Consider the following 72,089-nt stretch of genomic DNA (forward strand, 5'->3'; position numbering starts at 1 on the left):
GTTTTCAATGTATTTTTTGTGTCACTGTCACATGTTGCTTTATTAATAAATTATAGTAAACCAAGTCCACCCGGGGGCGCCATAATGTTTACTGAGATTAGTTTACCTTACACTTTCGAAAAAACTAAATGTGGCTGTTTACTATAATTTTTAACAACGACGAAGAATAATACACAAGCGTTCGACTCAACGTTATAATTCGCTATATTTTTACCAAAAGAACTTAAGCTTAGCTTATCTATTGCGGTTGAAGGCCTTCATCATGCTTCAACCACTGGCAACCTCGCCAGCTTGTGGGCTGCTCTCCTGAAGACCGCTCCTGCACTAGTACTGACGTCGGCGACCCTGACCCTTCCGTCCGCGCCGGCGTGAGTCTCGACGACCCTGGCGGTGATCCAGCCTCGCATAGTCCGCCCATGTGCGGAGCCCGCGGCGGTATGAACGCAAATATGCATCTTTTTTTTTTATGCGTATTGTCGCAGTTCGTCCGCCTCGTCCTCGATTCGCTGCCGCAGTGCCTCGAAGTGGCGACTCGCTCCGACGAAGTTCGTCGCGTTGTCGCACTGCACGATCTGCGGACATCCTCGGCGCCCAACGAAACTTTGAAATGCCAATAAAAAGGAATCAGTTGATAAGTCAGATACTACTTCTAAACGAACTGCCTTGGACGCAAAACAAACAAAAAGGTCAATGTAAGACTTGTAGGGTGGTCTACCACGAATTTTCAACGTCGTTTTAATAGCATCACGAGGGAATGTATTTTTCGCGGATTCACTCAACCTCTTCAAACACCTTATGGCCAGGAATGGAGCTGGTGCAGTGCCATAAGTAACGGTGTTGAGCTTGCACAATTTCAAGGACTCAGACGGGTCTTTTCTCCACACTATCAACTGGTATCGTCGATCTGCTCTTTTACCATTACTTGACGATACATCTTTTTTATGTCGGCTATCAGAGCGAAATTGTTTAGCCGAAATCTAAGAAGAGTTGAGTAAAGCTCTTCCTGAATTGTTGGACCCACCATCAAAAACTCATTTAAACACTTCTGTGTGGATGTCTTGCAGGACGCATCAAAAACGACTCGTAGTTTGGTCGTGTACTTTGAAGCCGTAAGACACCCTGGTGGGGAATAACTTAGTGTGGAGAAGCAAGAACGTCATTGCTTGCAGGGGACATATGCCCTAGGGATTCGTATTCTTCCATCAATTCCAAATACATTTTCTTTAAGTTCGGATCTTGAGATAATCTTCTCTCGAGCGACAGAAATCGGCGTTTGGCTATCTCGAATGAGTTGCCCAAAACGCTTGGATCCGACTTAAATGGAAGTTTAACTTCAAATCGACCTGAAGGCAGTATTCTAGTAGTCTTCCGATAATGTTCCTTACACAACTCTTGTTCTGGTGACAACATCTTTTTAGAAGATGGAACTTCTTCCAACGACCAGAATTTAAATTGTTGTCTTTAGTCTTTCTTCTTGGCAATTCAGGCTAGAGACTGGCGGTTGAGGAGTTAAAGAATTTGCCATATATTTTCCCGATACTATACATCCAAGCAGAGTTTTTTGAAGTTTGGGATAGTTCAAACCTTGCTTTATTTGACCGACGGGCAAAAGTTCGAAAAATGACTCAGCTCCAATAAACATATCTATACCTGAGGTTTATAAAAATATGGGTCTGCAATGGCAAGTTCTTTGGTAGGGTCCAATCTTTCACGTTCACTTACTGGTCAGGGAGATAGCCTACACATATATATATAATAATTATTTGGCTACACTTTATCTATTTTATTGGCAAATATTTGCAATATCGAAAACGAGGGGTAGGGGGCGACAGTGATTTTGGAATAATTTATGCGTCTTTATTTTTGTCCACAGGCAATTGTTCATACGTATTGGCAACATTTAATAAAATTTATATATAACTTTATTATTCACTTTAGCTCTACGCGTCGCGAACTTCAAATTGTTTTTTTTTGTTTATTGTTTTTTAAATTTTTACAACACTACCGTCGCGAGCAACTTTTTATTTTTGTTTTCAATGTATTTTTTGTGTCACTGTCACATGTTGCTTTATTAATAAATTATAGTAAACCAAGTCCACCCGGGGGCGCCATAATGTTTACTGAGATTAGTTTACCTTACACTTTCGAAAAAACTAAATGTGGCTGTTTACTATAATTTTTAACAACGACGAAGAATAATACACAAGCGTTCGACTCAACGTTATAATTCGCTATATTTTTACCAAAAGAACTTAAGCTTAGCTTATCTATTGCGGTTGAAGGCCTTCATCATGCTTCAACCACTGGCAACCTCGCCAGCTTGTGGACTGCTCTCCTGAAGACCGCTCCTGCACTAGTACTGACGTCGGCGACCCTGACCCTTCCGTCCGCGCCGGCGTGAGTCTCGACGACCCTGGCGGTGATCCAGCCTCGCATAGTCCGCCCATGTGCGGAGCCCGCGGCGGTATGAACGCAAATATGCATCTTTTTTTTTGATGCGTATTGTCGCAGTTCGTCCGCCTCGTCCTCGATTCGCTGCCGCAGTGCCTCGAAGTGGCGACTCGCTCCGACGAAGTTCGTCGCGTTGTCGCACTGCACGATCTGCGGACATCCTCGGCGCCCAACGAAACTTTGAAATGCCAATAAAAAGGAATCAGTTGATAAGTCAGATACTACTTCTAAACGAACTGCCTTGGACGCAAAACAAACAAAAAGGTCAATGTAAGACTTGTAGGGTGGTCTACCACGAATTTTCAACGTCGTTTTAATAGCATCACGAGGGAATGTATTTTTCGCGGATTCACTCAACCTCTTCAAACACCTTATGGCCAGGAATGGAGCTGGTGCAGTGCCATAAGTAACGGTGTTGAGCTTGCACAATTTCAAGGACTCAGACGGGTCTTTTCTCCACACTATCAACTGGTATCGTCGATCTGCTCTTTTACCATTACTTGACGATACATCTTTTTTATGTCGGCTATCAGAGCGAAATTGTTTAGCCGAAATCTAAGAAGAGTTGAGTAAAGCTCTTCCTGAATTGTTGGACCCACCATCAAAAACTCATTTAAACACTTCTGTGTGGATGTCTTGCAGGACGCATCAAAAACGACTCGTAGTTTGGTCGTGTACTTTGAAGCCGTAAGACACCCTGGTGGGGAATAACTTAGTGTGGAGAAGCAAGAACGTCATTGCTTGCAGGGGACATATGCCCTAGGGATTCGTATTCTTCCATCAATTCCAAATACATTTTCTTTAAGTTCGGATCTTGAGATAATCTTCTCTCGAGCGACAGAAATCGGCGTTTGGCTATCTCGAATGAGTTGCCCAAAACGCTTGGATCCGACTTAAATGGAAGTTTAACTTCAAATCGACCTGAAGGCAGTATTCTAGTAGTCTTCCGATAATGTTCCTTACACAACTCTTGTTCTGGTGACAACATCTTTTTAGAAGATGGAACTTCTTCCAACGACCAGAATTTAAATTGTTGTCTTTAGTCTTTCTTCTTGGCAATTCAGGCTAGAGACTGGCGGTTGAGGAGTTAAAGAATTTGCCATATATTTTCCCGATACTATACATCCAAGCAGAGTTTTTTGAAGTTTGGGATAGTTCAAACCTTGCTTTATTTGACCGACGGGCAAAAGTTCGAAAAATGACTCAGCTCCAATAAACATATCTATACCTGAGGTTTATAAAAATATGGGTCTGCAATGGCAAGTTCTTTGGTAGGGTCCAATCTTTCACGTTCACTTACTGGTCAGGGAGATAGCCTACACATATATATATAATAATTATTTGGCTACACTTTATCTATTTTATTGGCAAATATTTGCAATATCGAAAACGAGGGGTAGGGGGCGACAGTGATTTTGGAATAATTTATGCGTCTTTATTTTTGTCCAGAGGCAATTGTTCATACGTATTGGCAACATTTAATAAAATTTATATATAACTTTATTATTCACTTTAGCTCTACGCGTCGCGAACTTCAAATTGTTTTTTTTGTTTATTGTTTTTTAAATTTTTACAACACTACCGTCGCGAGCAACTTTTTATTTTTGTTTTCAATGTATTTTTTGTGTCACTGTCACATGTTGCTTTATTAATAAATTATAGTAAACCAAGTCCACCCGGGGGCGCCATAATGTTTACTGAGATTAGTTTACCTTACACTTTCGAAAAAACTAAATGTGGCTGTTTACTATAATTTTTAACAACGACGAAGAATAATACACAAGCGTTCGACTCAACGTTATAATTCGCTATATTTTTACCAAAAGAACTTAAGCTTAGCTTATCTATTGCGGTTGAAGGCCTTCATCATGCTTCAACCACTGGCAACCTCGCCAGCTTGTGGACTGCTCTCCTGAAGACCGCTCCTGCACTAGTACTGACGTCGGCGACCCTGACCCTTCCGTCCGCGCCGGCGTGAGTCTCGACGACCCTGGCGGTGATCCAGCTTCGCATAGTCCGCCCATGTGCGGAGCCCGCGGCGGTATGAACGCAAATATGCATCTTTTTTTTTGATGCGTATTGTCGCAGTTCGTCCGCCTCGTCCTCGATTCGCTGCCGCAGTGCCTCGAAGTGGCGACTCGCTCCGACGAAGTTCGTCGCGTTGTCGCACTGCACGATCTGCGGACATCCTCGGCGCCCAACGAAACTTTGAAATGCCAATAAAAAGGAATCAGTTGATAAGTCAGATACTACTTCTAAACGAACTGCCTTGGACGCAAAACAAACAAAAAGGTCAATGTAAGACTTGTAGGGTGGTCTACCACGAATTTTCAACGTCGTTTTAATAGCATCACAAGGGAATGTATTTTTCGCGGATTCACTCAACCTCTTCAAACACCTTATGGCCAGGAATGGAGCTGGTGCAGTGCCATAAGTAACGGTGTTGAGCTTGCACAATTTCAAGGACTCAGACGGGTCTTTTCTCCACACTATCAACTGGTATCGTCGATCTGCTCTTTTACCATTACTTGACGATACATCTTTTTTATGTCGGCTATCAGAGCGAAATTGTTTAGCCGAAATCTAAGAAGAGTTGAGTAAAGCTCTTCCTGAATTGTTGGACCCACCATCAAAAACTCATTTAAACACTTCTGTGTGGATGTCTTGCAGGACGCATCAAAAACGACTCGTAGTTTGGTCGTGTACTTTGAAGCCGTAAGACACCCTGGTGGGGAATAACTTAGTGTGGAGAAGCAAGAACGTCATTGCTTGCAGGGGACATATGCCCTAGGGATTCGTATTCTTCCATCAATTCCAAATACATTTTCTTTAAGTTCGGATCTTGAGATAATCTTCTCTCGAGCGACAGAAATCGGAGTTTGGCTATCTCGAATGAGTTGCCCAAAACGCTTGGATCCGACTTAAATGGAAGTTTAACTTCAAATCGACCTGAAGGCAGTATTCTAGTAGTCTTCCGATAATGTTCCTTACACAACTCTTGTTCTGGTGACAACATCTTTTTAGAAGATGGAACTTCTTCCAACGACCAGAATTTAAATTGTTGTCTTTAGTCTTTCTTCTTGGCAATTCAGGCTAGAGACTGGCGGTTGAGGAGTTAAAGAATTTGCCATATATTTTCCCGATACTATACATCCAAGCAGAGTTTTTTGAAGTTTGGGATAGTTCAAACCTTGCTTTATTTGACCGACGGGCAAAAGTTCGAAAAATGACTCAGCTCCAATAAACATATCTATACCTGAGGTTTATAAAAATATGGGTCTGCAATGGCAAGTTCTTTGGTAGGGTCCAATCTTTCACGTTCACTTACTGGTCAGGGAGATAGCCTACACATATATATAAAATAATTATTTGGCTACACTTTATCTATTTTATTGGCAAATATTTGCAATATCGAAAACGAGGGGTAGGGGGCGACAGTGATTTTGGAATAATTTATGCGTCTTTATTTTTGTCCACAGGCAATTGTTCATACGTATTGGCAACATTTAATAAAATTTATATATAACTTTATTATTCACTTTAGCTCTACGCGTCGCGAACTTCAAATTGTTTTTTTTGTTTATTGTTTTTTAAATTTTTACAACACTACCGTCGCGAGCAACTTTTTATTTTTGTTTTCAATGTATTTTTTGTGTCACTGTCACATGTTGCTTTATTTATAAATTATAGTAAACCAAGTCCACCCGGGGGCGCCATAATGTTTACTGAGATTAGTTTACCTCACACTTTCGAAAAAACTAAAGGTGGCTGTTTACTATAATTTTTAACAACGACGAAGAATAATACGCAAGCGTTCGACTCAACGTTATAATTCGCTGTATTTTTACCAAAAGAACTTAAGCCTAGCTTATCTATTGCGGCGAAGCGGGGCGAATTTACGGGAGAGCGCAAGTGAGCTTTTCTTGCGCTCCCGCTCCGCCCTATGCTAACTTATACTAGACTTCAATACAATTCAAAACTTAATCTTCTACATTAATTCTACAAAAAGTTTTGCCCGACTACCTGTTCGATGGCCTCGACTGTTTTCGATGGGTGAATAGAGATTTTTTTTGTTTGTGAATAGCGGAGTTCTCTTTTTTTTTTTATGCTGTAAATATGGGATGGGTGGGAAACATTGTCCAAAATATTGCGGCTACAATTATCTGCCAAATGTGACAAAAGAGGCTACATATATAGATGATTAGTCATTAATATTTTTCAATGGCGATTTATCCAAATAATAACACGAAATTATTAGGTGTAAAAATAGAAAACCGCCGTTTTCGACTAGGTGCCATCTTCACAAAACGGTGAGAAATTTTGATCGGGAACGCCAAATGGCGAGCTAAAGTATCGGTTAACAACTCTACATTGTCTCGTTCGTGTATTCTTATTATACCCTTGCAGATGGTATTATAATTTTGGTCAAAAGTATATATATTCTTGATCAGGATCACCTCCTGAGTTGATATGAGCATGTCCGTCTGTCCGTCAGTCTGTCGGTTTCTACGTAAACTAGTCTCTCAGTTTTGGAGCTATCGAGTTGAAACTTTGCACACATCCTTCTTTTCTTTGCAGGTAGTATATAAGTCGGAACGGCTGGGATCGGTCAACTATATACTATATCTGCCATATAACTGAATGATCGGAAATGCCATAACTTTGGTGTTTTTTAAGTTAGAAAGATGGGACTTGGTACAGATTACTCTTTGGGCAAAATAATTCAATATGCCAAATTTCAAGGATAAGGATCGGCCGACTATATACGATCTAATAATATAAGATGCGTGGCGCCACCTAGCGGACTGCGACTGAACTGCAAGGGTATATCAACTTCGGCTCCGTCCGAAGTTAGCTTTCCTTTCTTGTTGTCTATCATTTTGTTGGTGCACGAAAATGTCGAAATTCGAACCGAATAAGCGTCATTTGCGGGAGATTTTGCTTTTCGTGTTCAATTCGAAAAAATCGGCAGCTGAAGCGCGTCGAATGATCGTAGAAACTTATGATGAGTCGTGTATAAGTGAAAGCAAAGTTTAAAAATGGCGAGTATGACGTGGAAGACAAGGATCGGGTCCTGTGAAAAAGTTTGAAGACGCGGATTTGGAGGCTCTACTGGATGAAGATTCTTGTCAAACACAACAAGAACTCGCGGATTCCTTGGGTGTGACTCAGCAATCGATTTCCCTTCACCTAAAAAGCTTAAAAAATTATGAAAAAACGGCGGTTTTCTACTTGTACACCCAATATTTATTTTTAGAACGTTACAATATTGTTTATTTATGGGTGCATATGAAATGGAGTGAGACAAAAGCTCCAATTTATGATGCGTGTGCACTAAAGCGAAAGCTCACAAACTTAATGCTACGGATAAAGCACGTTAAAGCCGAGCGGTCGAGAAGTGTCGGCTAGCGACCAACAATAGCGATAAGATAAACAAAGATAATACAAACTAATTCTTATTACCCAACATTAGAAGATGCGGTTCTAATCACGGCTACTCGAGACACTTCATCTCGACCAGGGGCTTGATCCATAATTCTCTCCAACGGCCAATTCATATGGGGTAGGTTCTCGGCCTTGGCTAGCACTACTGCACTGCAGTGCCGGACTCACGCCATTTGGAGTGCTGCTGAAGAAGGCTTAAATATTCCTCCTTTCATCAAGCCCAGAAAGACTGCTGCAGGAAAGACACACGGTTGACATTCAGCTTTGTGACATCAGGCTCGATGAAACTGACAGGGGGGCCACCAGTCAAAAAATGGGCTGGCGTTAGGACATCAAGGTCTGCAGGACAACGCTTTGAATGTCAGACTTAGCCACGCAGGGTCCTTCACCCTTTTCCGTGCACGCAGCCGTGCTAGCTTGTCTGGCTCCGCTTTTGCCCCTCTTGCCATCTGTCTTCCAAACGAATTTCTTTCCTTCCTCACTATTGAAATCTCCTCTTTCCTTTCGTATCCGAGTGATACGGTAGGAAATATTTTCTGGCGGGTCGTGCACCAGCCGGGTCCGGAGACTGACGGTAAAGCTTCCTTTCGAGGGAGAGAAATTGCCGCACGGCTTGGGAGTATAATTATCCTAGTAGCAGAATGTTGCACGAGATGCGCCTCGCCCTCCAATTCCTTCTTCGTTCACTTTACAATGGGCTCGGAGCAGTCTTCGATTTCCCAAAATTTACGGAGCAGACACTCTAAAGGCTCATCCAACTGGCTTGGGCTCTTCACAACGACCTTGCGCGCTGTGGCTATAAACGACCTTCTTCCCAGATGTGAACCGCCCCCACACACAACCCATCCAAGACGGGTTTTTTGCAACAACGGTAGGCCGGCTGAGAGATGGATCCATTACACAGCAGCTCATTAAATAGACGGGCTCCGAAATCGAAAGGATATGGCAGGAAAAACTTTGGATCAGCTAAAGTGAGGTTGGCCGGAACATTCCAACTGGAGACATCCAAGCTAAAACTAGAGTGGAAATCAGTGATGTTGGCGGCAATGACAACATTGGCAAGGGCCAAATACTCGGAACAATGTTTTCAGGCAAAGGAAGGTGAATTAGTGATAATAAAGGAGGCTCTACTGTTATTTGCGACTCTACGACTTCCCACCTGAGTGCCCGACGCGTAAGCTACCATGGCCTCATCCATAGCCTCCAGACTGCATCGTTGCTCCAAAAATTCTGCCATTAACGCCCAAGTATGGGTGAGGTCCGAGTTTGAGGCATTTTGACCTTCCTCCCTCTTGGCCTGAGTTGCGTCCAACCTTTGAAGGAGCACCTGTACAATGATGTAGCCGGCGATCTGAACTGTCATCACCAAATTTTTCAAGGCATAAATTAATTTATCTGAATTGAGGTCGAGAATCTTGTTCACATGAGCCTGAATATGAACCGACGGTTATTGTTTAAAACTTATATTTCGAATATCCTCCACTTTGCTCTGCGTCCTCTTGAATAGTGGAAACTCCGCTGACAAGGGTGGAATGGGCAGCAATTCGAACAGAGCAAAGCGACGTCTCGTGCTCGATTTGGCATGCATCGTCGGTACAAGCTCAGACACGCCAATCGCAAGTCGCTGCTGATCTCTGAAATGTCCAATTGTTGAAACTCCCCGTGTATGGCCTTAAAGTCCTTGAACATAGCGACCAACGGGCCAGGACGCACGTGGATCATGGCATCATAACCCTTGGACACTCGCTGGTGGGCTCCTTTGATCCTCTTCAAATCCTGGAGGATACCCTTTGCCTTACATTTTAAAATAGTCAAAGCTCGCCTTAGAACATAGGCTGAGCGAAAGCTCGCTAGTTTAATGCTAAGTCCCACACGAACATTTTCCCAAAAAATAGTACCAAGCGAGATGAAATTCGGGAGGGAAAAAATTTCCTCTCTCAACTCGAGGTGGGTAAACTCAAGCAGCAAATTGTTCTAGCCGGGCGTCAGCAAAACGGTGCTAGCGCAGAAAAGTCCGACTGGGGTAAGATTTTGAGTGGCGTGTGTTAGGGGCACGGCGTGAGTGATAAGAAACTAATTGGGATCATGGTGACTCATGCTGTGACCCCTGTGGTGAGTGTTAGGGTTAATGGGTGGCTCTCCGCCCTTTATGGGCACGATGTGAAAGAATCGGTCTTGAGCGTTGAAGAGCAAGTTGCTTGTGGGTAGTTGTTGTTAGGTGGGTATCCATTGAAAATGATATTATGTTTGCGAGGAATCAATAGGTACCGCGCACCTAATGTGGATTGTAAAAACGGCGGCGGCACCTTTGAGGAAGAGATTCTAAGGGGACAGAAGGAGTAAATTTTAAAAATGCGTTTGATAAACTAAGTTGGGCCAATGTGATTTGGAGATTATGAGAATATGGGTGCCGGGACGTAGCTCCTTGAAAGAGTTATCGGGCGGAAGTGCATGTGTGGTGTTGTGGGTGGGTGAAAGTGAGTGTGTGAGTAAGGATGTAGGTGACCGTAAGGCTCAATCTGTGGTCCATTCATTTGGAACCTAATGCTTGGAGCCTTGTTGGAGCAGCTCGGACATGGGTGGAAAAGTTGTACTTATACTGATGACTTGCTCATCTTGGCTAATATTGGGAGTGCTTCTTTTAGTTGCATGAACCTGACCAGTGGTTTTTTCTAACACCACTGGTAAAGGCCGCGTTTGCGGAAGGGGCAGGAATAAGTGCGAAAGCCATGTCCATGAACGTGGTGATAACACCTTATGGCTTTGCCTCCGTTGCCTTAATATATTCCAAGCAGCAGAGCCCTTTTTTATTTGGGGGCACCAAAATAGGCGCTGCCCTTATAGAGACGATGCCTGTCCGGAAGTTTGTGATAATTTCTAATGGCACGGGAGACAGAGCCTAAGGCATCCAAGACTCGACGTCGAGTTGCGTTTTACAATCGAGTGCCGTGATCTATCAGATCGGAAGAGGTTCAGATGGGCTTCCATCCTTAACCGAAAATTAAGTCATGACCCGAACAGAACAGATTGGCGCGATTTGACGCATAGTTTTGCCAAGCTCTACGGGTACCAGGTATAATACAAACCAGGGACCATAATCATTATGAGTTTTAGTTCAAAAATCACAAAATAATTATTATTCTCTGCGCGATAAAATAAAAATTAATAATAATCAATATTCTTTGAGCGAAAAAAACAAAAATCAAATATAATCATTATTTTTTATTTTTATGTTTCGCTCAAAAATATCACTCAATTCATGATTAGAGGCTATGTATAATATTAAATTTGTTGGACATAGGAGTGCATATCACTATAGACCAGGTATATAGGTCCAAAATAACACTATGATTTTTCCGCGATCACTCCTCCTCCACTCAAAAATTAGAAAAAACAGAAAACACAGGCCAACAGCAAAAAATCTCCACGCATAATTTCACCTGCTCCATAACCTTTAAGCTCCCCTGAACCAAAGTCCAGAACAAACATAGGTTCTATCACCCACAGTTTCCGCGGTACACCTAAGAGAAGAATTCAAACAAATTTTACCATATATTGAATTATGTAGGCCGTGTAGTGGCGATAACCATCACCGTTTCTAATACATATCATTTTCGAAATGTATGTGTACCAATTAAAATTAAAAAATGTTATATAGCAGTTACCATATCTTTGGAATACTCATCCAAAGTTTAAATCTCCGATTTTCTACATTAATTTTTGGTCTTCTATGATTTTTACCCAATCATTTTCCTATGGAAGATTTTTATTTTCTTATTGAAATCAGTAGATCATATCATGTTTTAATTTTGCATTTGAGGGAAAACTCGAAATAATTTTATTGAATTTATTATAGGTGGTCAAACAATATTTTCGTAAATTTAATTGGAGTTTTTAAGGGGTTAGGCCACTGGAAAATGGATTTTTTTTTATCTTAAATGATAGTTTAGAGTCCAACGAAGTCGGTACAATTGGTTTCATACCCGGAAACACTTTTTTCCGCAATATTTTGGGTCAAAAAATGGGACTACCTGCGCGCTACCGGCTGCTAGCGCGTGCTGTACAGCGGCGCGATCTTTATCTTTTATCTTCTTTGCTCTTATACTAACTCTCACTAATCGCCCTCTTTATTCTCCCTTTTTCGACTCTTTGGCACAGTGGTTCACGGTACGTCAATAATAAAAATAATATATTCATAATGGAATTTAAACTTGTCTGTGGTTTGAAGTCTTGTAATAAGACAATCTCTTCATCCCAGCCTACCATCCACTGCTGGCTATGTGAAAACGTTTTACACGCTAAGTGTGCCGGGTTCACGGCCTCAGTTTCGGATGCCATCTCACGTAGGTCTGGTCTCCACTTTTGCTGTGACGGTTGTCGTGCTGTTCAGGACGAAATGAGATCGTTCATGAGACAGACTAAAAGTGGATTTAAAGAGCTGGTTAGCGGTTTTCGTAAAATCAACGACCAACTCTTTGCGCTAGATACACAGTTTAGTAGTCTTCAACTACTAAATGAGTCTCCAAAGCGTAAGAAATCTGCTTTTAGTGATGTGCCCGTGGCGAAAAGTCTTCAGCCTATTCAGCCGACAACTATGCAGCCGCTCATATCTCTGGCCACCCCAAGGGCCGGACCTGGGAAAAATTCGGTTTCCGAATATCTCAGCATAAACGAGCAATTTTCCGATATGTCCTCTGTGGCATCGCTTCAAGTGATACCACCAGACCCAATAATTGAAACCCCCTTAAAAGTCACCGAACAGGGCAATCAAGCTTCCGGACCCCCGGTACGAACTGATGCTGCCATACTCGTTACGGCGGCACCAAAACCCTTGCAGGTGATCCCACCATCGAAACACATATTTGTTTCCCGGCTTGCCCCTGATACTTCTGAGATTGATCTCTCGGCTTACATCAAAGCCAAATCAAAAGCCGACATAAAGGTGGCAGATATTACTAAATTTAAATATAACTACACCAGGCATACGTCATCTTTCAAAATACGTGTGCCCGCGCAGATGTTCAAGACGATTTGTTCCGCCAGTTTCTGGCCAGAGAACATTTTCGTCCAAGAACATCAGCCAAGTACGGTGAAGAAAAAAATGACCAAACCTGTGGGAGTGAAACTCCCACATGTTAGAGCCACTGACCAACCTTCCACGTCAGCTTCAAAAAACTAATGCCTTCACTAACACTTACCTATCAGAATACTAGAGGGTTACGAAGTAAGCTTCCCAAACTGTATTCTGATAGTTCTTTCTTTGCATCTCACATTATAGTCTTTACAGAAACTTGGTTAAAGCCGGAGATCTTAAGCTCCGAAGTTTTTCCAAGTAAGTACACCACTTTTAGACGTGATAGAACTCTGCGAAGGGGAGGAGGAGTGTTAATTTCTGTAGACTCCAATTTCGCTTCTGAAGAGATTAAATCACAAGAGTTTGGTGACATAGAATTTCTTTGCATTAAAATCATATTGTCCGATAAATCATTATACGTTACGTGCTCCTACGTACCCCCTTCGTCCGAACCGCCCACATACTGGCAACATTTAGACGCTATTAGGTTTGTTTTTGATCGTCTGTCTGATGGTGACCAGCTAGTAGCTCTGGGTGACTTCAATATCCCAGAACTCAGGTGGTCCAATGTTAAAAATTCACCGTCTTTATTGCTGAATTCGCACCATGACTTCCCGGCGGGCATGTTCGACATGTCACTCGGGCAAATTAACCACGTTAGAAATTCTTTAGGTCGGCTGCTGGACTTGTGTTTCGTTTCTGATCCTGATGGAATTACTCTTTCCAGAACTTTACCACTTTCCAACCCAGAGGATCCATATCATCCCACTCTTGAGGTTTTAATAGAAAACAATAACGTAATTGGCCTTAAGCCTACACTTAAATCTCATAAAGTTCGTTTCTTTCGTAAGGCTGACTTTATGAAATTAAATAAGTTAATTTTGGAATTTGATTGGTCCAATCTACTGGCATGTGAAGATGTAAACATTGCCTTAATTAAATTTTATTATACTTTGAATAAATTTTTCGACGTTTGCGTGCCATGGAAATATCCGTCCGTTTCAATTAATCCGCCTTGGTATACAAGGCACCTAGGAAATTTAAAGATCGTTATGAATAGACTTTTAAATAAACATAAAATATCTGGCTGTACAGTTAGTTATTCAAGATACTTAGTAGCTCGGTCCAATTTCACCGTGCATAACGCTGAATGTTATAGGAGTTATATACGCCGCTGCCGGATTCAGTTTACTCAGGATCCGAAGCAGTTTTATAACTTTGTAAACACTAAGCGCAAACATGTATCTTCTCCTCCTATGCTTATGTTTGAGAACTCATATGCGAACACTGATCAGGCAATGGCCGATCTCTTTGCACAGTTTTTTCAAACAACATACTCACCTAGCACCAGTACAGGTCAGCCTTACACTTATAATATCCAATCAGCCAACCTTATATTTTGCCCTTCTTTTGATCAAAGTGGTGTGTTATTGGGTCTTCTTAAAGTCAAGCCCGTGTATTCGCCAGGCCCCGATGGAGTACCAGGCTGTGTTCTGAAGAACTGCGCCGAGGCTCTGTGCAAACCGCTCCTTAAACTCTTTAATCTTTCGCTGGAGACTTCGATCTTTCCCCTTATGTGGAAGGAATCTTACATTATTCCTCTTCATAAAAAAGGGAAAAAATCCGACGCTGCCAATTATAGGGGCATTTCTAAATTGTCAGCAATTCCGAAGCTTTTTGAAAAACTTATCACTCCACATTTGCAACACCTATGTAGTTCAATAATATCTCCATGCCAGCATGGCTTCATGAAGCGCCGCTCCACCACTACCAACTTACTGGAGCTAACATCTTTTATCACGGATGGGTTCCGGAATGGCTTACAAACAGATGTCATTTACACTGACTTCAGTAAAGCATTTGACTCTGTCGACCATTCGCTTCTTATAAGTAAACTCAGTCTTTTGGGATTCCCAACTGACCTCCTTATCTGGATTTCGAGCTACTTATCTGGAAGAACCCAACGTGTCTTCTTTAAAGATGTTACCTCGCGTCTAGTCCGCGTCACATCTGGGGTGCCTCAAGGAAGCCATCTTGGACCCTTACTTTTTACACTTTTTATTAATGACTTGCCCCTTGCCTTAACTGATTCACTCGTACTTATGTACGCTGATGACGTTAAGCTTTGTCTTCAGTATAAATTCACTAGTGCCCAATCTAGACTTCAATCCGATTTGGATAAATTTCAAAATTGGTGTTTTGCAAATAACCTAAAGCTTAATGGATCGAAATGTAAACTCATGTCCTTTTATCGAACTAGTCCTCACCAGGCTATGTACTTTCTCTATGGGAACGCTTTAGAACGATTAACTCAGGTTAACGATCTGGGAGTCCTTTTAGATTTGAAACTTAAATTTACCGACCATATATCTACCATGGTTAATAAAGCTATGGGTGTGCTTGGCTTTATTAAAAGATGGTCAAAAGAATTTAATGACCCGTACATAACAAAAACGTTATATACATCATTGGTTCGTCCGATTCTTGAGTATGGATCGTGTGTCTGGAGTCCTCAATATGGAGTACACCGAGATCACATAGAATCTGTACAAAAAAACTTCCTGATTTTCGCCCTTAGGGGACTTAATTGGGATGCAAATCTTCACCTTCCCACTTATCATAGTAGACTTTTATTAATCAACTTACCATCATTAACAAATCGTAGAACGATGCTGGGTGTTATGTTTCTATATAATCTTATATATGGTAATATAGACAGTCAGCATTTACTAACACGCTTAAATTTTAACGTTCCTAGTAGAAGGACTAGAAACTTCCGTCCTCTACTCCTTAGCCATTGTAATTCGACATATGCCCAACACGATCCGTTCAGGGTATTATGTTCGGACTACAATGGTCTCTACCACACCTTGCCACTTTGCTCCACTAACAATCTTAAATCCTTTATACTAAACGCCTTATCTATGCAACACTCTTCCTCGTAATATCTTACCCCTACTCTTCTCCTAAACGTTCTCGGATCTATCCCCGCGATTCGAGCCGTACGTTATGCGGCAGCGTCCCTCGGTCGGTTGGACGGGAGGTGGGCTGTACGTATGCAGTGGGAACCGCGCGAGAAAATGATTGGGTAAAAATCATAAAAGACGAGTATTCCAATGTGTATTGGATGAGTATTCCAAAGATATGGTAACTGCTATATAACATTTTTTAATTTTAATTGGTACACACACATTTCGAAAATGATATGTACTAGAAATAATGATGGTCATGGCCACTACACGGCCTACATAATTCAATATATGGTGAAATTTGATCAATGTCTTCTCTTAGGTGTACCGCGGAAACTGTGGGTGATAGAAACTATGTTTGTTCTGGACTTTGGTTCAGGGGAGCCTAAAGGTTATGGAGCAGGTAAAATTATGCGTTGAGGAAAAAAAAAGTTGGAAATTTTCGACCTGTGAAATCAGCAATCCTTTTTATTATATTTTCAATATTGAAAAAAAGCAACAATTCGCCGGCAATTATTTGTGCAATTTCAGACGTCACATGGAAACTAAACATAAAGACGTTTAGGTAGAATCTAGGTTCTACGCGATCGCCGGTCAAGTCTCCTCGTCTAGTCCCTTCTCTCTCCCTGATGCAGCCTCGTTAATCACAAATTATGTCAAAACCAAAGCGTGCACGACCTCACGGACTGCGGAGGTCAAATATAGTCTCCTCTGGACGAGTCGTACCAGGATCCAATATGGTCCTCGAGAATGTAAACTCTCTCTAGGGAGAGCATACATCCCCTATCTCTTACTTCTACAAAAAATCGAATATTTTCTAATATGCTTACCTACAACTTAACGCTTACAATTATCCAAAAGATATATAAAGTTATTACGGTTAGATATATTTGCGCATAATCCTTTTTTGTAAGGTTTTAATAACTAAATTAGATCACGTAAACATCGTGTTCGAAGAGAAATACTGTTGACTTTAGTTAATACGAAGTTACTTGATTGATTTAATCAATCACCGTATTCGCTATTTTTCTAGTAATCGCCCAAGGAATCGACTCATCACTGTGGCCAGGCGTGCAATCGCTCATATAGCTCGGAGAAGCTTCTCCTATCGCCTTTGAAAGTGCTTTTCGATGTAGGAGAAGCTATTCTATATGTCGGCAACAATACAATTTCTTCTCCTAGAAGCTATCCTATATGTCAGCAACAATACAATTTACATCGAAAAGCACTTTACCAGAGGGTCTAATCGTCATAAGGCACCACGAGACCACCAGTTGGACACCTCGACATCCACATCAGGCTCGAGTAACCGTGACCTAACCTCACAACTCACCTCGCGCAACCTGCCTTATTCTGCTGCAGCTCCCGTGACAACTCCTAAAGCACGATGATCCTTGAGCGGGTAAACTCTCGCTATCTCCATAATTTTTTTGAATTTGAATCACCGAATGAACTTATTCACTTAAAACGCAAATGAAATTATTTTCACGCGGGTTTTTAACTTCAGCTATATACATGCCTATGTATATGCCTATTGCCAGATCGCCAAAAGCCGTAAAACCTTGCACTTAACCCCCTGCCATGGTCCTATTATTAAATAGGACTGCCTCACTCCCGCTTCCGGATTGCCACATATGCCGATCCATCATCGACGTTACCGTCTTAGAATTATGTGCCAACATGCTCATTCCAAAGCTCTTAAAAGAGAGCATCAAAATTTTGTTGCTACTCTTCCAATGATTCTTTAAATTTAATAAAACTTTTAAGAAAAAAAGCGCGGAATAGAGTAGAATAATACCGGGTATCATATAGAAGAGACTTGACTAGAGCCCTTCTTAATTGTTATACCCTAGCAAAGGATATTCAATTTGTGGAAAGTGTGCAAAGCAGTGACAACACCAACCATATAAAGAATAAGGATCACATCTCGAGTCTTTATAAGCATGTCCGTCTGACTGCCTTGTCGTATATGTCTATGCAAACTTGTATCTGAGTTTTTAATCTGATTTCAAACTTTGCACGCAGACGGAAATGAAAGACGGAACCATCATAGCCACATAAGTCGGAACGATCGGGTCGATTTAATCCTATACCTGCAATATAACTAATTGACAAGCAATAGCACAACTTTTGTGTTTTTTAGGTAAGACGGATAGGACTTTCTATTGATTCTATTTCAGAGTTTCCATTATAAGAAATTGGTTTTACATTTAAATTCTTATAAGGATCGGCTAAGTATATCTCAAATTTACAATATATATTCGACTATTTAAAAGAATATCTTAAATTTAACATTATTTAAGACGTACCCTCCAAGAACAGGAAATTTCTCAAGGGTTCCGAATCTGCCATATAAATAATTTTAGAAATTACTTTGTTCCTCTTGTGCACCATAAACAAAATTTGGGGAAGGATTCCGAATCTGCCTTCTAAATCATTTTAGAAATTACTTTGTTCCTCTTTTGCACCATAATAAAATTTGGGAAATTTCCTGTGTCTTTCCTGAAGATTCTTCTATAGGGCTAATAGATCGAACTGCGTCCTCGGATATGTATTACAAAAAACTGAAACAATTCATGGTACAAAATAATAAAAAATGCATACAAGTATGACGCGTATGTTTTCAAAAATGTAACACGCTTAATTTTTGCAACATTCGTAGAATTTCGCGACCCTTTTAACATATGTCATAATTCAAATTACCCGTCAAATGCCGTATAAATTATTTGAATTTCTTATTTGCGTCAAAAGTTGTTATTTTTGTAATGTAAAATGAGAAAAGGCACAAGGTGATATTGCAATTGGGTTGGTCAGCTATTGTTGATTTTTGTTATTTTTTAGTTCAAAATTTACAAACGTATTTTTAAAAGCATTTATCAATGACGGCGCAATAACATAAAAAACAACCAATTTTAGCTAATTAAGAAAATCACCGGAAGGAAACCTAAGACAATAGAAATATTCTGAAAAAGTCACCATAAAAAAATATTTAATATTTATAAATTTAACGTAAATAGACATATTTCCTTACACAAAAAACTTAATGTTGTTCCAGTATCGACCGGTTTGCTGTAATATATTATATATTTTTAAAAGATTGGACATCTTAAAAGATACTATTTCTAACTGCATTGTACTTGTCCTCCAAAGCCATTTTTAGGGTAGATTCGCCTTCCAGACTATAAATGTCAAAAAGCTTAGATTCACACAGGAATTTCTGTTGAAAATTTGCATGATGAAAATTAAATACTTAAGAAAACATATTTTTAAATTTTACCTTTATTTGCAGATTAGCTAAACGATCTTTTAATAATGCTTTGTGGTCTAGATTCGATGTATTTTGAAGTAAATATTGTTTAAAATAGTAAATGGACGAAGCGTCTATGCTTTCTAATGTACCATGCATATTTTCACTTTGAAATATTTTGAATCGCAAAGAGCTGTCCATAAATATCAAGTCAAAAGGGTTACCGTTTCTTTTTGTATTAACATTAAATAATGAAGAAAGTGTCAATTTAAAAGGTAATCGGATTTTGTGATGAATCATAGACACACCTTTTTGTTTGTTTTGTGGATAATGTTCCGGTGTGTAGATACTATTAGTTCCGTTCTCATTAATGAGAGACTTATCCATGATCTGACCGATTTTCATTAAAATGGGAACTGCCAAAGCAGCTGTTTCGTTTTTTATGTCTATAAAAGTCAGTACCTGTATATGAAATGAAGGCGTGGGTTCATTTTTTGATTTTCTTATAGGAATGACTATTTTATATCTATTGTCTAAAAGTACTTTTGAAGGCAAAATATTTATAAGAGCTTCATTTTCATAAAAAGTCCATAACTGCCAATACTTGTATTGCAGACGTGACTGACTTTTATTCACTAACACGTGGATAACGGCATACACATAGTTGTTGTGCAAATCTTTATCCGGAACTGGATTCATCCATAATTTCTCATCCCAGATTGGTTTTTGGAATTTAAACTCTACTGATATATTATACATTTTTTGTAATCTTTCACTATATTTGCAAACTGATATTATGTGTTGTTTTTCGTACTCTGTATTTATGTTTTCCTGAATAAACTCTAACTGTCGATTTAATCTATCAAAAGTCCAGATATTTCGACGGACGTATTGAATAGAGTCAAGCGTAAAGTCATTAATATGTGAAAGTTTAACTGTTTCACACTCAGCTTCAGATGAAAAATCAATATGATAGAAAATATTGTTGTGACTTAAGGAAACCAACTGTTTACTGTGGTCTAACCAAGTGCAAACTTGAATTCCTGGCGCTATTTTGGATGAGGTTTTTATTGTGCACTTATCAAGCTGACTGTTGAACTCAAATTTCAGTCGAACAACCTTCTCACCGTTAGTGTAATAGAAGGATCCGTTTTTGCTTGTACCATCATAGTCCAACCATTTCGAACCAGTATGATACATTTGTCGCTGTTTTACATCAAGAAGAGTAGATATGTACCACATATCCACGGTGCCGTTTATAAGAAAAATCAAGCATAGATTTCGATGAGGTAAGATGCGAATAAACCTTACTGAAACGGAGTACACACAAAACAGCTCAACATGGTATGATACTTCATTACTCGGAGCTTCATCAGAATTAAAAAACAAGGAAAATACATGCCCAGCTATACTAAAAATGTGGCATTGTGTTGCGGATTTTATGCCAAATAGGCTATTCATGAATCTTTTTTCATTTTCCGAAATTTGCACCGAGGTCAAACTGTACTCCTCGTACCTCAAGCCACTCTCGAACATATTCTTCTTGTCGTATGTTATATCAAATGAGTTTTGTAGTGTGCTCTCAAGCTTTTCAAGCCCAGGTAAATCCAGGTATGTCTGCAGAAACAATTGGTGATCTTTTTCTCGTATTACACTAAACCCCAAGTCCGTTAACGCGAGACAACGAACTCCATATAGCCATCTTACTGCATGCAAAGTCTGAAAAGCACCATAGCAGTAAATGTCTCCATTAGACATAACAAGCATCGTATTAAACTTTAAGGTGTGCACGTTGCGAAGAAAGCACCCTTCTGACAATGGCAGTGGAATCCGAACTCTAGACATTTTAACTTTTTCGTTACCTTTGGGCTTTTTAAAACAAAAGTTGAGTAGATAACCATAGTTCCATGTAATAAATACAGACCTGCCTGCACCCTGTGCCCCGACCAGTCCACATGGCTGAAACAGAGAATCATCCTCTATTGACCATTGAGTGTTTGAAACCATCTGGCTCACGTCACTTTCCATGACACTTGGATTTTGTAAATTTGTGAAAAGTTTCTCGTAAAGTTTATTTGTGGCACTTTTCAAACAAATTTCACGACTTAATTGTTGATGGTCTTAAGCTGTAACAAAAAGAACGAATACTATAATAACTGTTTTAATATATACTGCTAGGTCTCGACACGCATGCCCTAGCTTTTAGCTAGCGCGTAATACACTATATATAGCCGAATAATTATCATTATAATTAAAAAGTTTCTGTGTGCGTTTAATCTGAATGATCGATATACCAAATGAAAGGTTTTGTTTTCATTAGATTAATTTTATCCAAATATTTGCCAAACGCCTAACAGCTTGGAAGAAATTTTTTTCAAATAAAAAACAATTTTGGTTCACTAAATTGGAGATAGGGGGGACATTGTTAAGCAAAAAATAAAAATATTGTTCTTTATACACATTCTGCTCCCAAATACGCGTCGATTGGCATATCCACCATCCCGATCCTTTATTTCTTTTAAAGTTCAAAGTTATTAAAAAAAACTCACTGAAAAATCCCCGTCCACGTTTGCCTTATTTTTTCTTTTTTTATTTTTTCTTATTTGAACATTTTGAAAAAATTTTGTTTATTTGGTTTATTGCCAAAAATTTGCGCCATATTTGTGTACGATTTTTTTTTTTTACTTAAGGACACATTTAAAAATTAAAAATACTTTTAAATTCAAAATACGCGTAACTTACACAAAACTAATATATAATATGTATATATATATAATATATATATATATATAATATATAATAGCTATATATCTATATCCTTGCAGTTTTTCCTAAATTTCAAAGAGAGCTTGCCTGGCTGCATGAGTAGAGCCTACAACTACGTGTCTGTTTTAAATTTTAAAACACTTTTATGCACGTGCCGTATAAAAATTTTATTAATGTATAATTTCCTAATTTATTAATGTATAATTTCCATAGCCTAGTGGTTAGTGTACTAGCTCGCTAAGCGTGAGGTCGTGGGTTCGAGCCCCACTCGTGTCAAGTGCATGGCCCTGCAAGTTTTTCGGCGCTCGCGCATATGATGTAAATAGCGAAAAAAACTCTCGTTGGATTTTTCACTATTTATAATTATGTGCATGAGACCCGAAAAACCGAAAACCCGAAAGACCCACTTCTGAGATTGGTTGCACTCGGCTAATCACCGGATCGACTGAACAATAACGCTTACAGAAACAAACACAAGATCAGAAAACACTCACACCCCCAACCCCATGACGACCCTGCGCTTTTCGCAACGGACACGGATTGGACAATGGAATGTGAGGACCCTGTTCGTCCGTAGAGCGTTACTTGAACTTGAACTCACGGGAGTAACGGTAGGTCCCGGAGTCGTAGTCAAAACTGACTAAATTTACCTGGATTCTGCAAGGGACTGCTCGGGTTGGCCAGACGCTTGCTGTGATCAGGCATGAGTTGATGTGCTTGAAGTCCTGGGGTGGTTTTCCTCAAGTACCGGTGGTATGGTGGTTCGGCTGATTCCTTATCGGCCGGTCCTACTGGCGGTCCGTTTCACGGGAGCAACACTCAAAATAGACTGGTCTGCCGCGGGATCTCCTCGTGGTCCGTTTCACGGGAGCAACACTCGAAGTGGTTAGGTAATGCGGGGTCTACTTGTGGTCCGTTTCACGGGAGCAACACTTGAAGTAGACTGGTATGCCGCGGATTCTACTTGTGGTCCGTTTACACAGGAGCCACTTGAAGTAGATTCGATGATGAAAGTTCTACTGGTGGTCCGTTTACACTGGAGCCACGCGAAGTAGATAGCCTTCAGAGAGTCCTACTTGTGAACCGTTTTACACAGGATCACTCGAAGTAGGTTGATTTTAAGTGCCGTGGTTCAGACACTGAGTAACGAGACGATTGACTCTGATTTCGGAACTGTCTTTATTTCAGAAGAATAACTCTTATATAAGATGCTAAATTATACATCATTAAATCTAAGAAAGGTCAAAGTTCTGGACGTGCTAAACTAAGGTTAATGCCAGGGTCACCCACCCTTGAGTCTGCTGACTCAAGGGTTGTTTGTTCACGTACTGCTTTCCACACGCATTTCGGCTTCGCTGGCTGGTTTCGGCTTGCCTCGGTCATTCTTCCCGCTGATCACGCTGATTCTGCTTCCGGAGCCATCGACTAATGCCGAGTAAGTAGGTTGGGTATTGGCTTATGCTTAGAGTTACATTATTAATAGGCTAGTAGGTCTGATGCTTGTATATCGTGACCTGCTGATGCATCTTGATTGGGTAGTAGGTCTTGGCACTAGGTGCCAACAGACCCTAATGGAGCCTTCCAGGCTTGCGCAGTTTGAAAAGGAGATGGAAAAAATGCAGATCGTAATTGCTGGCATAAGCGAGATGAGGTGGAAAGGCAGTGGGACGACAACAACAACACACGGCAATCTAGTAGTGCACAGTGGGAGACATTCCAACTAGTTGTCGGTGGCACTGTATTCCCCCACAAGGAAGTGCACAAGTTCACGTGGACATCACCGAGTGGGCATACACGCAACCAAATTGACCATCTGTGCATAAGTAGGAAATGGAGACAGTGACCATGCTATTAGTCGGAGAACTTCTAATCAAGCTCAGACGAAGTCACACTGCCACCAGAAGAAGCACAAGAAGACCACCCCCCCTGAACTTACACCGACTTGGAGACCCTGTCATATCCACCAGATTGGCAACAATGCTACGTGAACAACTAACACCGCAGCAGAACCACACCTGGGAACACACATGCAGCACACTGAGGAGCACCGCGGAGGGTTTGCTTGGCACCCGACAACGCAGGAGCACAGACTGGATCTCGACACGCATATGGGAGCTTATCAGTAGAAGAAATTCCCTCAAGTCGAAAGCGGATCACGACTGCAGAGCCCGGGATAAATACAAGGAACTCTGCCAAGAAATGACAAGAGAGCACTGATAGATAGGCTTGCAGAAAATGCAGAGAGCGCCGCCAACGCCAACAACATGCGCTCACTATACCAGACAATCGGTAAGCTATCTGGAAGCTACCAAAAACAGAACCATCCAGTACGATATGTCAACGGAACGCTCCTTGTCGATGATGATGCCCAGATCCGCAGATGGCGACAACTTTTCTTAGAAATCAGCCACACAGAGCATGCGAGCAGCGCAGATGACGACTTCAGAAGTATTGTACCCAACACCAACACCAGAATTCCTCACACGACACCATCTGTTAGAGAAATTCGTGATGCAATCAGGAAATTGAAGAACAACAAAGCAGCCGGAGAGGACGGTCTACCCGCAGAACTGCTCCAAGTTGACACGCTTCTAATGGCCGAAACGTTGCACCCGCATTTCGAGAGCATATGGGAGAACGAGCGAATCCCCCCATCCTAGAAGAAAGGCATCATCGTAAAATTACCGAAGAAAGGAGACCTCAATGCTGCAATAATTGGCGAGGAATCCCCTGCTGAACACCAGCTACAAAGTGCTAGCCACTTTACTGAATGAACGTCTACTGGAAAAAATCGAGCCAACAATACGCGATGAACAAGGAGGCTTTAGGCCACACAGAAGCTGCGTAGACCAAGCGAACACATTACGTGCAATCACCGAACAAGCTGTGGAATGGCGCGCGCCGCTGTACCTCCTATTCATCGATTTCCAGAAGGCGTTCGACTCAGTAGATAGAGCAGCGATATGGCGGGCGCTTTCAAGGAAGGGAGTACCACTCAATATCATAAACATAGTGAAAGCTATGTACGTTGATGCGGATTTGGCGGTACTGCACAATGGAAAAATCAGAGCACCCTTCCAGACGAACACTGGCGTCAAGCAAGGATGCCCTTTGTCACCGCTGTTGTTCAACTTGGTGATCGATGAGATTATGAGTGAAGTGTGCAGCTCGAACCGCGGCATAACATGGAGCCTCACCAGACACCTAGAGGATCTGGACTACGCGCACGACATCTGCCTCCTAGCTCATAGATTCACCGACATCCAAGCTAAATGCAGTGACCTCGAAGCTCGGGCCAAAGCAGTTGGACTTTCCATTAATGCAGCAAAAACCAAAGCGATGCGGATCCTCCACTCCCACCAAAGCAGGATCACCATATGCGGGAAAAGTGTCGAATATGTCGACAGCTTCGTATACCTAGGCACCGTAATATCCGCAAACGGGGGAGTGGAAAAAGACATGGAGAATCGTCTGAGCAAAGCCAGATCTGCTTTCGGGAGATTGCAACGCATATGGAGAAACCAGCAGATCAGCAGAAAAACAAAGCTAAGAATCTTCAATGCGTGCATTTATTCAAACCTGGCTGACATCGCAAAGAATGGTACTAAAGCTGCAAGCCTTCGTCAATAAGTGCCTTAGGATCATATAAGGTATATTCTGGCCAAATAGAATAACCAATGATGACCTGTGGCGCTGCACAAACGAAGCTCCAATCCAGCAGCAGATAAAGAAGAAAAAATGGAAATGGATTGGTCATGCACTAAGAAAAGGTCGAGACAGCATAGTTTGGATGGCCCTGGGACGCCACAAGCTAACCTGGCGCCGATCAACAGTACGTGAACTCGCTGACAATAACATCACCTGGGACTTGGCAAAGAGAACAGCGCAGAATAGGGTCCGATGGAATGCACTTGTGGATGCCCTAAGCTCCCAAGCGGAGTAATAGAAATAAAAAAAAATTTCCTACCATTTTGATTTTTGCATGAGCGTTCGTCTCGGTTTTTTTACCTCGTCAAGAGTTTTTTTCATTTGGTATCACTGTTTTGTTTTGTACCCCTGTACCATGATAAAAAGTTGTCTATATGTTTTGATCAGATTTATGTGTATAAATGGGCCAAGCAGCCACTAACAAAATCATGTATAACAAGAAAGGAAAGCTAACTTTGGGCGGAGCCGAAGTTGATATACCCTTGCAGTTGTGCCAATTCTGATTTCTGAGTTATATGGCGGCTATAGGATATAGTTGGCCGTTCCCTATGAAATTTGTCAAATAAGATTATTTGGCCCAAAATGGAATCTGTACCAAGTCCCATCTTTTTAACTTAAAAAACAGCAAAGTTATGCCAATTCCGATCATTCAGTTATATGGCAGCTATATGATATATTCGGCCGATACTTATGAAATTTGGCAAATCAAATTATTTTGTCCAAAATAGAATCCGTACCAAGTCCCATTTTTCTAACATAAAAAACATCAAAGTTATGCCAATTCCGATCGATCACAGACATAACCTCAAAAAACCTCATATAAAATTTGATTCGAGTCCGTGGGTCAGACCATGTTTATTATATGTTTTCAGGGTCGCTGAATCCGAGGTCTAAAAAACTCCAGAATGTCAGGGTTACGACATAACCTAAAAAAATTGATAAAATTTTTATTTTCCGAGTTCTGGGCTCAGATCATGTTTACCATATGTTTTTGGAGTCACTGAATCCGAATTTGAGGTTATGTCAGAACCCTGACGTGCTGGGGTTTATTGGACCTCGGATTCGGATTCAGCGACCCTAAAAACATATAGTAAACATGGTCTGACCTCCAGACCCGAAAAAATATTTTTTTTTGTGTGGCTGTGTTATTGTTGTCTGTTTGTCTGACAGTTTCGCATGCGTTTTGCTGTTATTTGGATTGAATGCGCTTTGGGGAGCTTTGGTAGAGCTTCTGCGCATGCTCTTAGTTATGAATTTGTTGTGATTCGGCATTGATTGGAGCGGCATATATTAGGGTTAAATTGAACCGAAACAAAACATTGAAAATCTGAATTGTAACGCGTCTATATATTCGCCTGCTATTAAAAACTATTAATAACATAACACTTATTTTTAATTAATTCCTCTCTTTGGCCACTGCACAGTGCACATTGGTTGGGCTTGTATGGAGCAGCGGCCATAAATACTTTCCGTTGAGATATCAATGTGAAATTTTTTCCAAAATTCTAAACAAATATTTGAAATGCATAGTAAATATAGATAGAATATAGATAGGATAGAATAGAAATAAGTATATAGTATGAAAAACTTTTTTGTTTTTCAAGATATGTAAACCAAACTTCCAGATAGTTGGACCAGATTGCTTGGACCAGATTGCTTGGACCAGTGTTCAAGCATTGAACACGATAAAAATTCCAAACATAGAATGTAGGAGATCGGACCCATGTGAATAAGTGATTAACAGCATGGTTTGAAAGACGATCTCCTGCAGTCTAACCAAATGTTTATGTGGTGCACTTGAGGCACTTAAGAAAGGGTCACATAGCATGTCAGCGAGCAGTCCGTTGATAAGTAGTTTTAAATAGATTTAAGATTTTCATGTATCTTTCTTGTAAGAGAAGTGTGTGAAATAAAAACAGTTTTAAAACAGAACTCATTGGAGTAACACTTATTTGAAGGGCTCCTCTTAACATTTGGTCCTTCGAGACACCCTGACGTTTTCCCCCTGTGGTAAGAGACTCAGGTTTAAAAAACTGGCACCTAGAAGTGGCTGCAGAAAAATTAAAAATTCTCAGCCCAAGGTAGCTAAAAAATAAGGCTGCGATCTGAGTAAAAAAGAGCTCAGTTTAAAAATCGTAGTCCTCTGTTGTTTCCCCCAAGAGGTAAGGAACACAGAGAATAAAATAATATAAATGCCAATGAGCATAATCGAATAGAAAGGGAATACAAAAATAAATAAATATTTCCTTCTATCGTGTGTTTTCTGGAACGACACCAGAATAATAAAAATATATAAAATATAAAAATTTTGTGTTGGCGTATCCGAGGCCCGACATCGGAAAAGTTTAAAAGAAGAATAAACGTGTAAAAGTTTAAAAGAAAAAAACGGCGACACCAACATCAACAGAAAATAAGCACCCCAAGCAGAAGCAACATCCGAGCAACATCAGGAGCAATATCGGCCGAAGCAAGTCATCCACGCAGAAGCAACATCCGAGCAACATCAGGAGCAATATCGGGCGAAACAAGTCATCCACGCAGAAGCAACATCCGCAGCGACACCAAGGTTAACAGCAACATCAGCCAGCAGCAGTGACAACACCCCAAGAAGAAGCAGCATCAACAGCGCAGCGACAACAAACAACAGCAGAAAATATATTGATCGGCAAGTTTGGTCTTTTAGTTTATAACTTAAATATAATTTTAATTATTTTATTTTAATTAATTAAAAAAAAAAAATCCAATATGTCGACAAAAGAAAAAATCGCGATAATAGAAGACCAGGTGCGTCTCACCCGGCAAGTAGATGCGCTTCTCGCAAAAAATTCTTATGTAGAAGAAGATAGGGAATCACTTAAGAACATCGAGCTTAGAGCCTGCACGAACCATAATCATTTGGTTCAACTTGGTGCTGTAGAGCACGAATATTTTACTAAAAAACATTTCGATAGCATGCTATCAAAATTCAAGTCCGCTAAGGAAAAAATTAAAAATATTATTGGCCAGGATGAGCTATTTTCTAGGCTTGAGGGTGCCTTAAAGAATCTCGAGGATTACCTCGAGCAAACTTATATCGAAATCCAGGAAAGGAAAGCTGAAACCTTTCCAATAAGAATTAAAAAATTAAAAATGTTTCTCAGCAGAGTAGAAACAGTGTCCGATCTTATAAATATTGAAGGGCTAAATAATAAATATATGCCCAAAATAATAGAGCTCAGAGAAGATGTGGAAATACACATTGAGCTCATGAACAATAAAATCGAAGTGGGTCGATTAGAAAAGGTAGAAGGTAGTAATCCTAAAATGGACGAACTACCTACCCTACCAAAAATTGAGGTTCCCAGTTTCTTTGGAAACTCCAAAGATTGGGACCATTTTTATGAGTTATTTCAGGAACTTGTGCATTCAAGAATGGATTTAAGTCCATCATTGAAGCTAAGCTACCTTAAAAGTGCTCTAAAAGGGGAAGCACGAAATGTGGTCTCCCATTTATTGCTTGGCTCAGGCAATAATTATGATGCAGCCTGGGAGTTGCTCATAAAAAGGTATGAAAATAATAGAAAGATATTTTCAGACCAATTAAATCGCCTGATTGAGCTTCCAAAAATAAATTTGGACTCATATAGGCATTTAAAAAATACAATTGATTCTATAAATGAATCAATTTATATGATGCGCCTTAAAGCAAATCTGACTGAAGAATCAGATTGCATTTTTGCGCATATTATTATAAAGAAATTTAATATTGAGGCTCTGCAACAATATGAGGGCCAAGTAAAAAAGTCAAATGACATTCAAAATTTGAAAGATGTCATAGAATTTTTAGATCAACGGCTTAGTTCGTTGACATCAGTTGGAAATGAATTACCAACTAGAAAAATAGTACAAAAAAATAACATAAATAGCCAAACTTGTCCGATGTGCAAAATGCCCGGGCATCAAATAATTAATTGCTATAAATTTAAAGCACTAAGTCCACAGGAAAAATCAAATATAGTGAAAAGATTGAATGTGTGTTATAGATGCTTAAGGCACAATTCAAACACGAAATGTCCAAGCGAGCTAGTATACTCGTATTGTCAAAAACTACACCATAGCATGTTACATTTTAAAAAAGAGAATGTAAATACATGCATGACCTCTGAACCAGCGTTGTTGGCCACGGCGTATGTTCAGATTAAAGGTCAAGATGGTAAATTCGGGAAATTTAGAGCATTGATTGACAATGGGTCACAAAGCACTCTAATTTCTGAAGAAGCGGCACAAAAACTTAAGTTGCCAAAAATAAAAGCGCACACTGAAATAAGTGGAATATCAGCAACAGGTGCCTGTGTTTCAAATCACAAATTAAAATTGACAATCAAGAATAATTCTAAATATTCAAAAGAAGTGAGCACAAACGCAATTGTTTTGCCAAAAGTAATGAAAAGTCTTCCCACAAATAAAATTTTTATAGAAAAGTCGGATTGGAAAGGATTCTATTTAGCGGATCGCAATTTCGACAAACCTGGTCGAATTGACCTGGTAATTGGTGCGGATTTATATCCAAAAATTGTGCTGCCGGAGATAACCAAAAAGGGAATGCTTCTTGGGCAAAAAACTATCTTTGGATGGACAGTGTCAGGATGCACGAAATCCAGGGGTAGTAATTCAATCGTATCAACCAGTATCGTGCTGAAACAAATGGACCGATATTGGAGGATAGAAAAAGAGCATAGCAATGACATAAAAACAGATATAGGTAAAACTAATTTTAAAAAATTTACTAAAAAAGATGATAGTTGCCATCCAGCAAGGTGGCCTCTAGGAAAGTCAAGAAGCATTAGCTTCGGCTTATATAGGAGAAATAAAAGAGATTCCGAAAATAGCTTGGGACCCTCTAAAGCCTCCTGTTATGAACCATACAGCAGAAATAGCTCACCTGGCCAAACAAATAGAAGACTTGAAAGCACAAAATTTAGAATTAAAAAATATCAACTTTCATCATGTGTCAGGTCATAGCTCATTAATTTTAATAATGATAATCATAACTGTACTGATTACATCCTACGTAAGAAAGTTAAAGTCGAGAAGACAATTGATGGCTATAGCATTGCCAACCCCAATGCCCAATGTTTAAAAAAAAAATGTTTATTTTATATGATTATTGTATAATGTAATGGTTTTATACATATGATTAAGTGATCAATCAAATAAAAAAGAAAAGCTATATCTAAAGAAAAAATTAAAGTATATTACAGTCCACTAAAAAATCGAATAAATAAAAATTTTCAAGATGTCCACTAAAAACAAAAATTAAAAAAAATATATGTTACAGTCCACTAAAAAATCGAGCAAAAATAATAATTAATTTAAAAATGTAAAAAAAAACAAGTCAAGCACTTTTGTGGCCCCTTGCAGGATGTTCAAACATTAAGTTGAACATGGGAGCTAATAAAATAACTTAAACAATGTTAAACTATTTAAAAATATGTAATAGAATGATATAATTAACGACATATTGTCATCGAACAATTATAATAATAATAGTTTTCTAATATTGAAGAAAACAAATTTAAAAATATATAAAATGTACACCTTTTTTGTGGCCCTTTGCAGAATGTTCAAGCATTGAACACGATAAAAATTCCAAACATAGAATGTAGGAGATCGGACCCATGTGAATAAGTGATTAACAGCATGGTTTGAAAGACGATCTCCTGCAGTCTAACCAAATGTTTATGTGGTGCACTTGAGGCACTTAAGAAAGGGTCACATAGCATGTCAGCGAGCAGTCCGTTGATAAGTAGTTTTAAATAGATTTAAGATTTTCATGTATCTTTCTTGTAAGAGAAGTGTGTGAAATAAAAACAGTTTTAAAACAGAACTCATTGGAGTAACACTTATTTGAAGGGCTCCTCTTAACAACCAGTTTTATATATGCTTGCCAAATATAGTCCAAATCAGAAAACTATATCATACAGCTGCCATAGCACAAATTGTAAACATAAATAAGTACCAGATTCAAGTAATATTCAAATACTTCAATAATTAGACAATTTTGTAAACAAATTAGGAGCCATAACAAATAAAATAAAAAAAATAAAAAAACATCAATTAAATCAAAAAAAAAAAAAACAAAACATAGAAATTAAATAAAAAAACATAGAAAAACATAACAGTTAATCAAATTCTTCTAACAAATCTAACGTTGATATCATTAAATTGGATTTAAATTTGCAAGGTTATTTCCCCAGTCCTGTAAGAAAAGGATCAGAAGATAAAAGTAGTCAATTAATTAAATCCGTATTTGTGGCAATTCGAGATATTTTTCGTGTGTTCTGCTTTCTATATTGTTTTCTGTCTTTGTTTCGCGACTCTGCAGCTTCTTCCGATAATTTTCCAATTGAAACAAGAGAAAAATTAATCACATCTACACCATGGATTAACATTTTTTGCATTGAGGGTGGGAAGTAGTACCAATCATACAAACATAACAATTGTTTGGTAGTGTCAAGAGCATATATTCTGAATTTGTCAGCATTAATCCTGTACCCTGATGCCATGGCTTGGAGCAATGTTGAACATCGTATTATTACGCTTTCATCTAAGCCAGTTATTTTAGCAGATAGCTCCGAATTATTGAAAAATGTTCTCGCAGTATTTCCGTCATTTGAACTTCCGCTACCTCCACTTTTCGGTTGGTCCAATATTAGCCCCATTTTGGCCCTGAAGTCTTCTTGAATTCTTTTTTTTCTAAAGGAAAGTGACTTAAAGCACTCCAAAGATTAAAAATATATAGTCGTGTAAATGCACACTTATGGGAATATCCTGAAAAGTGAATTTCAATGAAATAATAAATAAAAATGTTTCAAAAAATATTACAAACACGAGCGACGAGAACAAAACAAAAGCACAATAAGGAAAAACTTTCTCTTGGCAAACGCTAGATGTCGTCAGTATTTTTCTGATTATATTAACCTTTGCAAATTTCTGCAGCTGATTTTAGGCATACAGTACCCTAAAAGTCAGACAAACACATTAAAATACATACTATTTGTGGCATTTCGTGGCATCACAACTAAAACTTTAGCTAAACATAAAAAAGACGTTCAAAATATAGACAAAAAACATGTATTTTTTCAAATGAATATAACAAAAAAAGTTTAACAAGTAAAATTTTAGAAAATACCTTCAACTTATACGTAATAAATGATCTGATCACTTCAAAGTTCGGTTTTGTTTTGAAAAATTCGCGGTGCGCGCAAGATGCCCTGTGAAAATTAACACCTGCACTCAACTTCAATTCCATTTTTAGAAAGAACGGTTAATTTTCCAGACAAACCTAGTATGCCACAAAGAAGTTTGGACAATTTAGAAGCGATTTATTTACTTTTCCTACATTTTTGTTGTTATGACTTTTTTTATTTTTGGCCTATGGGCGCAACCACTGCGCAGTGGCTCTGGGTCAAAGCCGGCCACGATCGTCTTAAAACTGCTTCTACTTTTTGTTATACTCCCCTCCTAGGGGTTTCTGCCCTGCCCCTTTCCACACCTGTTCACGCTCTGGCCATGTATATCCGTTGCGATGACTTCTTGATAGATATTTGTGTATTAAAGGTCATTACTTCAAATGATATGGCTTTGAAAATTTGGCATGAAACATTCTCAGTCAGTATATTTTCTTGGTAAAAATAATTTTTGCATATACCATTTTATTTTGGGTGTGCGATATAAAAAAAATTAATTAATGATAATCTCTAATGAAATTCGAACCCATGATATTAAGATTTACAGACATTTCGACCATTGTTTGTTTTCATGAGGCTTACTTTTTCCGCGCAAAATATTTTGAATGCGTAGGGTTTGGATTACAAATTATAGTTTATAGGAATAATGTGGGAACATTTACTAGATTGAGTTTTTTTAATAATAACAGTATTATATAGTATTTTTCTAAGTGTGGCCCTTCTTTAATGTCCTAATATGTCCCAATCTCACATTGGGCCATCCTGATTTTTCATTCGACCCTGAATGAACTTTATTTCTTTATATACTTTGTCGACTTTGTTGTTTGCTTCGGTCCTTTATGATTTCCTTCTTTTGTGACTTCATATCGATCGTGATTTAGTTTTTTGGTTACTTTATAAAGGCCCAAAAATGTTGGCCTTAGCTTCATGCCTGTTATAGTTTAACTCTCGTCGTCTTTTTTTTATTGTTAATCCTGTTAATATTTGAAATTGGCTGAATTTTGTAGTTCGAGGTAGTGAGTTATTTATGATTTGCTGAACACTATCTACACGGCGATACCAACTCCCTAAACTGTCTTGACACAACTTACTTAACATTGGTATAACGGATTTATGGATTCGCTCAACTTCACCGTTTCCTCGAGGCATACCTGTGGTTATGTGAAGCAATTGAATTCCTTCGCTGCTACAGTACTCCTGAAACGTTCCTGATGTAAACGCTGTACCTCTGTCTGTAACAATTCTACGAGGATTACCAAAAATTGCTGCCTGTTTTTCAAGTTTGTTTACTACTTCGTCTGTTCCAGTCGACTTCGTCGGGTAAAGCCAAGTAAATTTAGAAAATCCGTCCACTATAGCTAGTATATGATTGTATTTTTTCTTCGTGTCCGTTAACGGTCCAACATGATCAATGTGATATGTTCCCAGAGGTTCCTGAGCTTTATCGATTGGTGATAGTAAACCTTCCTTTTTCCCTCTTTTTGAATCAACTATTATGCATTCTACGCAACCTTTAACAATTCTTTCGACATTTTTCTGTATCTCTGGTATGAAGTAAAACCTTTCTAGCATGTCTCGCGTTTTTTTGTATCCGAAATGTCCCATGTGCCATACAGATTATTCCGTCCTGCATTGAATCGGGAACCACTAACAATTCCTTCACTGTATCCTTGTATAGTATGTCATTATTAAGGAAATAGTCTTCATACTCATTCCCACCTTCCAGAATAGTTTTTACTGCCTTGATCCACTTGTCATTATCCTGTGCTTCAATTATTCTAGATTTTGTTGAATCTTCAATTAAAAAGCACGAAAAGCGGCTGAGAGCATCAACATGTCGCATTTTAGTACCAGCTCTCGGTTCTACGGTAAATTTAAATTCTTGTAAGGCCATAATCCACCTTTCAATCCTGTTCTCTTTTTTTACTGTCATCGAAAAAGCACTGCAATCTGTCACTACTTTGAACTTTTTATCTAGCAAGTATACCCTCCATTTTCTAAGAGCATTCACTACGGCTAAAACTTCTAACTCGTATGCACTATATTTCTCTTCGCAAGCATTCGTTTTGCGACTCATATACTCTACTGGGTGGAACTGCTGATCTTCTGAGTCTTTTTGCATCAACGCGGCGCCGAAACCATATTTGCTTGCGTCTGTATGAACTTCAGTATCTGCTGACGGATCGAAGAATTTCAGCACGGGTGCTGAGACTAAAAGATTTTTTAGCAAACTAAAAGCTAATAATCCTTGGTCATTCAGCTCTATTTCTTCTCTAGGTTTGTCGCTTTTCTTCCTTAGCAAGTCTGTCAGTGGCTTGGCTGCCAATGAGTAGTCCTTGATAAAGCGTCGCATGTATGAAATCAGTCCTAAATACCTCTGTAAAGATTGCCTATTTTTTGGGGCTGAAAAATTAACAACTGCTTTTATTTTTTCGTCCGTCGGCGTTATTGTCCCGTTTTCTATCTTATATCCCAGGAAGGTTATACTACTTTGTAGGATCTGTGCCTTTTCCCATTTTATTCGTAGTCCTGCCTTGGATGCAACTTCTAAAACCTCCTCTAGTGCCTCAACTACTGCAGTTTCAGTCTTCGTAGGAACAATGATGTCGTCCATGTAGACCACTATTGTTTTAGCTTGGATAAGCTCCCTTAACACGGCAGATATATAGCGACAAAAACTGCTGGCGAGTTGGATATACCAAACGGTACAAAGGTAAATTCTTATTGTCCATTGTGCGTCACGAATGCTGTGAATTTCATAGAGTCAGCCTCTACTGGAACGTGAAAAAATCCGTTCATCATGTCAAGAGTTGTAAATACTTTTGAACCCTGCAGTCTTTCGAGAACGTCGTCTATCAATGCCATCGGAAAATTATCTTTCTTGATCTTCAGATTAAGCTTACGGTAGTCACAGCAAAGTCTTTTTGAACCGTCCTTTTTTGAAACAAGTACCACTGGTGATGCGTACTTAGAGTAAATTGGCACAATAATTCCTTCCTGTAGCCATTTCTGTATTTGAGCCTCAATCACGCATCTGTTCTCATACGAAGTGCGTCGTGGGCGTTGGCAAACCGGAATGTCGTCTTCTAGAATAATTTTCATACTAACGGGAGATTCGATTGATTTACAGGGCTTGTATTCATTTATCATCATCTCCACCCTATCTTTCACATCGTTCTTCAGATGCGATAGTTTGACTTTATCTACTACTGTCTCCTTTTCAATAATTTCCGTTGCACACAACCCTTTGAACACAAATTAATTTTCCTTCTCTTTAAATTTTACGCCGTTTGAACTAAACATCAGATCCACTGTTTCTAAAACGTCATTTCCCACGATTGCTGGATAATCAAAACCATTGTGCTTTACAATGTAAAAAGTTACAGGGAAGCAAACTCCATCTGCCTCTAAATTGGTTTCGAAAGATCCTATCATCCGTAAGTCGCCCTTACCGATACCCTTGAGATATCTCACTTCTGGCTTTATGCTTAAACCGTCGAGAGTTTTAAAAATGTCTTCTCTTATTAAGCATAAATCGCATCCCGAGTCAATCATGGCCGTGAAAACTACTCCTGCCGCTGTTACTTTATTGTAGGTTAATCCTTCTGATCTTCTAACTCTTAGCATATTAGCCGGTTCATTCTTAATGGAAATATTTGGCATTTTCTGTTCACAGTTTTTCGATATGTGACCCCTTTTATTGCAGTTATAGCACACTAATTCCCCCTTGCAGTCCTTGGCAATATGGCCTTCTTTGTTACACTTGAAACACTTTTTCTGAGAATTTGAGTCTTTACCTTGAGTCTGTTTAATTTCTTTATAATTAGTCGTCTTATTTCTTATCTTCTCATATACTGTGATCTCATATTTAAGCTCCTTAATCGTTTTTGCCCGATATAATCCTGCCTTGTTCATTCTCCCATCGGGTATTCCATCTACAAAATAGGATATTAAACTCTCCTCATCGAGTTTAATCGGCTTGCCTATCTCCATTAAGCTGTAAAGGTATTCGATACATGTTTCTCTTGCCTGTTTCTGTCTTTGCTTTAGAATCTTAGATTAGACATATAAGACCGTTCATTCTTAATGGAAATATTTGGCTTTTTCTATTCGCAGTTTTTTAATATGTAACCCCTTTTATTGCAGTTATAGCACATTACTTCTCCCTTGCAGTCCTTGGCAATATATCCCTCTTTGAACATGAGTTTGCTTCTGTTTGCTTTCTTTTGTCTGTTTGCTTTCTTTACAATTAGTTGTCCTACTTCTTATCTTCTTAAGGAGCTCCTTAAATAATGGTGTTACTCCAATGAGTTCCGTTTCAAAACTATTTTTATTTCATACACTTCTCTTACAAGAGAGATACATGAAAATCTTAAATTTATTTAAAACTACTTATCAACGGACTGCACGCTGACATGCTATGTGATCCTTTCTTAAGTGCTTCAAGTGCACCACATAAATATTTGTTTAGACTGAAGGAGATCGTTTTCAAACCATGCTGTTAATCACTTATTCTCATGGGTCCGATCTCTTACATTCTATGTTTGGAATTCTTATCATGTTTAATGCTTGAACATTCTGCAAAGGGCCACAAAAAAGGTGTACATTTTTTATATATTTTAAATTAATATATTGTCCTTTGATAACACTTGATAGCGGAATGTATATGTGTGTACATATATGTGTACTTTTGTTTTCATAAATTTCTTTTCTTCAATATTAGAAAATTATTATTATTATAATTAATTGATAACAATATGTTGTTAATTATATAATTCTATTTCATATTTTTAAATATTTTAACATTGTTTAAGTTATTTTATAAGCTCCCATGTTCAACTTAATGTTGGAACATTCTGCAAGGGGCCACAAAAGTGCTAGATTTGTGTTTACATTTTTAAATTAATTATTATTTTCATTCGATTTTTTAGTAGACTGTAATATATATTTTTTTAATTTTTGTTTTTAGTGGACATCTTGAAAACTTTTTTAATTCGATTTTTTAGAGGACTGTAATTTTTACTTATTTTGTTTCTTATTTTTTTTTATAGATATAGCTTTTCTTTTTTTTATTTGATTGATTACTTAGTTATATGTATAAAACCATTACATTATACAATAAAGATATAAAATAAAATTTTTTTTGTAACATTTGGCATTGGGGTTGGCAATGCTATAGCCAACAATTGTCTTCTCGACTTTACTTTTCTTAAATAGGATATAATAAGTACTGTTATGATTATTATTACCAAAATTAACGAGCTATGACCTGACACATGATGAAAGTCGATATTTTTCAATTCTAAATTTTGTGCTTTCAAATCTTCTATTCGTTTGGCCAGGTGAGCTATTTCTGCTGTATGATTCATAACAGGAGGCTTTAGAGGGTCCCAAGCGATTCTCGGAATCTCTTTTATTTCTCCTATATAAGCCGAAGCTAATGCTTCTTGACTTTCCATTTCAATAATATGCTGAGCAAATAGAATTTTGTCATCGGTCCGAGCTGTACATTCTGAACTGATTTTTAATATGCCGTGCTCCGGCAAATCAATGATCTGGATTTTGGAGTGGCCACATTGGAGCCTCAACTTAGTGTTTGCCTCAACTTTAAATGACCAACTACTTCTTTTTCTAATTCCACCCAAAATGAGTTTGACGATAAGACAGGTTTGTAAAAGCAATTGGAAGGTCTATTAGGTTTAAGGGATCCTAGCTGACAACTATTATCGGTGCCATTGCTCCATGGCCAGCTGCCGTCACAAACTCTTTTGTTTGCTTGCCACTTTTGGCATCTAGCAATTGTAGACTCCGTCATTAGGTGGTATGAATCTATTTCAAAGTTGTACACTTAATATTCCGAGTCAATTTGAGCTAGAATAGTTCGATTATCTGCTCTAACTGGAATAGAAATAACCCTATATAGTTTAGACGCATGCCGACCAAACAGAGGTATTTTCGCATTAATGATAAGTTTTTTGCCTATGAACAACCCTCTACCGGTAAGCAAAGTGTACACATCCTTGGAAGAATCAAATTTTCGGATAGGACGTCCTTAATTCTAGCTATTTCAGTTTTAAGCTGAATTGGACGTAAAATGTTGGTATTAAGCCTTCCATGGTTGATATCAATTAACAGGCTTATGATTCCAGCTTGAACTTTTTCGCATTCATCGATCAGCCTACTCAATTCCTTCGTTACCATAAAAAATTTAATAGACTCTTTGTATACGTATAATACGACTCTTGCAGTATTACAGTCATATTTTCTATTCTTTTGTTCATACTTCTGAAGTGTGTATTGACTTCTTCCGTAGTTTTCTTTAGAATATTGGTAGTAGAATCGACTAAGGAAATTTGTTTTTTGCCTAACCCTTTTAAATTTTCTTGGTTGTTCAACAAATTTTTCATATTTTCTTCCATTTGAACTCGATCATCTTCATCCATTACTCCAAACAAAATATGGTATAAAGATCCTATAAATTCAAACGGTGCCCTCCTTTGCCTCGATTTATTATGGGTCATGAAGAGTTTATTATTTTCCTCCAACTCCAAAATCTGTTTGAGGGTGTTCTCTAAAATAAGGTAGCTCTGATCCTCAAACCCATGAAGTTTTTCACAGACTAATCGAAATATGCTTCCATATCGTAGTATATCAATAAATTCCATGAGGATGAAACAACTTCTATGTCTCCCATTGGATCGAAATATATGGACGAAGATTTGGAAATTTCTACAAAACCATATTTTGAATCTCTGATTGCTGGTACTGCTTTTGTCAGCCGACGGCATAATGAGACCATTATTAAGGCCAGCATCATTCCCAGCTTAGAAAATCTAGAAATACTTCTCGCTTTGGGCGGGTTGGATCTACTTTGACGTGCTTCCGCGTCCTCTAGATCATTTACACCAGCTTGGGGGCATATTTTATTTAATGGTCTGGTAACCAAATTCTCTTGCACCCTAAGCTTAACAATTCGGACTTTTTCGTCCTTTCCTTTATGGACTTCTTCAACCTTTGCTAGCGGCCACCTCGCTGGATGGCAACTATCATCTTTTTTAGTACATTTTTTAAAATTAGTTTCACCTATTTCTGTTTCTAAGTCATCACAGCTGTTGCTGATACTCCGCTTATTTCAGTGTGCGCTTTTATTTTTGGCAACTTAAGTTTTTGTGCCGCTTCTTCTGATATTAGAGTGCTTTGTGACCCATTGTCAATCAACGCTCTAAATTTCTCGAATTCACCATCTTGACCTTTAATCTGAACACACGCCGTGGCCAACAACGCTGGTTTAGAGGTCATGCATGTATTTACATTCTCTTTTTTAAAATGTAACATGCTATGGTGAAATTTTTGACAATACGAGCACTAGCTTGCTTGGACATTTTGAGTTTGAACTGTGCTTTAAACATCTATAGCACCAATTCAATATATATTCGTCTTTTCTTGTGGACTTAATGCTTTAAATTTATAGCAAACAATTAATTGATGCCCGGGCATTTTGCACATCGGGCATGTTTGGTTATTTGTGTGATTTTTATACCCTTGCAGAGGGTATAATAATTTTGTTTGATTATCAATGAAGGAGACATCTCCGACCCTATAAAGTATATATATTCTTGATCAGAATCACCTCCTGAGTCGATATGAGCATGTCCGTCTGTCCGTCTGTCTGTCTGTCGGTTTCTACGCAAACTAGTCTCTCAGTTTTGGAGCTATAGAGTTGAAACTTTGTACACATCCTTTTTTTCCTTGCTTCAGATTTGTCAGATTTGCTTTGTCAGATTTGCTTTGAGACTCATCATATAAATTGATTCATTTATAGAATCAATTGTATTTTTTAAATGCCTATATGAGTCCAAATTTATTTTTGGAAGCATAATCAGGCGATTCAATTGGTCTGAAAATATTTTTCTATTATTCTCATACCTTTTTATGAGCAACTCCCAGGCTGCATCATAATTATTGCCTGAGCCAAGTAATAAATGGGATACCACATTTCGTGCTTCCCCTTTTAGAGCACTTTTAAGGTAGCTTAGCTTCAAGGATGGACTTAAATCCATTCTTGAATGCACAAGCTCCTTGAATAACTCATAAAAATGGTCTATTACGTTTGATTATCGGGCTCTTCGTTGAACCAAATCGCCGTTGTATTGGTTTTCAGCTTTCTCTTTCGTGTATACCCCGCGTTGGACTCGTTGATAGTTCTGATCTTCTTTTTTGTTGTCATCGTTGTCTGCAACGTCGTCTCTCTTTCTTTCGTCGTTTGCTTCCACATTTGCAGCGTCGACTCCCTCCTTGGAATCTCTCTCTTGGAAGTTCGCTTATGCTTTCTCGTCGGACTTTGTAGTTTCCGTGTACTGTGAAATTTATATCCGTCCGTTGTATGGATAGAAATATCCTTGGAAATATCCTTCTTTTGCTCTTTTTTATCCGTTGCTCGTGTGAATAAAAACTAGGCGTCGTAGTTTTTGGAAAAGTGGGCCATCAATTGTCAGGTCTAACTGCACTCTTCCTCGCTTACAAATTCCGTTCGCTCGTCATATGACATGAATTTGCAGAACAACACTCATGCATTCTCGTCTCTACAGATCCCTGACTCCTTGGTCTCTGCTTGATCGGGTTCCTGGATGATCGTCATTTTCTTGTCCTTTACTGTCCATTTCTTGTCCTTCTGCTTTAAATTGTCGTTTCTTTGCATCGTCTACTTTCCGAGATTATTATTAGGTGTTAGCGCACTGATCTTTCTTGTAACGTAACCCCGACGAGCCCCAAATAATTTGTAGGGTTAGAATAATAAAATATATTTTATAGAAAAAATGTGGGAAACGTGTACAAGATTGACTTTTCTTAATAATAACGCACGAATTTCGTACTCGATGGACTTCGGTTGCTTCTGTGCAGCGACTCTCTTGCTTTTTGATTGACTTCAATTCTGATCAACGAAAGACAATGTTGCATAAGCATATTCGGATTGGTGTTTGGCAAACGGTTACTTCCTAAGTGTGGCCCTTCCTTAAAGTCCTTCCTTATGTTCCAATCCCACACGTAAACAATTTTACAGATTAATAACGGAAAAAGAGAAACCAAATTCAGCTTCAGTTCCGGCCGGCAGAGTCGGTTCGTCTAGTTTGTTTAGTCCATGATTTTGTTGTAATTTTCTAGCAAAATATAGAAGTCTACTTTCAACATCATTTAACTGTACCTTTTACAGTCTTTAAGATCCATGCATTCATACAGACAAACGCACATGGCTATATCGACTCGGCTGTTGATGCTGATCAAGAATATATACACTTTATGGGGTGTACTTCCATTCTTAGAGTACCGGGTATAAAAATTTGTTTTTAACGCTTCTCGCACCATTTACACGTTTGAATCAATTGCTTTATATGTCCATTCAAAGTTTTAGAGCTCCTACCCACGATTTAACATCGCTAACTTAACATCTACTAGCCAGAATTGAATACTAGACGTGCATTGACTCACCAGACAAAACATTTTTTTAAATCACAATCTACTCTTACCGGTGACCATCACGCATTCCGCGCCCAAAATTAAATATTTAAAATAGATAGGGTTAGTCGTTCTCTGTGCTTAAAATTTGCATTGCACATCTTAAAAATTATATTGCATTATAAATTATAAATTTTAGTTATTTTTTTTAGATTAAATATAACATTAATTCTATTTTCAGATTACTATTAAACAAAAACTTTTAGCATAAAATATTATAGCATTTAACATTACGGCCTAAAAGGGCGGTGACATGAATTTCTGTTCTGTGTTGAAGAGAATACTATTCAACAAAAACATTTAAAACAAGAAAAGAAAGCTAACTTCGGGCGGAGCCGAAGTTTATATACCCTTGCAGTTCAGTCGCAGTCCGCTAGGTGGCGCCACGCATCTTAAATGATTAGATATGTAGCGGATCGTATATAGTCGGCCGATCCTTATGAAATTTGGCATATCGGCATATTTTTCCCAAAATAGAATCTGTACCAAATCCCATCTTTCTAACTTAAAAAACACCAAAGTTATGCCAATTCCGATCGTTCTATGACAGCTATAGGATATAGTCGGCCGATCCTTATGAAATTTTGTACACAAGATATTTTGGTCAAATATAACATGTGTGGAAAGTCCCAACCCTCTAACTTAAAAAACACCAAAGTTATGGCATTTCCGATCAATCAGTTATATGGCAGCTATAGGATATAGTCGACCGATCCCGGCCGTTCCGACTTATATACTACCTGCAAAGGAAAGAAGGATGTGTGCAAAGTTTCAACTCGATAGCTCTAAAACTGAGAGACTAGTTTGCGTAGAAACCGACAGACAGACAGACAGACAGACAGACAGACGGACAGACGGACAGACGGACATGCTCATATCGACTCAGGAGGTGATCCTGATCAAGAATATATATACTTTATAGGGTCGGAGATGTCTCCTTCACTGCGTTGCACACTTTTGACCAAAATTATAATACCCTCTGCAAGGGTATAATGAATAATGACAGCAAAGATTCCCTGCAGTACTGAAATTCATGTCACCGCCCTTTTAGGCCGTAATGTTAAATTTCGTTCGAAAATCAAAAATAATTCAATAAGGTTAGTGTTTCTAAAAAAAGGATGGGAACCAATTTGAAATCAATCGAGTTGATTTCTTCTTTTGTTTGCAGGCAGTATATAAGTTGGAACGGGCGGGATCGGTCGACTATATCCTATAGCTGCCATATAACTGATTGATCCGTAACTTCCACGCATGATATATTTGGCCAAAATCGCCCGAAATTAGCTTTCCTTTCTTGTTAGTACTGGTTCAGCTCTAAATCAGGGTTGTTTTTGAGATGATTTTTATACCCTTTCAAAGGGTATTATAAAAGTGTGCAACGCAGTGAAGGAGACATCTCCAACCCTATAAAGAATATATATTCTTGATCAGGATCACCTACTGAGTCGATATAAGCATGTCCGTCTGTCCGTCTGTCTGTCTGTCTGTCTGTTTCTACGCAAACTAGTCTCTCAGTTTTAATGCTATCGAGTTAAAACTTTGCATATATCCTTCTTTTGCTTGCAGGCAGTATATAAGTCGGAACGGCCAGGATCGGCCGAATATATCCTATAACTGCCATATAACTGATTGATTGGAAATGCCATAACTTTGGTGTTTTTTAAGTTCCAGGGTCGTGATTTTCCAGACATGGTATATTTAGTCGAAATATCTTATGTACCGGGTGCTCCATCTTTTATGTCGGTATGTAAACATGGAATAATTTTGAGAAAAAACAACCGATTTCTATAAGTAATGTATTTTTATTCAGTTTGGTTCCTTACAATTTTTTTGGGCTAGTTTTTGAAAACAATATTAATTAAGTGGCCACCTTTATTAGCAATTACAAAATGACTCCTTTTTTCTGCGTTTTCCATTACCTTTCCTAGCATCTCGGGTGTTATAGCGTCGATTTCAGCACGAATGTTTGCCTTGAGCTCGTCAATAGTTTGAGGCTGGTTGGCGTAAAACTTGCTTTTCAGATAACCCCACAAAAAGAAGTCCGGGGGTTAAATCAGGTGATCTGGGTGGCCAATCAATGTCGCCTCTTTTTGACACCAGACGTCCCGGGAATTTTCGTTGCAGAAATGCAATTGTTGGCAGTCTGTCGGCAATATTTTTTGTGTTAATTGCACTTTACAAGGAAACAAACTCAAACTTGATGAACGGCATGCTGACGATCTCCTAATATCCCGTGTTCAAAAAATTCGACACGAAACGACGAATAGTATTGTCAGATGGTGCCTTTTTGCCGCGATATTGCGTTGTTTCACAGCGTTGTTTCGGTGTGAAGTGATCCATGGCAAAAATTGTACTGAATTGACGTTTCCAAAACATATCTGATGCAATCGCTCGGTAAATGTGAAAGTTAAATGTGAAAGTTAATGTGAAGGTGAATGTGTCGCTCGGTAAATGTGAAAGTTATTCAGTGTTTACATACCGACATAAAAGATGGAGCACCCTGTACAATTTCATAAGGATCGGCCGACTATATCGTATAGCTGTTATAGAACAATCGGAATTGGCATAACTATGGTGTATTTAAAGTTGGAAAGATGGGACGATTCTATTTTGGGCAAAATAATCCGATTTTCCAAATTTCCTAAGAATCGGCCGAATATATCCTTTAGCTGCCATATAACTGAACGATCGGAATTGGCATAACTTTGGTGTCTTTTAAGGATGATAGGACTTTTTACGGATTCTATTTTGGGCAATACAATTCGACCTGCCCAATTTCATAAGGATCGACCGAATATATCCTATAGGCGACATATAACTGAACGATCGGAAACGGAACAACCTTAACTGCAAGGGTATATCAACTTAGGCTCCACCCGAAATTAGCTTTTCTTTCTTTTTACTCCTGTATACAAATTTAGAATCAATGCTGATTTAGGCCTGAATAGCAAATTTTGGCTGAGAGGATATTTTGAAAAATTTCAAACAAAATTCATGGCAGCTTTATCTAGATTTCAGGCTTGATTCATGTGTGAACACGAGTACACATGGGTGATTCATGGGTAATTCAGGGGTGACTGGTACTGACGGGTGTGTACAGCTCACCAATACACATGTATTTACTACGTTCTCTCTGTTTGCTCAGCTCTGTTATAAAGTATACATATATATTCCGGACAGCGGGATAATAAAAAAAGCATGTCCGTCAGTCCACATGTCCGTCTGCTTTCATGCATTTCTTCGCAGACTATAAAACAGGGGTACCTAGTCCCATTGCTCTCATTCCTTCTTTGATTGCTCTTTCATATGAGAAGATCAAAGTCATATATATACGTGTGCTGCTCCGTGAAAAAGAGCATAGTTTCCCTATTCTCCACGTTCCCTTCCCCTTGTCGCCGAGCAGAGTCTTAACAATTTTCGTCCCAATGCGAAGGCATTTAATGTTAGCTTGTTGGAATCAATCACATCAAGCCAGTTTAATTTTTGGCTTGAATTTTTGGATGGGAATTTTATTAAAACTGTTTGCCAAAATATGTTATTTAAATTTAAAAATTTTTGATTTTTATCAATTTTGTTGTTTGATTTTTATAAAAAAAATAAAACGGCGGACGAGCTATCCTTCCTTCGCCGATATCAGAAGGCGCCAATGACAGCGTTACTCAACATGCTTAAAGGACGTCAAAATGCCTCTCGGTATTCCAGGCGCATGAGGAGGATTCAATGACGCATGAGGAGATCGCCATATCCCTAGTCTTGGCTCATGCATCACGAATTGACCCCAGAATGCAGCGCTTAACGGTTACAACCAAACATAAAAACGAGTGAAAAACAAGAATCATCGGATGGCGCGAGGGAAATCAACAGTGACTTATTTTAAGTGCGGCGGCGTAGGACATATAGTATTACTATGACCAGCAACAAAAAGCCGAAGCAGCAACGAGAGAAGAGTAGACTTGTGTATGTTACATTAGACCAACGGGACTGCAATTTAACTTTGTTAGAAGTTTCCATTTTTCTTCGGTTCGAAACCTGAATGCTCTCTTGTAAAAAAGACAGTCAGCAAGATGCGGCGAATTTTGAGAGGTACAGGCGACAGCAACAAAGCAACATGCAAATTCTCCACCACACAATCTCGGAATTTAACTTTAAATTGTCATTGCACGTATTAAATAATAAATGCCTCAAATATGATATTATAATTGGACAGGATATATTATATTTCATCTTGGTGGTGGAGTAATGTTATAAAGAGATAGATTCGATATCTACAGAATGGTGTTATTTGTAAATGACGATAAAAATGTAAATAAAAAAGATTATAAAACAATGTTTTTTTTCTCCTATTGCTCCGCTTGGGAGCTTAGGGCATCCACAAGAGCATTCCACCGGACCCTATTCTGCGCTGTTCTTTTTGCCAAGTCCCAGGTGATGTTATTGTCAGAGAGTTCGCGTGATGTTGATCGGCGCCAGGTTAGCTTGGGGCGTCCCACTCTTCTGCTTCCTTGCAGGTTCCACTCCAAGGCCATCCTAGCTATGCTGTCTCGTCCACCTCATCTCGCTTATGCCAGCAATTGCGATCTGTATTTTTTCCATCTCCTTTTCAAACTAGTCTGGAAGGCTTCATTAAGGTCCTCGCATTCCATTGTCCAATTCGTGTCCGTTGCGAAAAGCGGAGGGTCGTCGTCGAGTTGGGGGGTGATTGTTTTCTGATCTTGTGTTTGTTTCTATAATCGTTATTTTTCGGTCGATCTGGTGATTAGCCGAGTGCAACCTATCTCAGAAGTGGGGCTGCCACCTAACGACATCTGGGAATGCCGATTTTTCGGGTTTCATGCACATAATTATAAATAGAAAAAATCCAATGAGAACTTTCACTATTTACATCATATGCGCGAGCGCCGAAAAACTTGCAGGGCCATGCACTTGACATGAGTGGGGCTCGAACCCACGACCTCACGCTTAGCGAGCTAGTACACTAACCACTAGACTCGAGACATTGGCGGTATACAACGCGATCAGACATTTCCGACATTATTTAAGTGGTAGAAACTTTATATTATACACGGAGATGAGGTGGACGGATTGCAATTCAAGTCAAGAGAAAGCGGTATTGACACAGCGGGGGCAACGTTGATGGTCATTTATTCCGCCCTTCGAATAGAACAGTAGAGCACAAGAAAGGGTCACTGTAGTAGCGCAGGAAAGTTCAAGTGAGGTAGTGGAAGTAAGAGTTGACTTGGCAACTCACAAATGGATTGTATCAGAATAATAGCATGATCAGAACATATCGCAAATCATGACCGATTTGAATAGTAATAAAATGCAAATAGATATAGAAAATTCTTATGAAATCAGGAACAGTATGCTGCATCGTATAATTCAAAGAAATGGTAAGACACGATGCTTGCCAGTCGTTTCAAGGGCATTTAGGTGGTCGGTTATTAATTATGTTCACGAGGCTAAAATGCCCCTGGGGTGGCAAAAGACTCTAGATAAGGTTTATGAGCAGTATTGGTTTAAGGTTTCATATATATACGAAAATTTACACCCCATTCCCAAAGTAGAGATACCTTGGCATACGGTACACATAGACATAAGCGGGGACATAAGTACGAAATGGAATATATAATTGTTAAAATAAATGGTTTCACTAAATTTGTTTATTTATATCACACCTCGGATTTGGACACGGTGAACTTCCTACAGTCAATAAAGTCTGCGACATCGATCTTTGGTGACCCTATCAGAATTATGGCGGATAACGAAGATGCTTTACGAGTAGCGAGTTTCGAAAGTTATGAATAAAATTGATCTCCATGTGATAGCGACTAGTGCTAGTATGAGTATGAGTTTAATTTGTAAGGCATCCGATTGTCGATCATATGTTGTTGAAAAGCGACGAGCAGCACCAAATGAAATTAGACCCAAAATTTTAGAGACCATTAAAAATTGTTGAATTGCTTAATGGTGACGACACGACGGGATTGATGACAGCAAATTAATCGTGCGTGCAAGCAGGAGATCTGTTTAGATGATTAGTGAATTGGTAGACAGACGATTGAACTTGACCAGAAAAGAGCTTGTACTCTAGAAGGAGTTGGGAATTGTAACCCAGTCAAAGTACAGAAAGTCCAAAGCTTCTATCTTCAAAAAGGCCAAAAGAGTTATGAGATTAAATCTCTCCATATGCTACGACAGGTGGCAGGAACGGACAAGTACGGGGGATGAGGGGAAAGCGAATGTCGGAGTCCGAGCCACCGGGAAAGAGTGTGGTGAAGGAGCAGCGTGGCCATGCTTAGAGGGAGCGGATGAAAGCGGGGACGCCTTGGAACGTAACGGTCCTCGGAGGATCAGTGCGGCTTTGGTTAGAAGAAGCAGAAGAAAGCGAACATACCGTGGAACGCAACTGCGCGGCCATGTTTAGAAAGTGCTGTGGGGTAGAAACGCCGTGAACGAATCCGTCCTTGGAGGGGCACAGAGCGGCCGGGTAGAAGAGCATGGAATGGAAAGAAATGGTCGCAGAACGGAGGTGATCCCAACAGAAAGGGACCAGGATCGAGGAAGATCAAGGGGGTATAAAAAGGCACCCGCACACGGAAGCGCGGCATGATAGTGGAACCAGGAGTGGTAAGCTGAAGGACCGCCTTAGAAAAAAGTTTAAGAATATAAGCATGAATGAAAGGGCGCCATCACGCAAACATACCAGGTAGCTTGGACTCGAAGCATACAAGCGGACCGGTCAGGCGTACGCCTATCGCATCTTAAACGCAACATATAGCCATGATCCTCTAAAAAAGCGATGGGTGGCCAACTCGAGAACTCCATCCCGATTACTCAATATAGTAAACCGATCGGGGACACCACGGTCCAATCAGGAGACCTGATCCAGACTCGCTGGGACGTATGTACATTGATAGCTTGATCACTGCAACGTAGTCTCTGGGCGGACAGAATTATATATAGATATATTATCACTATCTGAAGCACCACCGTTCCTGCCACGACCTACAAGCAAATAAGCTAAGCTAGTAAATAGCTTACATATATAAATTCATATATGCCACACCTAAATGCAACCATTTAGGGCGACAACATGACCAATCAGTGTCGAGCCGATGCAAATCGAATCAAGCTTCAACTCCATATAACTCCATCGTATATAGAAACGATAGAAACGACATAAATTTAGCTGCAATTTAGCAGCGTGTCACGGCAAAGTTGCAGTACAAAAATGTTCTATGCCCCTGAAATAATGCTCCGTTGACCACTGTGTTAAAGCTATCGATTTCAAGCTTTGCATACATCCATACAATAATATAAAGGCATATTAGATCTGGAAGGCTAGAAACATTTACAGAAGGGAAGGAGCGTTGTAATGTTCGTGCAGTGGCTCAAGATCAAAAAATGTCTGCTGTAAAATTTCGAGAAAAAATGCAAATATGCTATATGAAGCCCAAATACGCAAATTTCGAAAAAAACAAGAACAGGTTCGATTTGGCAAAAACAGTTCAAACTAATTAGAAACCTTTTGGAAAAATAAAATAAAATTTTTTTTGGATCGAATGGATCATCAAATGTTTTTTGGATCGGAAGCATGGCGGTGAAAATATGATGGTTTGGGGTATATATACAAATCGGCTAGTGGAGAAGGCAACATATTTTTTATTAATGAATAAACAGATACATTTTTTTGTTATCTCTTATAAAAGAGAATTTACTTCCCAGAGTAATAAAATTAGGCTTGAAACACAAGGCAGTTTCAGCAGGACAACGATCCCAAGTCTCAGTTTTAAAGTTATCGAATTCAAACTTTGGACACATCCCTCTCTCCTTTGCACGCAGAAAATAAGTCGGAACGATCGAAAACGGTCGACTATATCCCCGAGCTATCATATAACATACAGATCCGATCTGCGAAATTTCATAAGGTTCGGCATATCCTATATCAGCTATATCCTATAGCTGACATGTAACTGAACGATCGGAAATGACACAATAATAAAAGCTTCAATAGCTGTCGATAGCTTTAAAACTGAAAGACTAGTTTGCGTAAAAACAGACAGACGGACATGCTTATATCGACTCAGGAGGTGATTCTGATCTAGAATATATACCTTATGGGATCGGAGATTTCTCCCTCACTGCGCTGTACTTTTGATCAAAATTATAATACCCTCTGCAAGTGTATAAAAAAGTTTAAATTAAAGGGTGCCCAAATTATTTCTGTGCTAACGTACAATGTACATAAATCATGCATATACATATGTACATAAGAAAATCTGAACTACCAGTATTGGTGGTCTATGTATGTATGTATGTATATATAGGTTTTAGCTGCTATACAATTGAGCGATCGGTAATGTAGTTTTCGTTTTTAATGATAAAATATTGATATTTCCTATAAATTCAACTTTTTTTTATATTCTGTAAATAGAAGCATATGTATAATGTATGGGACTTTTTATATATTTTTTTTTCAAAGACGCAAAAGAAAGGATGCTTAAGCTTCCTTATGTTAAAGACTTACTGTTTTAACTTTATTTTACTTCTCGTTGCACTTTCAACGGGCCCAGCCTAATGTATAGATGTATTAGCGCCCAATTGTTATAAGAACTTTAGTATATTAAATTCCAAATTGTGTTCTGGTGTTTATGGCGGCTAGACTTTTTTCTATTTTGGCCGTTTCACGGAACAGATAACGATTAGAGGGCAAAACCATCGACGAAAATATCGATGCATCGATGTTTTTCGAATTTTTTAAATAATCTATCTAACTAAAGCTTATGTCTATCAATAGAAGACACCATTTTTCGAATAATGTCCATTACATTAAGTGTTTTAAGTTTTTGTTTTTTATGAGGCCAAGATTTATTTTATTCAAATTCTAAAAGATGGTCAATGGTGGAAACTAGGCTTTTTTCCGATTACAGCAACAAAAATTTCAAAACCTATAATCACTGAGAACGGTAGTCCACGTAAGTGGTAGTCCAGTGGTGTTACGTAATACGTATACATATGTATGTAAAATCATGGATGTGTATATTTGATGGGGAATGTTAACATTCCCCAAAAGAACAAATTTTTGTAGAGCTTGTATGTATGTGTGAAATAAACTTGAAAATATGGAGTAAATTTCAACTTTTACTTTATTTGCCTATCGGACGACTATATCCTATAGCTGCCATATAACTGATTGATCGGAAATGCCATAACGTTGGTTTTTTTTTAAGTTAGAGGGTTGGGACTTTCCACACATGTTATATTAATTTAGATCGGTTGCCTACAGAACATTTTTAATTCTTCGGCTATATGTGCATATCATATAAAAAAACCTCTTGACGAGGTAAAGTACCGGTGACGAACCTGCATGCGAAACACAAAATATCTGATATCAATTTTAGTGACGAAATATGCTATATAGGTGTACAAAATTGCATAAAAAAATATTCTTGTTCGGAACGTGACTGTTTTTTTTTTTAGTTTTTCTTGCACTTGCCGAACAAGAATATTTTTTATATGCAATTTTGTACACCTATATAGCATATTTTCGTCACTAAAATTGATATCAGATATTTTGGTACTTTACCTCGTCATGAGGTTTTTTTATATGATATCAGTTGTTTTTTTTTGTATATATTGATCTTCGATTATTTAAAATATAACGCATAATATATAGAATATATATATATAGAATAAACCTCTGGACAGGCGATTCACACAGTTAGCAATACTTTAATTGTAAGGATAAGCATCAAAACTCTTTTTTTTTTAACTCCATAGATTTTGACATTCAAGAAGGTGGAATAATTAAAAACCTTTCCAAAGACGTAAAGAATTTTTCGATAGCTTCAGTGGCTTTTGGTATTTGGTTAGTTTAAAAATTTTAATTAAAAAAAAAAAACATCCTTCTTACTTAAAAAATAACGTTAACTTGAAAAACAACGAAGTTATAGCATTTCGGATCAATCAGTTATATGGCAGCTATAGGATATAGTCGGACGATCCTTATAAAATTTGGCAAATCAGATTATTTTGACCAAAATAAAATCTGTACCATATCCCATATTTCTAACTTAAAAAACACCAAAGTTATGCCAATTTCGATCGTTCTATGACAGCTATAGGATATAGTCGGCCGATCCTTATGAAATTTTGTACATAAGATATTTTGGTCAAATAAAACATGTGTGGAAAAACACCAAAGTTATGGCATTTCCGATTAATCAGTTATATGGCAGCTATAGGATACAGTCGACCGATCCCGGCCGTTCCGACTTATATACTACCTGCAAAGAAAAAAGGATGTGTGCAAAGTTTCAACTCGATAGCTTTAAAACTGAGAGACTAGTTTGCGTAGAAACGGACAGACGGTCAGGAGGTGATCCTGATCAAGAATATATATACTTTATAGGGTCGGAGATGTCTCCTTCACTGCGTTGCACACTTTTGACCAAAATTATAATACCCTCTGCAAGGGTGTAAAAAATGCGCAAAGATAAAAAATTTAAAAAAAAAAACAACGTTTTCCAGTTTTTTTAGTTAAACCAATTGTTGAATTTTAACCATTTATTTTGGGTGTGCGATATAAAATAATAAATATTAGAAAAGTATTGGCGGAGTTGGTTTTCCTGGTTTATTTTTTAGCTTTTAAACCATGATTTGCCCCAAAAACGGTGGCGCCTGTAATTTAAGTAAAGCAGAGTTTTATTTATATGCATTATATGCTCAGTGAGGGCATAGGCATATATAGCTTTCTACTCGTAAAATTATGCATTTGTAAGTCTTCTCATTAAGACATGAGACACTGAAACACCAAACACTGAAATCCAAAACTCAAAGAAAAGGTTAAAAAAATGTTGGGCGCTGCATCTAGTGCATTATTGGTAATGCAAAGCTATGTAAAATGGAAGGCTTTTTGACAACAATCGATAAGAAGGATCACTTTTCGTGACATACCACATAGATGATGTTGGACCAATGCATTTGTCATGCAGACGTTTTATATCCTTGTCGAAGTTGATAGGTCTTCGACGTTCGTGTGATTATACCCAAGAATAGAGAAGGTTATACCCAAGAATTCTAGAACAGAGAAGGTTTTAAAATGCTAAGAAAGGCAGGCAGCCAACTTCGGGAATCCTTATCGTATCGTCTTTAATTATATGTCGCTTTTACCTCTAGAGCCTCTAAGGAGTATGGCGAGTCTAGGAACATCCAGCACTTGCTAATAGCGACCGGTGGTCTTGCAAAAACAGACAAGGGGAAAGGACGCATAAGCTAGACGTTCCGTTGGTAGCTAAATTGAGTTACTATAGCACAGCAATCTGGCACGAGTATCTAGGTAGCTCATTAACACTACGGAACTTAGAAGCATTAGGATCACACTGTTCAAGTATCTAACTATCTAACGTGGCGGTTATCCGACTGTTAAGAACATAGGCAGTTGGTGAGCAAGTCCGCCATGGGGACTTTCGGAGAATATAAAGAAGCTCCAGTGTGAAAATAGGAAGGCCTTTGATCTAAAAAGAAAACAAGAAAGAAAATATAATGTAAATTACCTAGTCATTAAGAGAATACAGTATGGAGTTGGGAAAGTTTTTGGGACCATATAAGATCGTGAGTGCTGGAGACGCGGATGGGCTGTTTGGGCTTGACGGTTCATGAAGCCGTAGACAATTTCATTCGGAGCGAATCAACCGTGAGGAGGGCCGAATATAGGATTTAAAACTGTTGGACGGTAGACTAGAAGTGGCAAGCCTTATAGAAGGTAGCCAAATCAAAATAGCGATAATAATTAACCAATATTCACAATCGGCAACAAATCCAAGCCGCACGTCACTTGGCCATGAGAAGGAAAAAAATACGTAACATTTTAGAGAATTGTACCGATGTATAATATCCATCCATTCGCCACAATACTTAAATAAACATTATATTTAATTTTTTATTTTAATCTTAATTTTAAAATTACTGTTTGGTCATTGAGATTTTTCAATGACTTTTATCCAAAATAATAAAAAAGTAATTATTTGTTTCGCAACGTTATAAAAATGTTTATTTATTCGCATATGAAATGGAGTGACAGAAAGCTCCGATTTAGAATGCGTATGCACTGAGATAAAGGGTACAAGTGAGGCCGCCTTTTAGCATAGAACGGGCGAAAGCTCGTTAACTTAATAACAAAGATAAAATAAAGCCGAGCGGCCGAGAAGAGTCGGCTTGAGGCGACTAACAAAGCGATGAGAAAATGATTATATGCTAAACTATAATTATTACATTTATATATATGCCAATTTATGCCGTAGCTGCTGCCTGACCCGACATACTCCCCCAGTTGAGGCCTGTCCTTCAACTTCATCCTTAAGGGGCAATAGGCAAAGCTTGGTCACTGCGCGCTTGGTAGTTCTAGAAACGGTTCTAACCACCGCCACTCGAGGCCCTCCATCCCGACCAGGGACTAGATCCAGAATTCTAGCCAACGGCCACTTCATGGGGGTAGGTTCTCGTCTTTGACTAGCACCAAATCGTTAATAGCCAAGGCAGGGCCGGACCCACGCCATTTGGAGCGCTGCTGAAGAAGGCTTAAATACTCCTCCTTCCATCGGGCCCAGAAAAATTGCTGCAGGAAAGACACACGCTGCCAGCTGTCCATACGGTTGAAATTCAGCTTTGTGACATCAGGCTCGATAAAACTGACTGACGGGCCACCAGTTAAAAAATAGGATGGCGTTAGGACATCAAGGTCTGCAGGATCCTCCGAAAGAGACAATAAAGGCCGTGAGTTTATGACAGCACCAATGTGACAGAGCAGAGTTCGCAGCTCGTCAAATCCAAGAACTGACGATCCAACGGCCCGGTAAAAATGATGCTTTGCGGTTTTGACAGACGCTTCCCAGAGTCCACCAAAATGCTGAGATCGAGGAGGAATAAAATGCCACTCGATGGACTCAATCGCGCAAAACTCCAGAAGCGCACGTTGATGCTCATCGCTTATGAAGAGTTGGAGCAGCTCCATTAGCTCGTTCTTAGCTCCAACAAAATTGGTCGCATTGTCAGACCAAATGTGCTGAGGCTTTCGGCGAGTGCATATAAACCGTTTTAAAGCATGTAAAAACGCAGATGTGGATAGATCCTTTACAAGCTCTAAGTGAACGGCTTTAGTGGCAAAGCAAATGAAAACACTCGCGTAACATTTTACGGGAGCTTTATTGCGAACTTCTGGCTTATAGTAAAATGGGCCGCAAAAATCCACACCAGTCACTCCGAAAACCTGGCAACCGCTGACTCTTTGCTCCAGGAGATCAGCCATAATGTGCTCCAGCAACCGAGGTTTGGTGCGGAAGCATCGGATACACTTGTGCAATGCCTTCGTCACCGTTTTCCTCCCCCGATCGGCCAGTATTGGGATCGAATAATAGCCAGCAGAGCACGAGGCTCCGTGTGTAGATTACGCTCATGGAAATCAACAATTTCCAGCCCTGGGTTCCAGCCTTGATGTCGCTAGCAGTGACACTCATGTGACGGACTCGCTGTGAAAACTTGTGTACATAAGCGAACACTCGCTGCAGTGCTGGAAAAGAGTTGGCATACTTGGAGCCAGCTGTCTCGTCAACGTACGGGGATTTGATTAGCAGAACCCTTGCCCTTAGCTCCAGAGTGGGCTTTTCAGATAGAACCACTGCTGGCCACTGGTCTTGAAGTCTAAGAAGAAACGCAGGACCATGGGACCACAGGTTGTCAGTCACTAACTCCTTGGGAAGAGCACCACGCGAGAGGATGTCTGCCGGGTTCAAAGACGTAGGAACATAACGCCATTCCATCGCTCTGGTCAATTCCTGGATTGTTGAAACTCGATTGGCGACGAAAACATTAAAACGAGCGGGCTCCTCCCGAATCCAGGACAGCGCCACTGCAGAATCGCACCAGCAGAAATACCTCCCATCGTAGACCTTCAACTGAGCTACCTCCGACATAAGCCGAGCTAGCAACTCTGCTCCAGATAACTCCAGTTTCGGTACCGTAATTGTTTTTAGAGGAGCGACTCGGGACTTTGAGCAGAGTAAATGACTTTCTGACCTGGTACCCTTGGATACGACATAAATTCAAGCCCCATAAGCCTCGATGCTGGTGTCACAAAATCCATGAATCTCCACTTCAGACTGTGATGATAGTGACCATCTAGGGAATTCAGCACGCTGCGCCATGGCGAAGCTGGAGCAAATCATGTCCCAATCGGAGTGAAGAGCTTGAGGTAGACTTTCATCCCAGGACAACTTCTCACGGCATAGCTTCTGAAGAAAGATCTTCGCCTTCGTAATGACAGGTCCAACAAGCCCTATCGGATCATAAAGCCAGGCGATTGAGGAGAGGATGATGAGCCTAGTGGGCTTCGAGGGTGACTGGAGCCCTTCAAACGAAAATAGCAAGCGATCAGTAGAAGGATCCCAAGCTAGGCTTAGGAACGACTTTCGATCCTCTTCCGGGTCGTCAGAGAGTACTTCAGAAAAATTGGAGCACCACTTTCTCAACCGAAATTGGCCCTTGGCGAGGATCCCCGATGTTTGCTGCATTATGTTGGTAGCCTCCTCTATTGAGTCACCTCCGGAAATTAGATCATCAACATAAAAATCGCGACGCAGAATTTCGGCACCCTTTGGAAACATAGACTGCTCATCCTCTGCCAACTGATGCATTGCTCGAATTGATAAAAATGAGGCCGGCTTTGTCCCATAAGTGACCGTATCCAGTTTAAAAACCTGCAACTCATCCTGGGTGGAATTCCGCCAAAGAATGCACTGCAGATAGCTGTCCTCGGGGAAAACTCTGACGCATCGGTACATTTTGCAAATATCTCCTGTAATGGCCACTCGATGGCAACGAAACCTTAGAAGAATGTGCAGCAGCTTTGGTTGGATAACTGGCCCAGACATCAAAACGTCATTCAATGAATACCCAGACGTAGTGGCAGCCGAACCATCAAAAACAACCCTGAGCTTGGTTGTTGAGCTGTCCTCCTTCAATACGCAGTGATGTCAGTGAGGTCGTGGACTAGGCGGGACTGGACCAATATGCCCCAAATTTAAATACTCCTTTATGAACGCAGCATACTGATCCTTTAATTGAGTCTGACGACAAAGCTTCCTTTCGAGGGAGAGAAATCACTGCACGGCTCGTGAGTACGATTCACCTAGCAACTCCGGGCTGACCTTCAACGGCAGCTTCACCGAGTAGGCGCCTGACTCGAGCCGAGCAGAATTCTGCACGAAATGCGTCTCGCAATCTAATTCCTCTTTCGTCCACTTCACAATGGGCTCGGAGCAGTCTTCGATTTCCCAAAATTTACGGAGCAGCGCTCTAAGCGCTCATCCAGCTGGCTTGGGCTCTTCACAACGTTCTTGCGGGCTGTGGCTACGAACGACTTTCTCTCCAGATGTGAACCACCGCCACACACAACCCATCCAAGCCGGGTTTTCTGCAGCACCGGTAGGCCAGCTGAGAGCTGGATTTGACCAACACACAGCAGATCATAGAATAGACTGGCTCCGATAAGTAAATCGATCCGCTGCGGCCGAAAGAACTGGGGATCAGCCAACGTGAGGTTTGACGGAATATTCCAGCTGGAGACATCCAAGCTAAAGCTAGGCTGAAGGTCCGTGACGTTGGTAGCGATTACAGCGTTGACGATGGCCGAATATTCAGAGCAATAGGATCTTAGGAGCACATCAACAGAGAATCCGTCTGTCGCGAAGCCAGTGTCGCCAATGACTGACACTGCCACGTACGATTTGCTTGAAGTACGTAATCACGTGCACCTGCGATCCAGAATCCAAAAGAGCCCGGCATGGAACAAAAACCCCAGAACGACTCCGAATGAGAATGTTCGCCGTGGCCATCTCACCGCTGCGACCCTGGGCAACTAGTGCATTAGCCGTTATTGGTGAAGCGCCTATTGGCTCGGCACACTCGGCTACGGCTGATGTAGACGGCACAGCAGAAGGCTGGCTGCTGGAAGACTGTAACTCCAAAAAATGCAACAGACTGTGATGCCTTCTCCCACAACTGCGACAATTATCAGCGAGGCACTCACGCAGGTGATGGCCAGTTTGGAGACATTTCCGGCATAGACCTAGTCGCCTAGCCAAGGCGGCTCTCAGGGGGCAATGACAAAAATCTTGGGCATGCAGAAACTACATGGGACCACCCACCGCATAATATACAAACAGAGGCAGGTGAATTAATAATAATAAAGGATGCTCTACTGTTATCTGCGTAAGCGGCCAAGGCCACATCCATAGCCTCCAAAGTCCTGCAACGCTGTTCCAAAAACTCTGCCATCGACTCCCAAGTAGGGATGAGATCCGAGTTTGAGGCATTTTGACATTCCTCCCACTTGGCCTGAGTAGCTGGATCCAACCTTTGAAGAAGTACCTGGACAATGATGCACCCAGCGATCTGAACTGTCGTCCCCAAATTTTTTAAGGCTCGCATATGGGCATTGAACTTATCGGACAGCCCTCGAAGCGCTGCCACTGAGTCACCTTCCAATAGATTGAGGCCCAGAATCTCATTCACATGAGCCTAAAATATCAACCGACGGTTATTAAATCGATTCTCCAAAAGCTGCGACATCATATTTCTCCTCGGAGATTTCCAAGGACCGGACTGGCTCTAAAGCGGAGTCCCGAAGACAAGATCGCAACCTCTGAAACTTTTCCACCTTACTTATATAAGGATTGCAGCCTACGATCGTCGAAAAGACCGAATGAAACTCAGCCCACTCTGAATATCCTCCGCTGAAAGTAGAAAGAGGAAGAGGAGGCAAGGCTAGAAAACTCCGACTGAGCGCTGGTTCCACCTGGATACTGGACGCTCCGCTGGCAAGGGTGGAATGGGCAGCAATTCGAGCAGAGCGCAACGACGTCTCGTGCTCGACTTCGGCATGCATCGTAGCTACAAGCTCAGACACTGTCCATCGCAAGTCGTTGCTTATCTCAGCAATGTCTAACTCTTCAAGCTCCCCGTGGATGGCCTTAAAATCCTCGTACATGGCGACCAACTGGCCGTGACGCTCATGGAGCATAGCATCCTCCACCTTTGACATTGGCTGCAGGGCGCCTTGGATCCTCTTCAAATCCTGGAGGATACCCTTTGCTTTGCATTTTAAAATCGCGCACCGAGATGGAGTGGGTTCTCCTGTGACGGCGCTGCTGGAGTTCATCGCCACTTTAATTGAAATACGCTCAATTTAGTTAAAAACACGCACAAATTAATTTTGGCGCCAAAATTATAGCTCTTGTTTATTTTATTATATTTAATTATATTTGAGCGCAGCGAACACGATTTATCCCACTGTGCGCTCAGAACCGTACACTGAATTGTGGAATGTATATATATATGAAAGCTTGTGTGAGTCGAATCCACTTGCAAGTGGAACGTATTTATGTATGTATGTATGTATTTTGGCGGACCGGATAACAATTGTATGCATTGTATTTATTTATATTATTAAATGATTTATGTATAAATACAAAGTAATTGTTTCACTGATGCACTGTGTGCCGTTTATGTTCAAAAATGCACTGTTTTATGCTCGTGGAATTGTTAATTTTATTAATTAAATCACGTCGGGGTCACCAATGTTTGGTCATTGAGATTTTTCAATGACTTTTATCCAAAATAATAAAAAAGTAATTATTTGTTTCACAACGTTATAAAAATGTTTATTTATTCGCATATGAAATAGAGTGACAGAAAGCTCCGATTTAGAATGCGTATGCACTGAGATAAAGGGTACAAGTGAGGCCGCCTTTTAGCATAGAACGGGCGAAAGCTCGTTAACTTAATAACAAAGATAAAATAAAGCCGAGCGGCCGAGAAGAGTCGGCTTGAGGCGACTAACAAAGCGATGAGAAAATGATTATATGCTAAACTATAATTATTACATTTATATATATGCCAATTTATGCCGTAGCTGTTGCCTGACCCAACAAGGTCGCTTTTATGTTGTTAGATGTTACGCTTAGGAGTATATCGTCAACACGTCACCGAATGTGGTTTTAATGTCGCAGACGTAGACGGTCAGCGGCCTTTTATCCCCGACGTATCCAGGTCTACAGGATGCATCTTATATAGTCTTCTTCGGTTTGGGGCGCCAACCGCTAAGATCAACGCCAGGAAATTGGGGTTTATTGTCATCTTTTCATTATGCCTACTGCCTTCTCACAATAACTTCCGAAACCGTGGCTATGCCGAGAATTTCATGGATGACATCACTACTATAATAAGGGTGGGTCCCCGTGAGCAGTCTTAATGCGTTATTTTGCAATGTTTGTGTTAACCGACCATTACTATGGAACGCCTTGCCCCATAACTGAATTCTACAGCTCCAAATTGGCTTTAAAACTGAATTGTATATTAGCAGTTTATGCTTAGTTTTTATTTTTGATCGTCTGCCGTTGAGCCACTAGTACTGAGTTAACCGTACTTCTTCCTGCCTTCTCTTGCGCAAAATATAAGTGCGCCAGATCAACCGTCTGTTCAGGGTAATGCCCAGGTATCTAAGCTTTAAGTCCCCAGTTATAGGCACCCCATTCAGTCCCCCCAGAGGTAGCTCCCTTGCCGGAGAGTGAATGGGTTTGAGAGGATTGCTTCTCGTTGACTGTGTTATTCCATCTTTTGACCCATGGTTTGATGTTGTCCAATTAGGGAGTCTGCAGTTGCTAGGAAAGCGGTGTCGTCCGCCTCATGTGGCCACCATTAGGCCCACGTTTGCGATAATTGGGAGGTCAGCTGTAGACCTAGCACACTCCCTTGAGGAATACCAGCGTTTATAGGTTTGCTGCTGGAGACTCCCCACTTCCATATAGAAGATAGGACTTTATGAGGGCGTGCAAATAATAGGGCAGGCAGCGACCGACCTTCAATTTAAGGGCCGGGTGGCACACACGATTCAAGGCCAGGAATGTGACGCAACAATATTGCTTTTCTTCAAATGCTTTTAAGATTACTTATATCAGTTTATGACAATGCTCTGGATTAGTGTGTGAATGCCTATATGATATACATTTCCAGGTCGGCTTCATCCACCAGTCTTGCTAAGAAGGCTTTCAGGTTGGTGCCTTTTCGAATTATTTTTCCATGAGGGTTTTGAATAAACATAATTCTGTCCTATATGGTCGGAAAATTTATATTTTTGATATAATATAACGCCCAGATAACATGAGCTAATCATTCTAAGGCGTAACCATATAGAAAATACGTAGCCTAGCCTTTTTGTTCGTGAAGATGGAGGAAAATTAAGGAAGAAGTTTGTTTAAAATAGTTTCTGCTCATAAAACATATCTGCTCTATGATACGCCCGATAATGATTTTGTAATGATGCACATATATTGAATACCCACTGTACCGAAAGTACTTAAAGGGTACGCACTGTAACACTTTGTTGCGGTGTTTACATATTTCAAAGTCCCGGTCATAAACCCTAAGTGGCCGAAATATGAACCGATCGCTATGGCTTAGCCCGCACTCAGGAAGTGCTAGCGTCGGCATAATTGTAACGAACGGACAGCATATGCATACTCCCTCGCGCCTCCACTTGAGAGCGCATAGCAATATATATAAGTACATTCTTTTATACATAAGTATATAGGTACATAACCGTCTCTCTGCCGCCGCTTGCGAGCAGCGCAGCTACGAGACATAGCCTTAAAGAATATTGTAAAAGATCAGAGACACTTCGATCGTTGGAGCGGCACCATTGCTGCTCCAATTAAATAAACTCCAAACATATTTCAATACAAAATAAAACCAAACATATTTTAATTTAAAGCCGTCAGTTGTGATTCGGTTCCAAAAAAATTACGATTAAGGAGGAGGTATAAGTCAGTAGGGCATTATCTACCTCAGCTCAGTGCCGCTTTGCTTGAAGCTGCTTCGTCGGCCAATTTCTCGTCGGACTTTTAGTTCTGCTTCTTTCTAGGTCACTGCTCTTCTTTAGGTACGTCGGCCGATGATCTTCTTCGACTGCTGCTGTTCTTCTTCCTGTATTCCAGTTCTAATCCGGGTTGGGCGCCAAGATATTCCCGTAAGACCTTTCTGGCATACGCCGGACAGGATGTATTCACCTTGTGCCAGCCAGCTGGAAAAGCGACACAAAAGGCTTTCCTACCGGTCAGAATTTCTTCAGGGAGTTCTGCAGCTTCAGAATCGGTAGACTTTCACTCAACAGGATTTGTGGCTGGCCTGGCCACTCAGTCGAATTTCATATCAGAATTTTTATATCAGAAGGATTTGGCCGGCCGGTTGTATATCAAACTGACGGGGAAAACGTTACCTACCTTGCTTTCACTTTGCTGCACGAAAGTCTTGATTATGGACTTTCTGCAGAGTCCTCCAGACTGGCACGGCTACTTTTTCTGCCATGATTTTGGCACTTTAATTTGAAATAAATGGATTGTCGGACTCCCCAAAGGAGGTAGTCAGCCTCGGCACTTGAAAAAGTTCCACGGACTAACTCTCCGGGCGCGACTTTGAGTCGCCTTATACAACGTCTGCGGGATCCGCTACAATCCGCACCACAATCCAGAAAGCTAGTTTTAGCTCATGTAGACTATGCGAAGTTGGCTAGACAGGTTTATGATTGAACCTTTAATGATTAAAGGTTTACACAATGGTGGGTGGACATTCAGTTCCTCGTGAGTGCATTGAATAGGGGCACAAATTCAGTGATAGAAAGACAAGTGAAGAACTGCACGCAGTGTATGAAGAGGATTTAATGTCCGTCTGAAGCTGATGAGTTTAGCAGAAGAATTTGAAGTAATGGCCATAGAACAAAAAGCATTTAATAGACAAGTCACAGCAGAGCCACGCTGGGATCATAAACAAACGGCAGTGGACACAAAATGGCACAGAGAAGAGCAGTGCCGGCTAACACGGTGTAAACGATAAAACTAAAGATGGTTAACACAACCAAAGATACCAGAGATGGGCACTTTGGTGGCAAAGAGAGGGATTCCACCAAAACTCGCTCCCTCAAAAAAGTCAACAGGGCTAGGGATGGACACCAAGGTGGCAGAGGAAGGAACCACCAAGGTTCGCCAAAGCATCCGAACAACGAAAAGAAAGCCGGGCGAAAAGGCAACACAGCATTGAATCACCATGAAGGACGACATCCCAATTAATCAACGCAAATATTAAAAAAATCCGACAACTAAATGATAAATAAAAGCGAAAGTAGAAGAGTAGTTAGCAAATGGATGTATCGAGCCAGTCGAATCAATTATCACGTACTCACTGATTTTTTTGGTAAAAAAGAACACCTGCCAATGGATATTTTGAGCTACGAGAAGATGGGTCGGATGAAATTATATTTTTTGGAAAAAAAGGGTGCAATCGATTGCCTATCAATATTTTGAAATGCCCCCTCCCGTTTAAAAAATATTCAAAAATGAACATTTTCAAAAATTTAAAATTTGACTTTTTGAATATTTTTTCCTAATATCGAAATAAAATCGTTTGCCCACCAATTGTTATCTTTAGGAATTAAAAAAAAAACTTTTAATTTTTGAAATACTTAAGTTTTTAGTTTTGGTTATTTTATGGATAGGTAAAGAAAAATTAAAAAAAAAACTACTGAAATCGAAAACAACTTGTACTTTTTGAGATACTTGATTCTCCATGTCTTAAAAATAAAAAAATCCAAAAAAAGGTGCCCATCGCCTAAAACATATAAATTTTACAAAAAAAATGTATCTCCATCATTGTGCACATCTTAAAACTTGAAATTTTAACAAAAAAAATCGATGCGCAACTTAAAAATTTAAGAAAATAATTTAATCCCATTCTTGTCGACATCTTTAAAAATGTATGCCCATCATGGCCCATCCCTTACAACTTAAAAATTTAAGAAAATGATGTATGCCCATCCTTGCCCACATCTTAAAACTTACAAATTTTACAAAAAAGTTTATGCCCATTCTTTAAAACTTTCATATTTAAATAGTTTATAGGTTCTTGCAATTTTAATATTGTATATAATAACTAACATAATATAATTTAATAACTAATATACTCGTATTATTTGATTAAGGAGTTTATGTTAAGCAGAATCATTTTTTTTATTGCTTAAAAGAATGTAATACATCAATTTAGGAATATTTATACCCTTGCAGAGGGTATTATAACTTTGGTCCAAAGTATGCAACGCAGTGAAGGAGACATCTCCGACCATATAAAGTATATATTCTATAATATATTCTTGATCAGGATCACTTCCTGAGTCTATATAAGCATGTCCGTCTGTCCGTCTGTTTCTACGCAAACAAGTCTTTCAGTTTTAAATCGAGTTGAAACTTTGCACACATCCTTTTTTTCGTTGCAGGTAGCGTATAAGTCGGAACGGCCGGGATCGGTCGACTACATCCTATAGCTGCCATATAACAGATTGATCGGAAATGCCATAACTTTGGTGTTTTTTAAAGGAGAGGGTTGGGACTTTTCACACATGTTATAATTGGCCAAAGTATCTTATCTACAAAATTTCATAAGAATCGGTCGACTAAATCCTATAGCTGTCTGTCGGGTCAAGCAGTCGCCAGAAAGAAGTTTGGCCGGCAATAATTTATTGAATTCATGACGTCATTTTCTTTTATATTTATGTTCGCATCGGCCGCTCTCGTGCATTCGATATCTGCCGTTTCGATGCGCTGGCGTTTGTCTCGCTCTCTCGCGGGATCTCTCGGTCGCTCTGCAGCATCAAGCGTTGAGCCGCGCTCCCGCGTATTATTCTAATTCGGTCTGTAACCGTTCGCAGTCACATATGTACATATGTCATTTGTGTAAACCCAAAGCAATTAAATAAATTGTATTAATATATATAAATCGAACTGTGCTTGTTTTTATTGAAGCCCGAAAACGCTAGGTAACTGAACATTTGGTGAACTCCAACGTAATTGTGCTTAGGAAATTTGAGCTGTGCGGCTTAAAATACATAAACATAAACAAATAAGCAAATTAAAACATTAAAAAACATTATTTGGTTTGTGATTTGTGCGCGCAATATTAGCATCTGTTGACGTACATACATACGTTGTTTGCAGAGTGCTACAATCGCTCATACATATTTTACCTCTTTATATAGAAGATGCACAGTGGGTCGTGAGCTGACAATAAAGAAACGAACTAAAATGCATTTTTAGTTGCGAAAATGAATCCGTAGAGTGTGCCTCTCTTAGAAGGAAAGTATTCCTGATTCAAAGTGCAGTTGTGTTTTTTGAGGATCTTAAAATATTGCTGTCCTCCTTGACATCAGTGGAGACATTTCCGGAGGCGATGATAGATGTGCAGCTCAGCGAATTGGAGGGCATCGTCGCGGATTTCAAGAGCACACACAAAGAACTGTCCGAGCTGGATGTTGCAGCGATCTGCGCGTCAACTTTAACGATGCGGCGAGGGAGGCACGATTCATCCTGGACCAGGAGATTATGCGATTCTCCAGTTTGTTGCCGGCAAGTTCGACGCTGATTAACGCTACTTCTGCCACCAATTTTGATCCGTCGTTCGGCAGGACTTTTCAGGCTTTGCCGCCACTGCCACTTCCCACGTTTAGTGGAGATTATGCGGAGTGGCTTGAATTCCGGTCACTATTCCCGATCATGGACACAAACCCATTCATAAGTCGGAACGAGAAGCTTCAACGGTTGCGGTCCTGCCTTCGTGAATCTGCCTTGGAGACTGTTCGATCGTTGGAGCTCACGGACAAAAATTATGACGTCGCATTGGAGCTGCTAAACAAAAGGTTTAGTAATCGCAGGATAATTTTTCAAGCTCATGTTAATGAGATAATGAATCTGAGGGCCGTAGAATCCGCATCGACGACGAGGTTTCGCGAGCTTTCGGACAAATTTAATTCGCAAATGCGAGCCCTGGTAAGCATGGGTACAACTAAGCAGGTTGCTAGCTGCATCATAATCTAAGTGCTGTTGCAGAAGGTTGATGATGCCACGCAGTCTAAGTGGAAGAAAATGCAAGCTAACTCGGATTCTTTGCATTCCAACGTGGGAGTCCATCGCCAGTTTTCTTGAGCAAAGATGCCGGACCCAACCTTGCGGCGTCAACTTTTTCATCCAGGTAACTCTGAATTTGTGATTACAAACTCTTTCGCATGCATGATTTGTGAAAGCCATTCTCACATAATAAACTCCTGCCCAAGGTTTTTAAGCTTGTCGCCTGAGGATCGTTTAGGCGAAGTTAGGCGATTGAATTTATTCCGTAAGTGGCTTGGATCTGGGCACCTACCTCGGCATTGCAATGAGTCAAGCTCGCGTGCGTGTAAACGCAGGCATCATAGTCTGCTGCATTTTGGTGGCAATCCGCCTGCTCAGGACCAACACCTTTCTCCTGAGGTTTCCGTATTTAGCGACGCTGTTTCTCGTTTAGCGTCCGCCCCCATCAACTCTCTTGTCGCCAAGGATCGTTTTGGTGCTGTGGTGCTGCTAGCCACTGCCAATATTCTAGTTAGGAACCGCTCCGGAGTTCTACTGCCCTGCCGATTCTAATTCGGTCCTTAACCCTTCACAGTCACAGACGTACATATATCATTTGTATAAACCCAAAACACTTTAAAAAAATTGTATTAACAGCTATATACGATTCGATATATGTATAATAATATAAGCTGATACCTAACTGCAAGGGTATATCGTCTCCGCCCGAAGTTACTTAATATTTGGTACAATATAAATTAGTAATTTACCAAATTACTAATTAATAATTTAATTTGCTCACTGAGCGTGTGCAAAATTTCTATACGAGCAACTCAATCGGTTGCTCTCTGACTTTTTGCTCAAAGTCTCAGTGACAAACACTTATTTTGAGACCGCACGAATCGGTTAACAGTTATTTGCAAGCTATGTTTTAAACATGAAAATTTGTATAGATTTATTATTGTCTGTCACAAACTACGCGCGATTCCTTGATAGCTTATAGAGGCTATAGTATACAAAAGCACGAAGGTTCAGGGTGAGTTAGTGAGAAATTGGGGGAGTAATTATTTGGGTGAAGAGTAAGTAATTATTACAAATTGTTTGCAATATTACTTGACATTTTAATTTATTTTAAATTTGGTACAAAATAAACTACCAGGGAAATTGTTAGGAAATACATTAAAAACAAAGAAAAAATTAAATAAGGAGCTCCAAAGATTTTGTTCTTTGATTTTGGATCATGAATGCGGCCTGATTTAGCCACGATTTTCAGCGCGGAATCATGCTTTGTTTTCGAGGCTGATTAGGCTCTATAAATCTGGTCTGATACGAAGCTGATTTCGAGATAGTTTTCACTCCTGAATCCAGATTTGGAATCAGGGCTATTTATGGACTGATATATGCCTGAATATTGAATTCAGGGACGAGAGGCCATTTTCCAAATCCAAATCCAAAACCAAACAAAAATTTAAGCTTTTTTGTTTGGTTTTGGATATGAACCATATTATTCACATCAAACAAAAAGGTATAGAATTTTAGTTTTAATATGCATATGTATGTATATGTCAAGTGTAGAAAAATTATTTTGATAACTGTATCTGAATAATACAGCGTTTGTCGTTTATCAAATTTATTGCATCTGAGAAGGAACTCTCAGATGCCGCGTTAGTTGCATAATAAAATAAAAAAAATTATTTTTGTTAATTTTCCACCACTCAGGGCAATTGAAATTACAGTGCAATCTATGCCGAATTCTTTCTTAGGTTGAAATTCATTTATTTCCCATTGACTGTTTGAGGTTCAGATATGTTCTACTCAAATAAACGAACATTTTAAATGCATTCGTGTAGACCCCTAGTAGTTATTAATCTTTCGGCTTGAGATTCAGGCGATAAACGTGTCCTGTTTCCATAAGACACGATTTAAGTTAAGCATTATAAAATTTATTCTCTATTGTTAATCCAATCATGCATGCATCGATTACATAGGCCGACAGCAACAAATCTATCACGCATAATTTCACCTGCTCCATAACCTTTAGGCTTCACTGAACCAAAGTCCAGACATTTAAGAGAAAAAATTGATAAAATTTTGCCATTTTGTACGCCGTGTACGCCGTGTACGTATGAGTTTTGGTGGCGTGTTGTTTGTCGCATGCAACTCTGCAGCTCCTTGTTTCACACAGCCCTTATAATTTTCGGAAACATTTTTTATTTGGTCTTAGTAGAGTGGGCGTCATTGCAGACTATTACACAGACATTGTATCCATTCTCTTGACGGTTAGTGCATTACGTTAAGTAGACTTTCACTGCGATTTTACGGTTCAATAGATATTCCAGCTTGTAGATCGTGTGAACTTCGTTTTCCATTTCGCTTGACCTTGAAGAGTGATGGCGGATTCTTGTTTTTGTTTAGAATTTATGTATTTCCCTGCCACTTGAAGGTTCTCGCTGCTTTTTATCAGATATGTTTATTAATTTTCCTTAGCCTCAACCAGCTCAGTATTTTTCTTTGGTCTTTGTTTGCAGCCTAGTTTCAAAGATGTTGCCTTTATTAAGCGGAACAACGTAAACATTCTCATTCCCGACCAGCGCAACATTTTTTTTTTCTCAGGGCATTCAAGCTTTTCTCCCTGATATAGATTAGAGGGACTTGTGTTATCCTAGGGTTGGTTTTCCTCAATCTTCGCCAGGATGGCAAGTCTGTTGTTACTAGATATCCCTGGTTCTGCGTCGATCTTCCAGACGTAGTTTGTTTTTGTTTTGTTGCCCGTCGCATTATTCGGCTGCCTTATTGTGGCTGCCACAAATATACCTACAAAACATATCAAACTTGGGCGATATTTTCTGCAAGAAGACGATGTAACGAACTGTTTTTGCTATATTTTGTTCGCAACAAACGTCGCGACTAGCTCACTGAGGTTAAGGGTACGTTCCACCGAATTTATAGATTCGACGTGATTGCCCGAGCCCAGAAATAACACGGAATGCTTCGTTTCAATCAAATCCCCTTTATTGTCTTTACTTTACAAAAAATAAGAGAATCTCACCGGCTGTTTGGCTAAGCCGACCAACCGCTCGCGCTCCCATCGATCCCCGATCCCCGCTCCGGGTTGGTGCCAATAAACACGCCCTCCCAAAGCTTGCGCCCGGCAGGTCGTGTGGTCTTGGTACCTGGCACCGAAACGGCTCACGGTTCCCTTCGTTCGGACTTACGGACTCTGGTTGCGGCGCCTGTGTTGTTGCTGTTGTCTTCTGCGCTGCTCCGTCGCCGCCGCTCCCTCGTCGTCGCTGCTCTTCTGACGTTGCTGCTCCCTCGTCGTTGCTGCTGCTTGCTCGTCATCGCCGTTTCTCCCTCGTCGTCGCCTCTGCTGTGGCTGCTCCTCCTTTATGGGTGCCGTGGACCTTCGGAAACTTTGGCGCGCTGGGATTGCCCTTTCGCCGTGGCCGGCAACTAATCCGTGTTAACAGACCGAGTGGCTCACCTCCCAGGCATACGCCGGATATGCTGCTTAGCGGCCGGATCAGGGCACGAAGGGCCTACCTACCGCACAGGACACGCCAACGATCGCGTTCGCCACTCGCCTCCAAACACCTGCGTGCCTACGCCCCGCAGGATCTATGGTAAGCCAGAGGTGTGGGCGTCGCGTCTCCTTTAACTCCAGGTGATACGCTGTGCATACGCTCCAGCGCCTGGGGAGGATTCTACTGACTTTCCCGGGGTGTCCCTGCGTGGTTTTACTTGTGGGCTTGAGTTCCCGAGCTGGCTATCCCTCGCGTTACAGGATCACATCTGGTTCGAACGGACAAGAGACGGTAAGGCGTACGCCAGGCTGATCCGTCGTTGCCGCTACTACACCAGGATACCTGTTGTGTCCGGGAATAACTCAACCCGACTCATTTACCCTTGGGCCTAAGCTTTGCCGCGGATCCTTGATCCTTTCCCCTTGCTCCTTGCTTGACTCGCGTACCGCCCCCGGACTTACCCACAGGGGGTCCTTAAGCTATTAATCGAAGATCCTTGCTCACTTGCTTTAAAGCCCGCACTTAAGATTGTCGGACTTACCCACGGGGGTCCTTCAGCCTGTACTCCTAATTCCTCTAAGGAAACTTTCCTACTTGAATGTCAGACTTACCCACGGGGGTTTTTCACTCAACTCTTCCAGCTTCCCTAAAAGACTCGGTCCCGATTTGCTCCAGGGGCCCTCCTTATATAGTGCCAGAGGCGCCCGTTAATCCTTGCAAATCTACTTCCTGCCGTTAATCCTCCGCTCATTTACTTTCTCCGTTAGCTTTCTCTAATTCCCGCCGCATTTCTATCGGCGGGTTTTCTTTACTTGCTCGAAATTTCGCATGACGTGGTACCACTTTGGCTGGTTTCGAGACGAGAACACACAGAATACAATAAGATAGAAATACGCCTCCTGCAGTAAACAGCCACTTGACCCAACATCGCTGACTGACGCCGACACAGCCGCGCAAGGAGCCTATTTCGCAATACTCAACCAACAACTATCTCCGACTGCCGAACGCTCAACCGGTGCTGTGAAAAAACAGGACAAGCAACTGCCGATTTCTTCATGTGCTGAACGTGCCCATGAAACTATTTCGATACATAATAATATTCTAATAGTACAAATGCTAAAGGAAAAGCTGAAGGAAAGGCAGGCCGATCAAAGCTACATCAATCAAAAATACAATATATTAGCTCAGCAAAGTGGAGCCGCATTACTTACATCATCCTTTGGGCTTACAAATACCCAGCTGGCAGCACGTCAAATACTTTCACCAGATCTACCGACTATCAACGGTAATCCGGAGGTCCTGCGTTCCTCAGTGCATTTGAAAATAGCACCACTGGTCTCCACGTTTTCAAATTTTGAAAATATGCTACGAAAATATGCACTCGAACTAGTTATACTCTGCATCCAGTTATGGTCACGTCATAACACACGTCATAAACACGATCAAGACATTTTTCGGACGTCCCGATCAGATACTAGACCGATTAATAGAAAAGGCTAGAAAAATCTAAAACATTAAGAAAATATATATTAAATAAAAGAAATATTTGTGCTATTATGGAGGCTTGTCAGCTAAAAGACCACCTAAAAACCCCTTGGTGTTGAGAGAGTTAATAGACGAATTTCTCAACCATTACAAACTGACTTTTACTAGCATGGATTCCCAAGATAGCTTGGAGTACAGTCCACCAACGTATAACTCTTCTCAAAGGGAAGTCACCCATTGCAACGCCTGCCACATTTGCTGGGAATTGAGGATTTAACCAATAAATACTCTCACCTGAAACGATTACCGATTGTATTATATACTGAAGCTGAACCAATGTAGCTGATTGGAACAGACAATTGGAAGTGAGCCGTTCCCCGGAAAATAAAGGAAGGAAGGTGGAATGATCCCATCGCATCCAAATGCATGCTAGGCTGGGTTGTCCAAGGATCCGGAAAAGACAGTAAACATTTTTCTATGCACGACTGTCAATGCAACGACTAAAATTGATAAGGCTGTAAAAGAAAGCTTCAACGTAGAACCCATAATTCCAAGGACACTTCGCTCTAAAGATGATGAAGAAGATTTCAAAATCATCCAAAAAAGAGAACCAGATCTTGTGCTAAAAAAAGCAACGCCATCGAACTGAAAAGACGAGCCGCCATTGAGCTGAAAAGGACTTAGGACTAAATTCGCGGAA

At 40.0% G+C, this 72,089-nt stretch overlaps 1 protein-coding gene across 4 annotated transcripts; it reads right to left on the bottom strand.

The window, feature by feature from the left end:
• Nucleotides 1-18,979: 18,979 nt before the first annotated feature.
• Nucleotides 18,980-51,538, bottom strand: LOC26515529. 4 transcript variants are annotated; one of them, XM_044716114.1, is made up of 4 exons: nt 50,930-51,530; nt 21,111-21,312; nt 19,217-21,055; nt 18,980-19,156 (listed from the first exon to the last, which is right to left on the bottom strand). In XM_044716114.1, the coding sequence occupies exons 2-4, from the start codon at nt 21,141-21,143 to the stop codon at nt 19,046-19,048; spliced, it is 1,983 nt and encodes a 660-aa protein (XP_044572049.1). In that variant the 5' UTR covers nt 21,144-21,312; nt 50,930-51,530; the 3' UTR covers nt 18,980-19,045. The 4 variants fall into 4 exon arrangements, with proteins under 4 accessions (XP_044572049.1, XP_044572048.1, XP_044572050.1 ...); XM_044716113.1 differs by having other exon boundaries at nt 19,217-21,312; nt 50,930-51,534; XM_044716115.1 differs by lacking the exon at nt 50,930-51,530 and having other exon boundaries at nt 19,217-19,648; nt 21,111-21,247.
• Nucleotides 51,539-72,089: the final 20,551 nt, after the last annotated feature.

Source organism: Drosophila ananassae, chromosome 3R, assembly GCF_017639315.1.
Source record: "Drosophila ananassae strain 14024-0371.13 chromosome 3R, ASM1763931v2, whole genome shotgun sequence".
In the NCBI taxonomy this organism is placed as follows: Eukaryota; Metazoa; Arthropoda; class Insecta; order Diptera; family Drosophilidae; genus Drosophila; species Drosophila ananassae.

What these genes read in the sequence shown, in the direction of transcription:
- LOC26515529 (XM_044716113.1), bottom strand. Translation starts at nt 21,214, where the DNA reads ATGGAAAGTGACGTGAGCCAGATGGTTTCAAACACTCAATGGTCAATA. An exon ending in TAGCTAATCTGCAAATAAAG is followed by an intron (nt 19,157 to 19,216) that starts GTAAAATTTAAA and finishes AATTTTCAACAG; the next exon opens with AAATTCCTGTGTGAATCTAA.